This window comes from Saimiri boliviensis, chromosome X, assembly GCF_048565385.1.
Source record: "Saimiri boliviensis isolate mSaiBol1 chromosome X, mSaiBol1.pri, whole genome shotgun sequence".
Taxonomy (NCBI): domain Eukaryota; kingdom Metazoa; phylum Chordata; class Mammalia; order Primates; family Cebidae; genus Saimiri; species Saimiri boliviensis.
In genome coordinates, this window is record NC_133470.1 from 79,101,597 (window position 1) to 79,173,685 (window position 72,089).

The following is a 72,089-nucleotide window of genomic DNA, read 5'->3' on the forward strand; positions in this document are numbered from 1 at the left end:
TCCTATCATTCACTGAGTACCTAATTTGACTGTATAACCACTGGGACTAAAGGATCCCCAATTAGTTGGCATGTAGAAGTGTCAGACAAATGCAGATTCACGGAGCCTCTTTACAGGGAATCTAAAGCAAGGCATTTTCGCTGCCTTTTCCCATTCCAAATTAGAGGACTTCCTATTTAGAGGTTCTGGTACCCAGGTTCTATTTCATAATTAGACAATTATGCTAAAAGAATTAAAAATGCTTCCTTTAAGAGGTTTTAAAATTACTGTTACTTAAGTATTTATTACATGCCTATCTGTACTAAATGCATTTTACATGCATTATCTCATTTAATCATCCTAATAATTCTATAAGGTAGGTCCAGTTGTTACCCCTACTGTGACTCAGAAATTTCTTCAAAATTTCAACCTCTCAGACTCCAAAGTTTATAGTGCTAGTGGCTAAGCTATATAATATTTACAGAGATGTAGTCTCCATAAATATTATAATTTATACAGTAAAGCTGAGGAACAGTTTTTAACTTTCTAGAATAAAGCAGAGATCAGGAAAAATATATCCTAAATTCACAAAGTTAAGGTTTTGTGCTATTACTCCAAAATGACTACAAGAAATAATTTTCTGGCATAATATAAAAATCTATACCCTTTACTCCTCTTCTTTTACCTTGCATGATACCTACATAGATAAGTGATTAGTGAACACAAAGTGGAGAATTCCAGCATGTTATTTTAAATGGAAGAAGATATAAAAGTGACATATTAGGGTTGTCCATGGAGTTCATTACTGATGTCAGTTGATGTCTCATTTGCAACACTTGCAATACGAACAGCTGAAGGACAAGGCATTTGTCTCAGTGAGTCAAACAAGTAGTTCAGAATATAAATATGGAAGAACTGGTTTTCTAAAATAATAATTTAAACAATGTGAAATTGTTATTTTCATTCAACAAAAATGGTTGAATATCAGCAATTTCATGTGGTTTAATATAATAGAAAGGAATGAGATGAAAGTGATCAGAGATCAATATAGAGGGAGAGACAAGGTGAGAAGTCTGAATAGGTGGTCAAGTGTTGTTGTCCAGAGAACTGTGCTGGAGCAGAATGTACACGGTCTAAAAATCATGGTGATATCTCCGTTGATTACAGGTTATAGACTTTGAATCCTCTGCCTTTTTGAACACACACTTTGTGATTGTCATGTCATGTGTGCTCCACTCTCTCACCTCTAACAGAGACCATAGGAGCTTGGGATTGATTGACTGTAGAACGTATTATGCACTTCTTGAAACAAATTTGAATATTCCATGTTGTTGATTCCTTGACATAGTCCTACCTGAGAGAAGTTAAGCCCTACATATAAATAAATAAGGATCTAGGTCATCCTGCTAACCTCTCCCAGCTACTTATTTCCATTAAGTTTTTATTGTGAGTTACATTTATTTGTCTGTTTTTTGTTTGATTTTTCTTTCTGTAGAGAATGTAATCATATGAGATTGAATAGTTTGTTGTGTACACAACTGTATCCCCAGCAACTAGTAAAATGCCTGCCATTCAATAAGCATATGATAAATGAATGATCAAATTAATGAATTACTTTCAACAGGTATATAGTATTGCATTGCAAGGATGCGCTGTAATTTGTTTAACAAATCCCAATAGACAGATATTAGGTATTTAAAATTATATGTTATTGTATACAGTGCTGGAATGAACATTCTTGTACATGCATTTTTGAATATTAATGTGAATATTTTCTTATGATGGATTATCAAATAGAGGATATTTTTGGATGAAAAGATATGCGTTTTAAGGCCTTTGATTCATATTATCAAAATATGTTCTCATACTGTACTGTCTTGTACTTCCATCAACCATCTATATACGAGATAAGCCATTTCCCTCATAATAATCAATGATTAGTGTTCTCATGTGTTTTTAATCTTTGTCAGTCTGCTTCAAATAAATAGCATTTTGTTGGCCAGGTGCGGTGACTCAAGCCTGTAATCCCAGCACTTTGGGAGGCCGAGGCGGATAGATCACGAGGTCAAGAGATCAAGACCATCCTGGCCAACATGGTGAAACCCCGTCTCTACTAAAAATACAAAAAAATTAGCTGGGCATGGTGACGCGTGCCTGTAATCCCAGCTACTCAGGAGGCTGAGGCAGCAGAATTGCCTGAACCCAGAAGGCGGAGGTGGCGGTGAGCCGAGATCGCGCCATTGCACTCCAGCCTGGGTAACAAGAGTGAAATTCCGTCTCAAAAAAAAAAAAAAAAAAAAAAAAAAAAAAAAAAAAATAGCATTTTGTTTTATTCTGTATAATGTCACTATTAAAAGTACAATAATTCATTCATATGTTTTTGACTACTTGTACTTTTTTTGTACAAATAATTTTGTAGCTTTATTTATAGGAGTCCAAATATGGAAATAACTCAACTGTCCATGACATTTGAAGCTAATGAGAGGGTAATAATTATTTTATATGTAGGCATTGAGATTGTACAGTTTTTGAAAAATAAAAGGAACCCTACTTCACACCACTTCCGAAAACAAATTCCAGATAGATTAACTAATTTGTTGCAATAAATTAGACTATAAAGATAGCTGGAAATAAGAAAGAATATCTATCTGATGGCAGGTTCAACTGAAAATCAAAAGAAAAAACTTAAAGAAAAATACTAATACATTTAACATAATGAAAGTTAAAATTTTTACAATTTTTTTATGTTTGAACAGAATTAAAAGTGAAATGAAAAAAGTGGTAAAAGAACTGACAGAATAATAGTAAACATCTTATTATATTTTAATGTATAAAGAGTTCTTGTAAATTATTCATAATAAGGAAGAATGGAAATAAGGAAAATTGAAATGAACACAGAAAAAAATTGAACAGTAATAACTAATAATAACATTAAACAATTATAACAATATGCTCTAATAAAAGGTGAATGTAGCCTGTCTCTCTCTCTCTCTCTCTCAAAATATCTTACTGTACTGTATTCTTCACTCTTCCTCATGTCCTGAACATGTTAGAGTGGGATTGTGCAAGATTTCATCACACTACTCAGAAAGGCACACAATTTAAAATTTTGCCATTAAATGTAATGGCAAAAGTTACAATTATTTTGCACCAAACTAATTAATTGTTGCTTTTTTCTCAGGAATTTTTCCATTAAAAATTTTCTGGCCACAGTTGACACTGGGTAACTGAAACTGCAGAACGCAAAATCTCAGAAGAGGTGACTTTTGTATTCATCAAATGATAGAAAAATAATATTCACAAAATATTAACATCGACTATCTCTGGGTTGTGGAAACACAGATGACTTTTCCTGGCTGTGTTTTCCTGTATTAAAAAATATAATGTAGTCAGAAAATTATCTTCAAAAGTGTATTAAAACTTATGTTCCTTTTTCTTTGTCTTAGAAAGAATCAGAATTTTCAAACTGTTTGCAAACCTACACATTTAACCATACATCATATTTTATTGCAATTGTGTCTTTTTTTGACTGGTCCTGCTCCACTGGATTTTGGATTTTTTAAAATTTCACCTAGTAGAGCATACAAATTTCTTTGTATGAATATTAAGGTTAATTTTAATATTGAGCTCAATTTTTATGTTAGATTACAATGGATCTCCAAATAATATTTTTTTCCTCTTTTAACATATCATGCAGGGCGGATATAGGAAACTGTGCCTGGTTTTAGTGGTGAGTTTAATTTTCTTTAACTGTTTCACAGCATTTTAACCTAACATCAAAGCTACTAATAAATATTTTCTCTCTAACATCCTATTTTTTTAGGTTAAAAATGGCTTACTTAACATTTGCCAGAAGAGTAGGTAGATCAGCCTAGTAAGGTTCAATTTCTTATTTTTCAACATGCCATTGTTTGTTTTTTTTCTTAATATTCATATATATATTGGAAAGGAAATTTGTATTTTTTTTTTTTAATTAAAGATGCATTCTAGTTTACCATAGAGTTTTTATGTCTAGATCGGGCGTCCCCAAACTATGGGCCCGCAGGCCGCATGTGGACCCCGAGTCCATTTATCTGGCCCCCCGCCACACTTCAGGAAGGGGCCTCTCTTTCATTGGTGGTCAGTGAGAGGAGCACAGTATGTGGCGGCCCTCCAACGGTCTGAGGGACAGTGAACTGGCCCCCTGTGTAAAAAATTTGGGGACGCCTGGTCTAGATGTTTCTGACTAGATGATTTCTTTCAAAAGGTTTGCTTTCAGAGTAGTTTGGTAAACTGCTCTAAAAAATCATGTGTGCATGCATGTGTGTGTGTGTGTGTGTGTGTGTGTGTAAGTTGGTAGAGTAGAAATAGGGGGAATCCTCTAGGCAATTACTTAAGCCATGTGATAAACAATTAAATCAATAATGTTATGAGGTTCTTACTCAAATTCTAACTAATCATTATCAAATGACAACTTCATTATCTTTTTTGATATTGGGTCTGATATTCCTTCATTGTGAAAGATGTGTGTAAATCAAAATGGCCACATCTTACTTTTAATGCCTTGAAAATATCTTTTAAGATTTTATTCCCAGGGAAGATACCATTATTTTAAAATATATTGCTCATTATAAGACATGTATCTCTGTAAAATGCGTTAAAAAGCTCATATTAGTAAGGCCAAGCGTAGTGGCTCAAGCTTGTAATCCCAGCACTTTGGGAGGCCGAGGCGGGTGGATCACGAGGTCAAGAGATCGAGACCATCCTGGTCAACATGGTGAAACCCCGTCTCTACTAAAAATACAAAAAAAATTAGCTGGGCATGATGGTGCGTGCCTGTAGTCCCAGCTACTCAGGAGGCTGAGACAGGAGAATTGCCTGAACCTAGGAGGCGGAGGTTGCGGTGAGCCGAGATCACGCCATGGCACTCCAGCCTGGGTAACAAGAGCGAAACTCCGTCTCAAAAAAAAAAAAAAAAAAAAAAAGCTCATGTTTTCTGGCAAGAAATATGGTTTAAAAACAAGCAGATTTTATTCCAGCAACTAATTATCTTTTCTTTTTTGTACTTTAAACTATTTATTTTTAATCTGTAATAAGAGTGGGTGTTTTATTTTTGTTGTGCATGTAGGTCATAAAAGATAAGAATAAAAATATCAACATTATTAGAAATAGCAGTAGCCTCCAAACTACATGTATTTTGTGTTCATTCTTAAAATTATTTTTAATGTATTTTACTAATTATGATTTTGTTCTTACTTTTAATCTGAGCTTTTATAGTCTGTTTGGAATTCTATAAATAAAGTCGACAGTATTGTACCTGCATAATCTATAACTGGAACTCAAACAAAACAAGCAAAACAAAACAAAATAAAATACAGGCTGAGCATCACTTATTTCAAATGCCTGGGACAAAAAGTGTTTTGGATTTTGGAAGTTTCTAGATTTTGGAACATTTACATTCTAATAACCAGTAAACATTCCAAACCTGGACATTTGAAATCTGAAATGCTCCCATGAGCATTTCCTTTGAGTGTCTTCTTGGCACTCAAAAAGTTCTGCAGTTTGGGCTTCAGATTTTCAGATTTTCTATGCTCAACCTGTATAACAAGTGAATATTCAAAAAAGCTTTCTTCAACAACCCGTTTTCCTGTTGATTAGCATCTAGGTTAGAAAATACACACTGAAACCTCCCAATCTGACTCAGTCAGTACCCTCTCTCACCTTTGGTAACTGCCAATATCTGGCCTTACAATTGCTGTTTCTTTTCTGGTGAGATTTTCCAACATTAGACTTTAGTAATAGGGTTATAACATGAACATTGCTATTTTCTAAATTTCTTTCAAATTAAAAAAGTCCTTTCTTGTATCAAGTATACTGAAGAATCTTTTTTGTACAGTAAGCTGCATCCATTTAAAATGTACAATTTAATAACTTTTGATAATTGTATACACTTACGCAACCACCACCAAAATCAAGAGAGAGAACATTTCTAATATCCCCTCCGACATTCCTGCTACCTTAATCCCTCCTTCAGCTTACATTTGTTTTCTTTTTTAAACTCTAAATTCCAACTCTTGGGCCACAACATGCTGTCTTTTCAATCCTTACTTCCAGCATTCCATCTCACAGTTCTCCTGATTGTTCGCTTCCTCTTAGCTCTACTTTCACTAACTAGTGGAAATCCTCACACACTTCAATTCTATTGCTTCCAGCTGCCTTCATCCTCTGCTGAACTTGCCCTCCCAATCACCAGCTCTGCAACATTCTTTTTTTTTTTTTTTTTTTTCTCTCCACTTCTGCTTCAGGGATGTAGAGTTCTATTGGAGAAAAAGCACATATCCTTTTAGATTGGATCTATTACAAATTTATGATCTACAACCTCAGCTGTCAGCACAGCGCGGCAATTTTTTACTGATCCCTAATTGTTTCCCTTTCCTGTATCCCACAGTAGCTGTTCTCAACTTAAAAGTCTCATTAAAATCTCTCTCCTTCCAGGCCTTCCTTTCAGCAGTGTTTAACCTCCTGCCTCAGTGATATTCTTTAAATGTCCCTTCCCTCAGCCTTCAGATACATCTGTATTTTTACTTAGTCTTGCTTTATTTAATCATGCCTCAGAGGAAAATATGTTATGTTCCTGCTCCCCCCAAAAGATAACCTCTCCATGAGCTCTTGAGCTCATGTTCTCTCATTCCCATCAAGACTTTATTTCATCAACTATCCTCTTTCTCCCCTATATTTGATCTTGATCTCTGTCTTTTCTTCTTTCTCTTCCTTTCGCTCTATTCATTTTTTTTCCAAATCGACCTGTGTATGAACTCATCTGCAATGACAGTTACAATCACAACTCATAAATAAAAACCTTCTTTAATCCTACCTTCTCTAATTAGCTGTTAGCCATTTTTTTCTCTCAGCACAAACATTTATTGAAAAACAGCTCTACATCCAGGACTCTACTTCCTTACCCCGCTCCACTCTTCATCTTATTATGTTGTTCTTTCTGCTCATATCACTCCATCAGAAATGCTCTTAAAGTAAGGCATTTCTTTAATAATTATTTATACTTTAAGGTACTATGAGATACTGGGGGTAGAGCTATGAATAATATAAAGTCCTATTCTAATTGAGTTTACATTCTGGAGGACGGAAATCAACAATAAAGAAGTAAACAAATAAACATATGATGATTTGTGTGATACAGAGAAGTGCCATGAGGAAAATAACATAAAATGTAACAGAGAATGACTGAGAAAGGGCTAGGTAGATGGAGTGATCAGAGGTTTCTTTGAGAAGGTGGAATCTGAGTTGAACGTTGATTGATGAAAAGGAGCTAGCCATGTGAAATCTTGGGGAAAAAAAAAGTATTCTGAAAGGAGAAACAGCAAAGCAAAAAGTGTGATCATGGCATAAAAAGCTAGGGTACCTCTGGTAATTTCAACACTTTGGGAAGCCAAGGCAGGAGTATCACTTGAGCCCAGGAGTTTGAGACCACACTAGGCAAATAAAGTAATCATGTCTCTACAAAAAAAAAAATCAATAAATCTTAAAAATATTAGCTGGGCATAGTGGCACATGCCTTTGATTCCAGCTACTTAGGAGGCTGAGGTAGGAAGATTGCTTGAGCTAGGACACTGAGGCTAAAGTGAGCTGTGATTTTGCTACTACACTCCAGCCCAAATCTGATTGACAGAATGATACCATGTCAAAAAAAAAAAAAAAAAAAAAGAAGAAGAAAGGAAGAGAAGAAAGGAAGGAAGGAAGGAAGGAAGAAAGGAAGGAAGGAAGAAAGGGAGGGAGGAAAAGCCAGAGAGAGAAAGACAGGAAGTGATGGCTAAAAGGTATGAGATGTTAGATCAAGCAGGGTTTGCGAGTCTAGTAAATGCTTTGGGATTTTCTAAGTATGTGAGAAGCTTTTGGAAGATTGAGAACAACAACAAAAAAATGTATTATCTGACTTGCCTTTTTGAAAAAGATTATTCTTGCCTTTTTGAAAAAGGTTGTTCTGGCTACTGATGGATATTTGACCATAGGAGAGTAAGGAGGAACTCAAGGAAACCACTTTGCAGACTATTGCAATAGTATGGATGAAGGGTAGTGATATACTAGCTACCTTCTTGCTTCTGTGCCTTTGCTCATGCAGTTCTTTCTTTCTGGTGAACTCTGATTCATAATTTAAAACTCAACACACTGATGGATATTTGACCATAGGAGAGTAAGGAGGAACTCAAGGAAACCACTTTGCAGACTATTGCAATAGTATGGATGAAGGGTAGTGATATACTAGCTACCTTCTTGCTTCTGTGCCTTTGCTCATGCAGTTCTTTCTTTCTGGTGAACTCTGATTCATAATTTAAAACTCAACACACTGATGGATATTTGACCATAGGAGAGTAAGGAGGAACTCAAGGAAACCACTTTGCAGACTATTGCAATAGTATGGATGAAGGGTAGTGATATACTAGCTACCTTCTTGCTTCTGTGCCTTTGCTCATGCAGTTCTTTCTTTCTGGTGAACTCTGATCCATAATTTAAAACTCAACACAATCAGTACATCTTTGGAAAGCCTTCTTCAATTCCCAAGCACTGTGTACTAGACAAGACTAATTTCTCCTTTTTCTGGGTTCATATAGTGTTTTTGCTGAAATTTATTACAGCAGAAAATTTATAACCTAGAAGAATGGTTAAATGCATAAACCCTGGAGCTAGACTGTTTGAAATAAAATCTTGTCTTTAGCCCTGCTGTGGGTTGAATTGTGTCTCTCCAAAATTCATATGTTGAAACTCCAACCCTCAATACCTGATAATGTGACCTTATTTGAAAACAGGGTCATTGCAGATATAATTACTTAAAAATCTGGACACAGGCATACATGCAGGAAGAACACCACTTAAAGATAAGGCAGAGATCGAGATGATCTTTCATAACCCAAGTACCACCAAAGACTCCCAGCAAACCAACAGAAGCTAAAAGCAAGACAATGGATCAGTTTTCTTCCTCACATCCTTCAGAAGAAACCAAGCCTGTAAACACCTTAATCTTGGACTTCTAGCCTCCAGAACTGTGAGAGAATAGATTTCTGTTGTAAGCCATCCAATTTTTAGTACTGTATTATAGCAGCACTACAAAACTAATATAAACCCATACTAGCTGCACAGCTTCAGGAAGATTGCATAACCCCTCTGTGCTTGTTTCTTCGTCTGAAAAAAAAAAAAAAAAAAAAAAAAAAAGAAGGATTTGTTCCTGCCACATAAGGTTGTTGTTGTTGTTCTTCTTCTTCTTCTTCTTCTTCTTCTTCTTATTATTATTATTATTTTGAGATGGAGTTTTGCTCTTGTTACCCATGTTGGAGTGCAATGGCGTGATCTCGGCTCACTGCAACCTCCGCCTCCTGGGTTCAGGCAATTCTCCTGCCTCAGCCTCCTGAGTAGCTGGGATTACAGGCACGTGTCACCATGCCCAGCTAATGTTTTTTTTTTTTTTTTTTTTTTTTGTATTTTTAGTAGAGACGGGGTTTCACCATGTTGACCAGGATAGTCTCGATCTGTTGACCAGGATAGTCTCGATTTCTTGACCTTGTGATCCACCCACCTCGGCCTCCCAAAGTGCTGGGATTACAGGTTTGAGCCACCGCGCCCGGCCAGGTTGTTATTATTAAATGAGTTAATACACATAAGGGTGTTAAAATAGTGTTTGGCACATAGAAAGTATTCATTGAGTATTAACTATTATTCTTCAACCAATTGTGAGTGCTCCAAGGGCAGGGATTATCTTTTATTTATCTTCATGAGCTAAGGGTTTAACAAAATGTCTGGCATAGAGTAGAAGCTCAATATTTGTTTGTTGAATGAATTCAGAATCCCCAGAGTTTTTTTTTTTTTTTTTTCTAGAAATAAATCATTTTACAATTTTGTGGTTTAGAGATCCTGATCTTATTACTGATACCAAATTATTCAGCGCAATCTTATTACTGATAATGTTTTTTGACAAGGAACTTACTTCAAGGAACTTACTTCAAGTTCCTTGTCAAAAAACATTATCAGTAATAAGATTGCGCTGAATAATTTGGTATCTTGTCTGCAGTTTAGCACTTTGTCTCTCCAAATCTCGGTTTGTTCATCTATTAGTCTGGATCATTGAGCCAGATAACCTTTTTTTTTTTATTGCACTTTAGGTTCTGGGGTACATGTACAGATCATGCACCATTGTTTCATAGGTACATACATGGCAATGTGGTTTGCTGCCTCCCTCCCCCGTGTCACCTACATCTGGCATTTCTCCCCATGTTATCCCTCCCCAACCTCCCTACCCCCTGCTGTCCCTCCCCTGACCACCCCCCAACAGACCTCAGTGTGTGATGCTCCCCTCCTTGTGTCCATGTGTTCTCATTGTTCAACACCTGCCTATAAGTGAGAACATGCTGTGTTTGATTTTCTGTTCTTGTGTCAGTTTGCTGAGGATGATGGTTTCCAGATTCATCCATGTCCCTACAAAGGACATGAACTCATCTTTTTTATGGCTGCATAGTATTCCATGGCATATATGTGCCACATTTTCCTTGTCCAGTTTATCATCAATGGGCATTTGGGTTGGTTCCAGGTCTTTGCTATTGTAAACAGTGCCTCAATGACCATATGTGTGCATGTGTCTTTAAAGTAGAATGATTTATAGTCCTTTGGGTATATACCCAGTAATGGGATTGCTGGGTCAAATGGTATTTCTATTTCTAGAAATTACTGTCGGTCCTTGAGTAATCACCATACTGTCTTCCACAGTGGTTGAACTAATTTATGCCCCCACCAACAGTGTAAAAATGTTCCTATTTCTCCACATACTCTCCAGCATCTGTTGTCTCCAGATTTTTTAATGATTGCCATTCTAACCGGCATGAGACAGTATCTCAATGTGGTTTTGATTTGCATTTCTCTAATGGCCGGTGATAATGAGTACTTTTTTTATGTGTTTGTTGGCCTCGTATATGTCTTGTTTTGAAAAGTATCTGTTCATATCCTTCACCCACCTTTGAATGGGTTTGTTTTCTTCTTGTAAAGAAACAATCATTAGAATGAACTGGCAACCAACAGAATGGGAAAAATTTTTCACAATCTACCATCGGACAAAGAGCTAATATCCAGAATTTACAAAGAACTAAGACAGAGCCAGATAATCTTTAAAGTCCCTCCTAATTTCAAAATTCTGCAAGACTTGGTCCCTGAGTTTTGTTTAGAAGGGCAGTGTATTTGAAGAATAAATTATATTTGATCATTAAACAAATAAAGTATCTCACAAATCAACAAGAAGGCACTCTCAGGGAATGAGAGCTCTATTTGGCAGGGCTCATAGTGCACTTTGGCTAGGCCATTAAAATGAATGAGACCTTATGTGCACATCTCAGTAATTTATTGGTTCCACTTTTCCAAAAACCATTCAAAGAATTGTAGGTCTCTGCCTCTGTAATGAGCTTCCTAAAACTGTTCCTTTTTTAAATCTCTCAAGTGAGTATTAACTATTACAAGTTCCACACTATCTATAAGGAGAACTCTCTGCTTTACATTTGTATTACATCTTCAATTGCGAAGATGTTTTCTAGTCAAAACAACTGCAACTACATGCCACTTAGGCTGGAGTCAGGAAATAGTTGGATTCATTAATACTAATCTGAACAATAAAAGGAAAATTAAAACAGTAATTTTCAAACTATAATTTACCTTAAAAATGCTGGACACTTTCTAAAAAGTGTAGCAGTCTGCCCACTCACTGCTAAATTCTGATTCAACAAGTCTGAGGGGAGAGATAGGTGTAAAGTTGCATTTCTAATAAGCATCTCAAATAATTCTTACCTAGGTGATTCTAGACATACATGTGTTTATGAGTCCTCGATAACAGATATAAAATTCTTTTCAAAAATGACATATGCATTTTAAGTTAGCAAAATTAAACTTTTAAAACTGGTTCTATATCATCTATTGCAAAATATCTACATAGCAATCTTTTATTTTTTACTATATATTTTTAAGGTGTACAGCATGAGGTTTTGATATACTTATCAGACCTTTAAAGAAAATAGATGGATTGGTATAATTTGGAAAACTAGCAAGTCATTAAGCAGTGGTTTATTTCTATTAATAATCTCATTCTCAGACCTTGATTAGCATGATTCACCTAGACATTTTAAATATCATTTTTCTTGTCTGCTGACTCTTTTGGAAGAATGAGCTTTCAACCCTCTCTACCTCTACTTCAGTGTGTTAACTTCTGAAAATACTGATTTATATCAACTGAAATCTGGTAAGGGTCAAGTATAAGTTTTACCATGGTAATAAACAGCCTTCAAATCCCAGTGCTTACAAGAGTAAATGTTTATTTCTTGCTCGTGTTGTATAGTGGCTGTAGATCAGGTTTGGCACTGTTCCAATCTGCAGCTCTGCTTCACTTGGTTGCACATGTTTCTAATTTTCAGACCTTGTTTAAAAGAGGAGTCCCCAAGCACTCTGGAGGCCAAGGCGGGAGGATGACCTGAGGTCAGGAGTTCAAGACCAGCCTGACCAACATGGTGAAACCCCATCTTTAATTAAAAAAAAAAAGAAAGAAAGAAAAAAGAAAAAGAAAACAAAAAAAAGAGGAGTCCCTACCTAATACAGGTTTTGTCATGACAAGGAGAGTGACAAGAGATAGAGCCAAATGCACCATCACAAATAAAACCTCTTCTAGGACATGGCATAAATCATGTCTGCACGCATTCCATTGACAAGAGCAATTCATGAGGCCAATACTGAATGAAGAAGTGTATTTCACTTATGAGGAGGCATTGCAAATTACATGGCTAGTGTGGGCACGTATGACTCTATTGCACAAGCAGAAATAATAATTGTAAACAATTTGATTATCTAATAGGTGGTGCAATTAACACTTCTGATTTCAGCTACAAAGTGTTTCTCTTTGAAGAAATCCATTTCCATAGAAACAAAATCTATTCAGATGACAAAATAGTAAGGTTTTAAAGTTGAAATGTAAAATTTTGTGGTCAATGGTTATCATTTGGTATATGTATAAAGAGGATGCCTTGGGCTTGGCATGTTGCCATTGGCTTTTTGCTCTTTTTATGACTACAATCTCCATTAGGTTCTTCATTAGGTTCTCTCAGTGCCCAGCACAATGCCTGACCATGCATAGCTGAAGCTCAATAGATTTTTGATTGAATAAATGAATACTAAAGGTACCTTGAATTAACAGGATACATAGTAAAGAATGTGTCATCATAGTAGTTTGGATATATTTTTCAAAGATCCCTGAAACTTTATAGATTCCTTACTTCCTTTGCTGTTTGTTAGTAAGTAGAATTTTTCTTTAAATGCCCAGGGCTTAGTACAATAGATAGATTTAAGGGACTTGATTCTTCATGGCTATCTTTATTCAATTTATCTTAAGGAAAATAATGTTAAATCTGTTTCATGTGATAAATTCAGAAGTTGTTGATCAGAAGATTGTCGATCTTGGTCTACAGAGCACTTTTCTATATATCTGGTAAACAGTAAGTAAACAGTTATGCTATTAAGTTAAAATATTTTTTATATTGTTAGGCCACAAATGGTCAATACCTTTTTTCTATTTTTCTTTAAATGCCTCTTCACATCTTGTAGTCTGACAACAAGCTCCCATATGAACTGAAAAACTCAAGTTCTGATACATTTCAAGTCACATTTCCCCACTGTCAACAAACCATTGTTTTTTTGTTTTTGTTGTGTTTTTTCGAGTTGGAGTCTCACTCTATTGCCAAGGCTGGAGTGCAGTGACACAATCACAGTTCACTATAACTTCAAACTCCTGAGTGTAAGGAATAAAAACCACTGTTTTTGGAAAAGCTTGTGTATTCTAATACTCTCTCCCCTCAGTGAAAATTCCGTTCACTATCAGATGTCCCGTGATGGAGACAAGATGGGGAATAAGTGACAGTTTTATTCCCCCAAAGGCTTAAATATCACAGTTTTGAGGAACGGACTTTCTGCTTCAATATGTTCTGGTATTCTGTTCTCCAAAGAAAGAACAATGACAGATTGATCTTCCAGCTAGAGACCCAGAATATATCTGAATTTATAGTAAACACACAATTTAGATTGCTATGAGGGAATTCTAATATCCAGGTTACTGGTTTTATAAACACATAGGACTTTTTGGAAAGTTTTAAATGATTCGTCACTCTAACATCACTTTCTCTTATCCCAATTTAGTCGTTTCTATTTTTAAAATATCCTTGTAGAGTTAGGCACAGCAACTTTGCATTGAATTTAAAAGCTTGTTAAATATTTGTTTCAAATCAGATTTCCTTATATGTTTACTTAGTTAAGGGGTTCAAGACTTTAGTTATAATTTTTACTAATTTCAAATTTAATAACTGATAGAAATGTTTGATTTGCTTATAAAGTTACTAGTTATCAATTTGTAAGGGATACTGTCTGAGTAAGAAATATTCTGAAAGAGATGAGATCTCTGTACTTGGAATTATACAATTTTGTTAATGTTCTTTATATTGTTTTCAGAAGAAACAGCGCTCTCATTCTCAGAAGGCCTCTGCCTTTTTCTGACAAATGAAAAGTCTGCAAGACACATGCTTTGAATCTCCAATATCAAAAAGTGAACTATAATCAATAATGTTGTATATCTTGTATTTATTTAGTATCAATGTTAGTTTGCAGGTGGGTGTTGAACAATGAGAACACATGGACACAGGGAGGGGAGCACTACACACTGGGGTCTGTTGGGGGGAAATGTGGGAGGGACGGTGGGTGGGGAGTTGGGGAGAGATAGCATGGGGAGAAATGCCAGATATAGGTGAAGGGGAGGAAGGCAGCAAATCACACTGCCATGTGTGTACCTATGCAACAATCTTGCATGTTCTTCACACGTACCCCAAAACCTAAAATGCAATTAAAAAATATTTATATATTTTGAAAAAAAAAAAAAAAATATATATATATATATATATATATATATATATATATATATATATATATTAGTTTGACAGGACTGCCAGAACAAAACACCATTACCTGGGTGGCTTAAACAATAGAAGTTTATTTTCTCACACTTCTGAAGGCTAGAAGTCCAAGATCAAGGCACTGGCAGAGGGTTACTTTCCTTTGAGGCCTCAATTCTTGGCTTGCAGATGGCAGCCTTCTTGCTCTCTTTACCAATTGCTATCCCTCTGTGCATGGGTTCTCCTGGTGTCTTCTTCTCTTCTTATAAGAACACCAGTTATTTTGGGTTAGGACTCCTTTCTACTGGCCTCATTTTTAACCTAATCATTCCTTTAATGACCTTATTTACGGGGCCAGGCGCGGTGGCTCACACCTGTAATCCCAGCACTTTGGGAGGCGGAGGCAGGCGGATCACAAGGTCAAGAGATCGAGACCATCCTGGTCAACATGGTGAAACCCCGTCTCTACTAAAAATACAAAATATTAGCTGGGCTGGTGGCACACGCCTGTAATCACAGCTACTCAGGAGGCTCAGGCAGGAGAATTGCCTGAACTCAGGAGGCGGAGATTGCATTGAGCCAAGATCGTGACATTGCACTCCAGCCTGGGTAACAAGAGGGAAAAACTCCGTCTCAAAAAAAAAAAAAAAAAAAAAAAAAAAAAAAAAAGGCCTTATTTACAAATGTAGTCACATTCTAACATACTGGGGGTTAAGGCTGTAATATGTGATTTTGGGTAGAACACAATTCAGCACAAAATACTACCAAAGGATATGAGGAAGACATATAGTAATTAATTTTTCCTCACAACATTCTAGTGATTTAAGTAGGACTGGTTATATGATTTCACATGCAAAACCTGTGCTGCCTACTGGTACCAGATACTGATCTTACATGTTTTTAAAAGAATTATTTTTAACAATACAAAGGGGATCATTGTATGCTGTTGCAAAGTACAGTATAAAGAGCTGCTATTACATCCTATGTGGAAATACTGTGTTACATTGTTTGCCTGAATACTTTCTATTCTTTTCTATAAGTATATAAGCTTTTTAAATGTAAAATTAGGATTGACTTTGTAGCTTACAATATATTGCAAATGTTTTTATGACATTAAATATTTTTCAAAGACAAAGAATATTTTAATTTGCATATGATTATATTGAATGGGCATATAATAATTGTATAAATCTCATTTCAAGAAATAAAAATACAATATCATTGATTTTTTTTTCATTTTCATTTATTGGTTAATCACTAGAATGAATACTTTTTTTCTTTTTATATCTTTTTTGTGTATGGTAAGAATACATGAGATCTACCTCTTAAACAAATGTTTAGGTTTACAGTATTGCAACTATCACTCTACTCTCTTTTTCTATGAATTTGGCTACTTTAGATATCCCATATAAGTGAAATTGTGCAGTATTTGTCCTTCTATGACTGGCTTCTTTCACCTAGTATAATGTCCTCCAGGTTCATCCATGCAGTAGCATATGGCAGGATTTCTGTGTTTATTTTTTTTCAAGTCTCAGTAATATTCCATTGTACATATATACCATGTTTTCTTCATCTGTTCATTTGTTGATGGACTCTTAGGTTGTTTCCATGTCTTGGCTATTGTGAATAGTGCTACAATGAGTGTGAGAGTTCATTTCTCTCTTCAAGGTCCTGATTTTAATTCTTTTGGATATATGCCCAGAAGTGATTGCTGGATCATATAGTAATTCTATTTTTAATTTTTTGAGAAACCTACATAGTGTTACCATAGTGGTTACACCAATTTTTTTATTCCCACCAATAATGTACAAGGATTCTAAGTTATCCACATCCTTGACAATAATTATTATCTTTTTTCGATAATGATAAGTATGAGGTAACATTTCATTGTGGTTTGAATTTGTAATTCCTGGATGATTAATAAAATTGAGCTTGTTTTCATGTACTTGTTTGCCATTTGTATGTCTTCGTCAGAGAAATGTCTGTTGAAATCCTTTACCCATTTTTTAATTGAATTATTTGTTTTTTTACCTTTGAGTTGTAGGTGTTTCTTGTATATTGTGGGTATTAATCCTTTATCACATGTAAGGTTTACAAATATTTTCTCTCATTTCTTAGTTTGCCATTTCAATCTGTTGTTTCTTTTGCAGTGATGAAACTTTTCAGTTTGATATAATCCAGATTATCTAATTTTGCTTTTGTTGTTTGTGCTTTTTGTGTCATATCCAAGAAAACGTTGTCAAGCCCAATGTCACAATACTTTTCACTGATGCTTTCTGCTAGGAGTTACATAGTTACATCAGTTACATATTGATGTTTTCTGCTAGGAGTTACATAGTTGAGTTGCTTTTTATGGATAGTATAAGATAGGGGTCAAAGTTAATTTAATTTTTTTTGCCATGTGGATATTAAGTTTTCCCAACATTTGTTGAAGAGAATATCCTTTCTATATTGTGTATTCTTGATTCTTGGTACTCGCATTGAATATCAGTTGACTACATATATGAAAGTTTAATTCTGGAACCTCTGTTCTGTTCCATTCGTCTATACGTCTGTTTCTAGGCTAGTACCATACTATTTTAATAACAGAGCATTGTCATGTTTTGAGATCAGGACAGGTGATGCCTCCAGCTTTGTTCCTCTGTTAAGATTGTTTTGGCTATTTGGAGTTTTTGTGGTTCCATATAAATATTAAGAATGTTGTTTTCTCTTTCTGTAAAAAGCAACATTGGGATATTGAAGCTGGTTTAGGATACTGCAACTTATTAACTGAAATCTGAATCTCTCATAAAGGTGTTTTGGTTACTAATATCACCGTTAAATCTGTGTTTCTGTGGGAGAAAAAAGGCTGGGATTCCTTGTTCTACCATCTTGCTGACGTCACCTGGGCTGAGTCCTTTCCATGTATTTATTGGCTCTTTCCATTTTTTTTTCCTGTCAATTGTTTGTCGATACTCCTAACTCAGTGTTATATCTGAGTAATCATAGTTTTCTTATTGAACTTTAAGAGCTCTTTGTAGAGTAGGGTTATTAACACATTGTCGATAATACATGTTGTACATATTTTCCCAGTTGGTTCTTTGACTTATAATTTTATTATGGAAGAAATGTATTAATATTTTTTTTGCAAAGACTTTAGTCAGGTGCTTCAGCCAAGGAGAACAGGGGTAAAGGCTCAAATCCAACTCTCTGAACAACAAAGTTGGGGGATTTATATTACAGGGAAAACAGAAATTAGGGAAAGGTAAGGGAGCAATCATGATGGATGCAGGGTCTGGCATTTCACTATCTAGTTGTGGTGATCTAAAAAGTTTCAGCTCCTTGCCTGAGGATTAGTCTCCCAACGAAGGAACTCATATGAGACAAATGTAAGTTTCAGGTTTTAAGACCAGGGAGAGTGAATTTCTATGTTTATTAAACAAACAAACAAAAACTACCCATAAATATTAGCTCTATGAAACAACTGGGCCCATTTCACTGGCATTAAGTTTATATTTAAAAATTTAATTAAAATAATACACTACCATATTACGTCTATAGCTTGTAAACAAAGTTGGCAAGAGTTCTTCACTAATATTCTTGATTCCTAGTTCTTTAAAATGCCCTCTATTTCACTGACAATAAATAAAATCAAGAGGTGTCTTTCCACTGGGATAGCACTACCTCTGAAGTGTTGCCTACCGACATTTAACTATTTGTCAGTTCAGTTTCATGGATTATCTACTTCTTAACCTTCTGAGATGGGTAGTTTATTCAAGAGCTTCCCTTACTTACTCTACCACCCAAATATCAGGTGTAGAACACTCAGATTTTTTTTTTTTAAATAAAAAGGATGTTTTAATGTTTTATATCTCATGGTTGCCATCTATCTTCTCTCCTCAAGATGCAATACCTGCCATACTACATAGCTAAAGTTTTCGTTCGAAAGTATGAAACCAAACTGAGACCTGTCTCAGATGTTTTCATGTGCACAGCACAAAATGTTATATATGAAGTAAGGACTGATCACTCACAGGACACATTTTTTGAGACTTTTCTATTTTCTTGTTTTTAAGATTCTCCACAGAACAATTTGGGTTAAGATATATAACATTTTGTGTTGTGCATGTGAAAAAATCTGAAACAGGTCTCAGTTAATTTAGAAAGTTTATTTTGCAAAAATTGAGGATGCACACTCATGACACAGCCTTAGGAAGTCCTAATGACAGGTGCCCAAGGTGGTCAGGGCACAGTTTGGTTTTATACAATTTAGGGAGATGAGAGATGAATCAACATATGTAAGATGAACATTGGTTCAGTTTGAAAACGCAAGTTAAAAGAAGGGGTTTCCAGGTCCTATGTTGCTAAGAGACAATCTTAGCAATCTAGTTTCTGAGTTTCTTTTGAGTTTCTGATTAGCCTCTCCAAAAGAGGCAATCCTGAATGCATGGATGTAATAATCTTAATTTTTTAAAAAATTAAATCTCCCTTTTCCCTAAGAAAATCAAATTTAATGATAATGACATAGGAATTATTTTGATAAAACAGAAAATATGTTAAACCAGCTACCAAAAGGCAACAGAAAAGACTTTCTGCAGTGCTCTGAGTATTTTGTTGGAAGATGATATTTCCTTTAGACATTTAAAAATACATTGTTAGCATCAGGCTACAAAAAAAAACAGAACCTGAGGAATGAAAAAAAACTTACATGAGCTGAAAATGAGTTGAAAGAAAATACTGCTATTTTGTGCCTTGTAAAAGGGGAGGGAAAACTGAAATGGGCGGAATGCAATAAAAGTTGTACTTTGGGTTAAAATTGAAAAAAGAAAATCTCTTATAATTTATTAAAAGCAAATCAGCTCCTTAAGAAAATGTTATTGTTCTAACCAAATCTTTAGTGTGTGTTTTTTGTTTGTTTGTGTTTCATCAAACCCAATCTCTAGAAAGACCATAATAATTTTTTTTTTTTTTTTTTTTTTTTTTTTTTTTTTTGGCCAGACACTGTGGCTCGCGTCTGTAATCCCAACACTTTAGGGGGCTAAGGCAGACGAATCATCTGAGGCTGGGAGTTTGAGAGCAGCCTGGCCAACATGGTGAAACCCGTCTCTAGTAGAAACACAAAAATTAGCTGGGCGTGGGGGAGGGCACCTGAAATCCCACTTTTGTTTGTTTGTTTGTTTAAATAAATCTCATTGTGATTTGCACAAACCATTCATAATATGCATGGACTCTCTGGTTTGTCCTGAACAACATTCCTCTTTCCTTTCTTTTTTTTTTTTTTCTTTTTTTTTTTTTTTTTTTTGAGACGGAGTTTCGCTCTTGTTACCCAGGCTGGAGTGCAATGGCGCGATCTCAGCTCACCACAACCTCCGCCTCCTGGGTTCAGGCAATTCTCCTGCCTCAGCCTCCTGAGTAGCTGGGATTACAGACACGCACCACCATGCCCAGCTAATTTTTTGTGTTTTTAGTAGAGACAGGGTTTCACCGTGTTGGCCAGGATGGTCTCGATCTCTTGACCTCGTGATCCACCTGCCTCGGCCTCCCAAAGTGCTGGGATTATAGGCTTGAGCCACCGCGCCCGGCCCCTACATTCCTCTTTCTTAAGCAACCAGTCATTTGACTCAATTTACCAGTTACTATGACTCAATTTACCATACAAGATTCTTTCTCATTTGAAATTATTTATCTTTAAGCTTTTTTTTTTTTTTTTTTTTTTTTTTTTTTTTTTTTTTTTTCTTTTTTTTTTTTTATTGCATTTTAGGTTTTGGGGTACATGTGATGAACATGCAAGATTGTTGCATAGGTACACACATGGCAGTGTGCTTTGCTGCCTTCCGTCCCCTCACCTGTATCTGTCATTTCTCCCCATGCTATCTCTTCCCACCTCCCCACCCCCCGCCCCTCCCCCATTTCCCCCAACAGACCCCAGTGTGTAGTGCTCCCCTCCCTGTGTCCATGTGTTCTCATTGTTCAACACCCGCCTATGAGCGAGAATATACGGTGTTTGATTTTCTGCTCTTGTGTCAGTTTGCTGAGAATGATGGTTTCCAGGTTCATCCATGTCCCTATAAAGGACGTGAACTCATCGTTTTTGATGGCTGCATAATATTCCATGGTGTATATGTACCACATTTTCCCTATCCAGTCTATCATTGTTGGGCATTTGGGTTGGTTCCAGGTCTTTGCTATTGTAAACAGTGCTGCAATGAACATTCGTGTGCACGTGTCCTTGTAGTAGAATGATTTATAATCCTTTGGATATATACCCAGTAATGGGATTGCTGGGTCAAATGGGATTTCTATTTTTAGGTCCTTGAGGAATCGCCACACTGTCTTCCACAATGGTTGAATTAATTTACATTCCCACCAACAGTGTAAAAGTGTTCCTATTTCTCCACATCCTCTCCAGCATCTGTTGTTTCCCGATTTTTTAATGATCGCCATTCTAACTGGTGTGAGATGGTATCTCAATGTGGTTTTGATTTGCATTTCTCTGATGACCAGTGATGATGAGCATTTTTTCATATGTTTGTTGGCCTCCTGTATGTCTTCTTTTGTAAAGTATCTGTTCATATCCTTTGCCCATTTTTGAATGGGCTTGTTTGTTTTTTTCTTGTAGATCTGCTTTAGTTCTTTGTAAATTCTGGATATCAGCCCCTTGTCAGATGGGTAGACTGCAAAAATTTTTTCCCATTCTGTTGGTTGCCGATTCACTCTACTGACTGTTTCTTTTGCCGTGCAGAAGCTGTGGAGTTTGATTAGGTCCCATTTGTCTATTTTGGCTTTTGTTGCCATTGCTTTTGGCGTTTTGGTCATGAAGTCCTTGCCTACACCTATGTCCTGAATGGTTTTGCCTAGATTTTCTTCTAAGGTTTTTATGGTATTAGGTCTGATGTTTAAGTCTTTAATCCATCTGGAGTTAATTTTGGTGTAAGGTGTCAGGAAGGGGTCCTGTTTCTGCTTTCTGCACATGGCTAGCCAGTTTTCCCAACACCATTTATTAAACAGGGAGTCCTTTCCCCATTGCTTGTTTTTGTCAGGTTTGTCGAAGATCAGATGGTTGTGGGTATGTTGTATTTCCTGTGAGGCCTCTGTTCTGTTCCATTGGTCTGTTTTGGTACCAGTACCATGCTGTTTTGATTACTGTAGCCTTGTAGTATAGTTTGAAGTCCGGTAGTGTGATGCCTCCCGCTTTGTTCTTTTTGCTTAAAATTGACTTGGCTATGCGGGCTCTCTTTTGGTTCCATATGAAGTTTAAGATGTTTTTTTCCAGTTCTGTGAAGAAGGTCATTGGTAGCTTGATGGGAATAGCGTTGAATCTGTAAATTACTTTGGGCAGTATGGCCATTTTCACGATGTTGATTCTTCCTAACCATGAACATGGAATGTTTCTCCATCTGTTTGTATCCTCTCTTATTTCGTTGAGCAATGGCTTGTAGTTCTCCTTGAAGAGGTCCTTTACGTTCCTTGTTAGTTGTATTCCTAGGTACTTTATTCTCTTTGTAGCAATTGTGAATGGCAGTTCGTTCTTGATTTGGCTCTCTTGAAGTCTATTACTGGTGTATAGGAATGCTTGTGATTTTTGCACGTTGATTTTGTATCCTGAGACTTTGCTGAAGTTGTTTATCAGTTTCAGGAGATTTTGGGCTGAGATGATGGGGTCTTCCAGATATACAATCATGTCATCTGCAAATAGAGACAATTTGATTTCCTCCTTTCCAATTTGGATACCCTTTATTTCTTTTTCTTGTCTGATTGCTCTGGCTAGAACTTCCAGTACTATATTGAATAGGAGTGGTGAGAGAGGGCATCCTTGTCTAGTGCCAGATTTCAAAGGGAATGCTTCCAGTTTTTGCCCATTCAGTATGATATTGGCTGTTGGTTTGTCGTAAATAGCTTTTATTGTTTTGAGATACATTCCGTCAATACCTAGTTTATTGAGGGTTTTTAGCATAAAGGGTTGTTGAATTTTGTCAAAAGCCTTCTCTGCATCAATCGAGATAATCATGTGGTTTTTGTCTTTGGTTCTGTTTATGTGGTGAATTACGTTTATGGACTTGCGTATGTTGAACCAGCCTTGCATCCCCGGGATGAATCCTACTTGATCATGGTGGATGAGCTTTTTGATATGCTGTTGCAATCGGTTTGCCAGTATTTTATTGAAGATTTTTGCATCTATGTTCATCATGGATATTGGCCTGAAATTTTCTTTTCTTGTTGAGTCTCTGCCGGGTTTTGGTATCAGGATGATGTTTGTCTCGTAAAATGATTTGGGAAGAATTCCCTCTTTTTGGATTGTCTGGAATAGTTTCAGAAGGAATGGTATCAGCTCCTCCTTGTATGTCTGGTAGAATTCAGCTGTGAACCCATCTGGACCTGGGCTTTTTTTGGGTGGTAGGCTCTTTATTGCTGCCTCGACTTCAGACCATGTTATTGGTCTATTCAGTGTTTCGGCTTCTTCCAGGTTTAGGCTTGGGAGGTTGCAGGCGTCCAGGAATTTATCCATTTCTTCCAGGTTTACTAGTTTATGTGCATAGAGTTGTTTGTAATAATCTCTGATTATGGTTTGGATTTCTGTGGAATCTGTGGTGATATCCCCTTTATCGTTTTTTATTGCATCAATTTGGTTATTCTCTCTTTTCTTTTTTATTAATCTGGCTAGTGGTCTGTCTATTTTGTTGATCTTTTCAAAAAACCAGCTCCTGGATTTATTGATTTTTTGAAGAGATTTTGTGTCTCTATTTCCTTCAGTTCTGCTCTGATCTTAGTTATTTCCTGTCTTCTGCTAGGTTTTGAGTTTTTTTGATCTTGCTCCTCTAGCTCTTTCAATTTTGATGATAGGGTGTCAATTTTCGATCTCTCCTTTCTTCTCATGTGGGCACTCATTGCTATATATTTTCCTCTAGAGACTGCTTTAAATGTGTCCCAGAGATTCTGGTATGTTGTGTCTTCGTTCTCATTGGTTTCGAAGAACATCTTTATTTCTGCCTTCATTTCATTGTTTATCCAGTCAACATTCAAGAGCAAGTTGTTCAGTTTCCATGAAGCTGTGCGGTTCTGAGTTAGTTTCTGCATTCTGAGTTCTAACTCGATTGCACTGTGGTCTGAGAGACTGTTTGTTATGATTTCTGTTCTTTTGCATTTGCTGAGGAGTGATTTATTGCCAATTATGTGGTCAATTTTAGAGTAGGTGTGATGTGGTGCTGAGAAGAATGTATATTCTGTGGATTTGGGGTGGAGAGTTCTGTAAATGTCTATTAGGTTTGCTCGTTCCAGGTCTGTGTTCAGGTCCTGGATATCCTTGTTAATTTTCTGTCTGGTTGATCTGTCTAATATTGACAATGGGGTGTTAAAGTCTCCCACTATTATTGTGTGGGAGTCTAAGTCTCTTTGTAAGTCATTAAGAACTTGCCTTATGTATCTGGGTGCTCCTGTATTGGGTGCATATATATTTAGGATCGTTAGCTCTTCTTGTTGCAGTGATCCTTTTACCATTATGTAATGTCCTTCTTTGTCTCTTTTGATCTTTGTTGCTTTAAAGTCTATTTTATCAGAGATGAGAATTGCAACTCCTGCCTTTTTTTGCTCTCCATTTGCTTGGTAGATCTTCCTCCATCCCTTTATTTTGAGCCTTTGTGTATCCTTGCATGTAAGATGGGTTTCCTGGATACAGCACACTGATGGGTTTTGGCTTTTTATCCAATTTGCCAGTCTGTGTCTTTTGATTGGGGCATTTAGTCCATTGACATTTAGGGATAGTATTGTTATGTGTGAATTTGATGCTGTCATTTTGATGCTACCTGGCTGTTTTGTTGGTTAGTTGATGCAGATTCTTGATTGTGTTGCTGCTTTTTTTACCATTTGGTGTGTTTTTGGAGTGGCTGGTACTGGTTGTTCCTTTATATGTGTAGAGCCTCTTTCAGGAATTCTTGTAGAGCAGGTTTGGTGGTGATGAAATCTCTGAGTGCTTGCTTGTTCACAAAGGATTTTATTTTTCCTTCACTTATGAAGCTGAGTTTGGCTGGATAGGAGATTCTGGGTTGAAAGTTCTTTTCTTTAAGGATGTTGAATATTGGCCCCCAGTCTCTTCTGGCTTGTAGGGTTTCTGCTGAGAGATCTGCTGTGAGTCTAATGGGCTTCCCTTTGTGGGTTACCCGACCTTTCTCTCTGGCTGCCCTTAGCATTTTCTCTTTCATTTCAACCCTGGTGAATCTGACGATTATGTGCCTTGGGGTTGCTCTTCTTGAGGAATATCTCTGCGGTGTTCTCTGTATTTCCTGGATTTGAATATTGGTCTGCCTTGCTAGGTTGGGGAAGTTTTCCTGGATAATATCCTGAAGAGTATTTTCCAGCTTGGATTCATTCTCTTCATCACATTCAGGTACACCTATCAGACGTAGATTAGGTCTTTTCACATAGTCCCACATTTCTTGAAGATTTTGTTCATTCCTTTTTGCGCTTTTTTCTCTGTTCTTGCCTTCTCTTTTTATTTCATTGAGTTGGTCTTCGACCTCTGATATCCTTTCTTCTGCTTGGTCAATTCGGCTGTTGAAGCTTGTGCATGCTTCACGAAGTTCTCGTGTTGCGTTTTTCAGCTCCATCAATTCACTTATTCTCCTCTCTATGCTGTCCATTCTCGTCAGCAGTTCGTCCAATCTTTTTTCAAGGTTCCTATTTTCTTTGCGATGGGTTAGAACATGTTCTTTTAGCTCATTGTAGTTTCTTACTACCCATCTTCTGAAGTCTGATTCTGTCATTTCATCACCCTCCTTCTCCATCCGGTCTGGTTCCCTTGCTGGTGAGGAGTTGTGATCACTTTTAGGAGGAGAGGTGTTCTGGTTTCGGGAGTTTTCATCCTTTTTACGCTGGTTTCTACCCATTTTTGTGGGTTTATCCACCTGTTGTCTGTCTCTGTCCCAGGGAGTTGGAGCTTTATGAGTTTCCGTTGCACTACTGCCTTTTTTGATTTTTTTTTTTCAGGTCGGACCCGCCCAGCTAGCAGCAGGCCTAGCCTCTGCCTGCCCGCAGGGGCTTTGCTGAGCTGCTGTGGGCTCCGCCCAGCTGCCCTGAGCTCTTCCCTTTAGTCCTTTTTATATGGGCGTAGTTAGAACTGTCTGGGCAATGGTGGCCCCGCCTCTGTTATGGCGGACTCTCTCTGTTGTGGCAGGTTGCCTCGGCAACGGCGGGTTGCCTCGGCAATGGCAGCCTGCCTCCGTAGCGGTGGAGAGTCTCAGTAATGGCGGAAGCCCCTCCCCCACGGAGCCGGACCGTCCCGGTTCAGCTGTGCTGGGTTTGAAGGGCTCAACCCAGAGGGTTTCCAATTACTGTTTTTGTTTTCGTTGTTGTTGGGGGTGGAGGGGTGGGACCAACCGAGCCTGATCACCTGGCTCCCTGACTCAGAGTCTTTTCTTTTAAGTTGAACGACCCCGCGTTCTGGTCGCTTGTTGAAAAGGCGCCGGGATCTCCCGTGCTGCGACTCACGGAGTCGGCTCGAACCGCGGCGCCGGCTCCTGGCGGATTTTTTGCCTAGGAATCTCCTGGCCTGACTCACTATTTCAGATGAATGGGCTATTCTGCCCTCTCAGGGCTCTGCTCGCCAGCTAAGAGGGCTCCCAGACCAGTGGCTTTTGTACGGAGAACCGCAGCAACAGGGAGTGGTCACAGCAGCCGCGCGGGCGGAATCAGCCCCGCGGGGGCCAAAACAGCCGCACCGGCTGGGACTGCGACGCTGGCGACCCCTCTGCCTGGGTATCTCCTGGTCTGTGGGCAATAAGAGTTCGTCTGGAAATGCGGCGTCCACTCACCCTCTGCACTTTCACTGGGAGCTGAAGTCCTGAGCTGTTCTTAGGCGGCCATCTTGAAAGTCGGATCTATCTTTAAGCTTTTTAAGCAAAAACAAAAACAAAAACTCTTTTTTTATATATCTTTCTTTACATCTCTTTTATTTCCTGGTTCCTTTTACTTTGTTTTAAACATGACTTTTTTTTAAAAAGGCACACTTTTTTTTTTTTAAGAAAGAATATTTTCGGCTGGGCACGGTGGCTCACACCTGTAATCCCAGCATTTAGGGAGAGAGAGGAGGGTGGATCATGAGGTCAGTAGTTCAAGATCAGCCTGGCCAAGATGGTGAAATCCTGACTCTACTAAAAATACAAAAATTAGCTAGGCACGGTGGCAGGCACCTGTAATCCCAGCTACTCAGGAGGCTGAGGCAGGAGAATCACTTGAATCCAGGGGGCAGAGGTTGCAGTGAGCTAAGATTGTGCCACTGCACTCCAGCCTGGGCAACAGAGTGAGACTTCTCAAAAAATAAGAAAAGAAAAAAAAAAAAGAATATTTTTCTAAAAATATATTTTTATTAAAAAATACCCCAAATAATGAAATATCTATAATTTTATTTAATATAACTTTAAATTTAAAAATTATGAAAAGTTTGTCTACAAGCATTAATCCTATTATGTTTACCTATTTTATTGTTATTGTTACCTATATTATTATTTTTTTGAGACAGTTTTGCTCTGTTAGCTGAAGTTCAGTGGCATGATCTCAGCTCACTGTAACCTCCGCCTCCTGGGTTTAAGTGATTCTCCTGCCTTAGTCTTCCGAGTAGCTGGGATTACAGGCATCCAACACCACGCCAGCTAATTTTTGTATTTTTAGTAGAGATGGGGTTCCACCATGTTGGTCAGCCTGGCCTGGAACTCCAGATCTGAGGTGATCTGCCTACCTCAGCCTCCCAAAGTGCAGGTATTACATGTGGGAGCCACTGTACCCAGCCCTGTTTACCTACATTATTTATAAAAACTTCCATTGTTATTATATAATATTATGGAACCGCCATTGCAAGATTATAACTGAGACAGTGAAAAAGATTTAACCTAACTGACTCCATCTTGCTTCTAACCTCCCAGCTGTCTTTGTGCATTCCTGGGTACAGTCTGAACTAACTTTTGGGTGGAACGTAGTTTATAGTATATTTTTGAAACAAGATGATAACAGTCCTTTCCCAGTACAAACCTTACTGCCAGTGGACTAGACTACCTAAAGCCACAAGATTAGTAGTTTTGGTTATCTTACTAAATTCAAGATTTAAGTACTTTATTAAACCAATGTCTATGCCTTATTTATTAAAAATTACACAAGCAAAGATCATTCTGTCAGGTTGGGTTTACAGTTTTGTATCCCCTATGCCAAATTTTGACATCAAATTTTGATGGCACTTGGCAGAGATAAGTATGAAATAATTTGATTAATAAATGCAAACAAAAACGTATATTGGCAAATCTTAAGATATTTCTAATATTACTTTACCAGTAATTTTAAAGCTAACTTATTTGTGAACGATTTTACTTAATTTACTTTTACTTGAAAAAACATTTGACTAGTCTTTTTGTTCCAGATAAAGTATTTGATTCAAACATTTATACTTTCTTAAGCCATTTAATTAGAGCTCTTTTATATAGTTTTAATAGTCAAAGGTTGTGTACACAACACATAAATACAAAGATGCATTACACATTCAGATAGAAGTACAGCTTATAGATTTATAAAAACCTTTTTTTCTTCTTAGACATTCAGATTATTGATAACCTATTCCGCAGCCCTAGGCAGTTGTCACCTAAATAGCCTTAAATTTGCATATTAAAGGAAACAACTTAGGTGAAAATCAAATAGCCAGATTTGGATGTTAAGGTAGGAAGAGAAAATGTCTGGTGGTGCTAGAGAGTGATTAAAGATGGATGCCTCCGGGTGCGGTGGCTCACGCCTGTAATCCCAGCACTTTGGGAGGCCGAGGCGGGCGGATCACGAGGTCGAGAGATCGAGACCATCCTGGTCAACGTGGTGAAACCCCGTCTCTACTAAAAATACAAAAAATTAGCTGGGCATGGTGGCATTTGCCTGTAATCTCAGCTACTCAGGAGGCTGAGGCAGGAGAATTGCCTGAACCCAGGAGGCAGAGGTTGCGGTGAGCCGAGATCGCGCCATTGCACTCCAGCTTGGATAACAAGAGTGAAACTCCGTCTCAAATAAATAAATAAATAAATAAATGGATGCCAAACCAAACATAAAATTACAGAAATTTGCCATAGGATTGTATAAGGGGACCCATTTGTTTAGATAGGGATTACCTATCTTTGATTTGGATCTCTGAGCTCTAGGCAGAGCCCATACTGAATCCTGGGTCTTCAAATGGGAGAATTATTATGGGGTTAGACCATGTGATGCTTTTCCAGTGTACTTAAAATTTTGGTTTTTTAGACAAAGACATTTCTAAATTCCTAAACCACACTCTTCCTTAAAATCCCAAGAATAGCCTCTGTTACACCATTTCAGCAAAAACAACAACCAAAAAACAGGTAACATAGTACGAAAGTAAGCGGTTTAAGAGCTGAGAAGAACTTGAACTTGCCTGTTTATGTTCTTGGGGTTCCATAAGGAAAAACAGGTTTCTCCCCAAAAGGAATCTAGTGCCTTCTCCATTTTCTTTAAGGAACCACAGGCTATGATAAACTGTTTTATGTACCACATGCAGCACAAGGTGGAAGAGAAAGGAGAGACCGCAGAAGCAAATGAAGAAAACAGTATTCAGTCAACCGAGAAGAAAAAACTTTTGCTCAAAGAAAAAAATAAATAAACAAGGTCCTAGGAGAAAATCAAAAACATGAAGTCCTTTTAAATACAAACACACACATGTTCACAAGCACATATACATCTTGGATGAGAGCTTTTAATTAAGCTGAATTTTAACCATTGAGCTCTGTAGGAAATAAGAATAAATAAAAGGTTTCTCTTCAAAGCTTTCCGCTTAGTTCGTTATGAATAAATAATAGTTTATTCAAAGGTTAATTTACTTTAAAGCTTTTGCTAATAAAGTAGCTGTTAGGCATAATAAAGAAATAAGTGAATCCCGTGTTCTTAGTTCTTACACTTAACCTAGATATTTGCCCTGACATTCCTGGACAAGCCCAGGCAAGTCTTAGGTCATAGCTCATTGCCCTTCATTATTTGTAAATGTTACCTCTTCTCTAAGCATTCCTCAAGTAACTTTCTCTTTCCTCTGCCTTTACTTCTTTAGAAAATTTCAAGTTTGTAGCCAATTGGGTCAAGCATAGAATGTGAGGTCCCATTCCGGCCAATGGAAACTGGACACAGCAGTAGGGTGATTGTGTCAGGTTATGAAAGTTACAAATGTCCCTGTCTCCTTGTTCAGGTGTGCTCTCATGGCAAGACTGGCAGTGAGTTACACCCTTTCTGCAGGAAGTAAACTAGCCTTGCTGAGTGATCCATTGTCTCGGTGTGGATTTTTCCCAATGTTATAAACCCGTTTCCAATAAGCTCCTTTAAAAAAAATCATTTTAAATCTCATTATCCTATTTCAGCTAGGACGAATTGCTGTTATTTCAGAAGTACAGCCACTGATCTTTCAGTTTGACCTGGCTAGCAAAAAGGTGGACTTGTTATATGAACAAAGTGCCTTAGTAGTCAAAATCAAATTTTCTTCTTTTTTTTTTTTCTTTTGCTCACAGTTTTTCTTCTTCATCACACTGTTTTTTTTTTTTTTTTTTTTTTTTTTCGTGTGTGTGAGAATTTATCCACTTCAGAGGCCTTGGTCCCCATAATTTGGAACTTCCTTTGGATTTGATCAAGTTGAGGAGCGTTGATCAAACCCAATGGGAAAAAGACCAAAACAACAACAAAAACAGAAACAAAAAAATTAAGCAAAACAAATGATCCCACAACTTACATGATTACAGAGTACTCTAATCGTAAGGAGAAATTAAGACCAGCTGGTTATTAATCTTAACTTTAGCCAAGATAGACCCCAATTTAGTTACTTATCTAGGAATGATGGGACTCAGGCTGAAGACTGCTTTCTAGACTGCTTTCTACCATCCTAGAAGTGAAGCAGGAGCAGCTTCGGGAAACAGACCTCTCAAACACCGAACTGGGAAGGAAGAAGTGTTTATTATTATTATTATTATTATTATTATTATTATTATTTCAGCTGAGAGCCAGGCAACAATTTGTCTAAATGACCAAGCTCCGCTAACAAAGAGAAGTTCTGCCTTTATATAGGCTTACACTCTAGATATTACACATTGAAGAATCTTAGGTTCACAGCCTTAGAAATTACCAGTGAAAGGGTCTTGGGCTTACAGCTTTAGAAATCACATATGAAAGGGTCTTGGGTTTATAGTTTTAGAAATCACATATGAAAGGGTCTTGGATTGGGGTGAGGTTTTGATCTTGTTTAAGTAAAAACAATGTCTTCCAGAGAGATTCCCCCACACCATGCCTGCTATTTACAAGAAGGTGATTTAGGAGATTCCAGTTGGCCAGGCTTTTCTTCTATTGAAATGCAGTGTGGAAGTCAAGGGGGAGGTGATCCTAGATGCCTGGGTCTCCTTCCTCAGAAGCAGGAAAGATGAAACAAAACAAAACAAAAACTTCATCTTCCCTGTTGATGGCAAGTTCAAACTCCATAAAGGAGTTACCTACCTTCCATTGTCATGGAAGCAAGAAAAACTTGCCTTCCTTGTCTTGGGAGCAAGTAAAATTTAAAAAAGCAAAACAAAACAAAAACAAAAATAGTTTTACAGTAAAATAAACTTTACATCATGACCAAATTTGGGGAGATCAGGAATTCTCTGGAGGGGGTGCTTTCAGGCCTCAGCAAATTGTCCTATTGGTTTGAGCCATAAAGATAGTTCAAGCTGGTACCAAGCACTGATAAGAAATTTATCAAAAGTCAGAGTCATCTCCATGCAGCATCCCTTCATGGTTACCAAAATTTGAATCCCGGATATCTGAGACAGGTCTCAAATAATTTAGAAAGTTTACTTTGCCAAGGCTGAGGACACCAACTCATGACACAGCTTCAGAAAGTCCTGATGACATGTGCCCAAGGTGGTTAGGACACAGTTTGCTTTTATACATTTTAAGGAGACAGGTGACATCAATCAACATATGCAAGATGAACATAGGTTCGGTCTGGAAAGGCAGGACAAGTTGAAGCATTCCAGGTCATAGGTAGTTAAGAGGCAAATAGTTGTATTCCTTTGAGTTTCTGATTAGCCTCTCCAAAGGAGGCAATCAGATATGCATTTATCTCAGTGAGCAGAGGGTGACTTTGATTAGAATGGGAGGCAGATTTGCCCTAAGCTGTTCCCAGCTTGACCTTTCCCTTTAGTTTAGTGATTTGGGGGCCCAAGATAATTTCCTTTCAGTGTCAATAGAATTGCACTTACTTGGCAATAAGTCAGAAGATAAAAATGTAGGTCATTCTACTTTTTAAATATTGTGTATTCACTAGCCATCTTGCTACTCTGTCTATAAGAAAAAAGTGACTTCAGTGCTCACTCAAATCTGTAATTATTATTTCAATAAAAGAGATTAATAGATGAATGAGCATGTTAGGTTTGGAATCCTGGGGTGGGAAAATGATAGCCTTTTTTCCTGGGTTTGTACATATTGTATAGATATTCTGGAAATTTTGTTTTAACACTTGTTTTGAAAATGTAAATATCTTCTAATACATATGTGTTCCTAAAAACTACAGTGCTATGAAAATCATGCAGTAAAAACCAAAAGGCTCATGTGAAAAAAGAGGTTAGGCACAACACACATTTCTTCTTAACCCCGGTATTTCCATGAGCCTTGCAGTATTTAACTGCACAAATTGGATAGTGAAGTAATTTTTAGTAGCACATACCATGTTATAGCATTATAGAAGAAATGATTGAGTATATGTGTGTTATACATATTTAATAATTACATGTAATCATTATATTAGTTTACAGAATATCTGTGTGGTTAAATCAGCAAGACAAACCTGAATCAAAAGGACAGCAAAATTATGGAAATAGAAAACTGACAATAGACTCTTTTCATCTTATCTCAATTCTTTTCTCAAAGCTAGATCTAGGTAGAAGAAACTTTCATTAACATCTCCTTCCCCGGAATGCTGGGAAGATGGCCACATAAGAACAGCTCAGGACTTCAGCTCCCAGTGAAAGTGCAGAGGGTGCGTGGATGCCGCATTTCCAGACGAACTCTTATTGCCCACAGACCAGGAGATACCCAGGCAGAGGGGTCGACAGCGTCGCAGTCCCAGCCAGTGCGGCTGTTTTGGCCCCTGTGGGGCTGATTCCGCCCGCGCGGCTGCTGTGACCACGCCCTGTTGCTGCAGTTCTCCATACAAAAGGGCGGGAGCCCTCTTAGCTGGCCAGCAGAGCCCTGAGACGGCAGAGCTGCCCATTCATCTGAAATAGCAAGTCAGGCCAGGAGATTCCTAGGCCAAAAATCCGCCAGGAGCCAGCGCCACAGTTCGAGCCGACTCCGTGAGTCGCAGCACGGGAGATCCTGGCGCCTTTTCAACAAGCGACCGGAACGGGGGTCCTTCAACTTAAAAGAAAAGACTCTGAGTCAGGGAGCCAGGTGATCAGGCTCGGTTGGTCCCACCCCTCCACCCACAACAACAACGAAAACAAAAACAGTAATTGGAAACCCTCTGGGTTGAGCCCTCCAAACCAAGCACAGCTGAACCGGGACGGTCCGGCTCCGTGGGTGAGGGGCTTCTGCCATTACTGAGACTCTCCACCACTACTGAGGCAGGCTGCCATTGCCGAGGCAACCCGCCGTTGCCGAGGCAACCTGCCACAACAGAGAGAATCCACCATAACAGAGGCGGGGCCACCTTTGCCTAGACAGTACTAACTACGCCCATATAAACAGGACTGCAGGGAAGAGCTCAGGGCAGCTGGGCGGAGCCCACAGCAGCTCAGCAAAGCCCCTGCGGGCAGGCAGTGGCTAGGCGTGCTGCTAGCTGGGCGGGTCAGACCTGAAAGAAAAATCAAAAAAGGCAGTAGTGCAAAGGAAACTCATAAAGCTCCAACTCCCTGGGACAGAGACAGACAAAAGGTGGATAAACCCACAAAAATGGGAAGAAACCAGCGCAAAAAGGATGAAAACTCCCGAAACCAGAACACCTCTCCTCCTAAAAGGGATCACAACTCCTCACCAGCAAGGGAACCAGACCGGATGGAGAAGGAGGGTGATGAAATGACAGAATCAGACTTCAGAAGGTGGGTAGTAAGAAACTACAATGAGCTAAAAGAACATGTTCTAACCCAACGCAAAGAAAATAGGAACCTTGAAAAAAGATTGGATGAACTGCTGACGAGAATGGACAGCATAGAGAGGAGTATAAGTGAATTGATGGAGCTGAAAAACGCAACACGAGAACTTCGTGAAGCATGCACAAGCTTCAACAGCCGAATTGACCAAGCAGAAGAAAGGATATCAGAGGTCAAAGATCAACTCAATGAAATAAAAAGAGAAGGCAAGAACAGAGAAAAAAGCGCAAAAAGGAATGAACAAAATCTTCAAGAAATGTGGGACTATGTGAAAAGACCTAATCTACATCTGATAGGTGTACCTGAATGTGATGAAGAGAATGAATCCAAGCTGGAAAATACTCTTCAGGATATTATCCAGGAAAACTTCCCCAACCTAGCAAGGCAGACCAATATTCAAATCCAGGAAATACAGAGAACACCACAAATATATTCCTCAAGAAGAGCAACCCCAAGGCACATAATCGTCAGATACACCAGGGTTGAAACGAAAGAGAAAATGCTAAGGGCAGCCAGAGAGAAAGGTCGGGTAACCCACAAAGGGAAGCCCATTAGACTCACAGCAGATCTCTCAGCAGAAACCCTACAAGCCAGAAGAGATTGGGGGCCAATATTCAACATCCTGAAAGAAAAGAACTTTTTTTTTTTTTTTTTTTTTTTTTTTTTTTTTTTTTTTGAGACAGAGTGTCGCTCTTGTTACCCAGGCTGGAGTGCAATGGCACAATCTCGGCTCACCGCAACCTCCGCCTCCTGGGTTCAAGCAATTCTCCTGCCTCAGCCTCCTGAGTAGCTGGGACTACAGGCATGCGCCACCATGCCCAGCTAATTTTTTGTATTTTTTTAGTAGAGACGGGGTTTCACCACGTTGACCAGGATGGTCTCGATCTCTCGACCTCGTGATCCACCCGCCTCGGCCTCCCAAAGTGCTGGGATTACAGGCTTGAGCCACCGCGCCCGGCCCAAGAAAAGAACTTTCTACCCAGAATCTCCTATCCAGCCAAACTAAGCTTCATAAGTGAAGGAAAAGTAAAATCCTTTGTGAACAAGCAATCACTCAGAGATTTCATCACCACCAAACCTGTTCTACAAGAACTCCTGAAAGAGGCTCTACACATATAAAGGAACAACCAGTACCAGCCACTCCAAAAACACACCAAATGGTAAAAGAGCATCAAAACAATCAAGAATCTGCATCAACTAACCAACAAAACAGCCAGGTAGCATCAAAATGACAGTATCAAATTCACACATAACAATACTATCCCTAAATGTCAATGGACCAAATGCCCCAATCAAAAGACACAGACTGGCAAATTGGATAAAAAGCCAAAACCCATCAGTGTACTGTATCCAGGAAACCCATCTTACATGGAAGGATACACAAAGGCTCAAAATAAAGGGATGGAGGAAGATCTACCAAGCAAATGGAGTGCAAAAAAAGGCAGGAGTTGCAATTCTCATCTCTGATAAAATAGACTTTAAAGCAACAAAGATCAAAAGAGACAAAGAAGGACATTACATAATGGTAAAAGGATCACTGCAACAAGAAGAGCTAACGATCCTAAATATATACGCACCCAATACAGGAGCACCCAGATACATAAGGCAAGTTCTTAATGACTTACAAAGAGACTTAGACTCCCACACAATAATAGTGGGAGACTTTAACACCCCATTGTCAATATTAGACAGATCATCCAGTCAGTAAATCAACAAGGATATCCAGGACCTGAATACAGACCTGGAACAAGCAAACCTAGTAGACATTTACAGAACTCTCCACCCCAAATCCACAGAATATACATTCTTCTCAGCACCACATCACACCTACTCTAAAATTGACCACATAATTGGCAATAAATCACTCCTCAGCAAATGCAAAAGAACAGAAATCATAACAAACAGTCTCTCAGACCACAGTGCAATCGAGTTAGAACTCAGAATGCAGAAACTAACTCAGAACCGCACAGCCTAATGGAAACTGAACAACTTGCTCTTGAATGTTGAGTGGATAAACAATGAAATGAAGGCAGAAATAAAGATGTTCTTCGAAACCAATGAGAACGAAGACACAACATACCAGAATCTCTGGGACACATTTAAAGCAGTCTCTAGAGGAAAATATATAGCAATGAGTGCCCACATGAGAAGAAAGGAGAGATCTAAAATTGACACCCTATCATCAAAATTGAAAGAGCTAGAGGAGCAAGATCAAAAAAACTCAAAACCTAGCAGAAGACAGGAAATAACTAAGATCAGAGCAGAACTGAAGGAAATAGAGACACAAAAAACTCTTCAAAAAATCAATAAATCCAGGAGCTGGTTTTTTGAAAAGATCAACAAAATAGACAGACCACTAGCCAGATTAATAAAAAAGAAAAGAGAGAATAACCAAATTGATGCAATAAAAAACGATAAAGGGGATATCACCACAGATTCCACAGAAATCCAAACCATCATCAGAGATTATTACAAACAACTCTATGCACATAAACTAGTAAACCTGGAAGAAATGGATAAAATCCTGGACACCTGCATCCTCCCAAGCCTAAACCTGGAAGAAGCCGAAACCCTGAATAGACCAATAACATGGTCTGAAGTCGAGGCAGCAATAAAGAGCCTACCACCCAAAAAAAGCCCAGGTCCAGATGGGTTCACAGCTGAATTCTACCAGACATGCAAAGAGGAGCTGATACCATTCCTTCTGAAACTATTCCAGACAATCCAAAAAGAGGGAATTCTTCCCAAATCATTTTACGAGACAAACATCATCCTGATACCAAAACCCGGCAGAGACTCAACAAGAAAAGAAAATTTCAGGCCAATATCCATGATGAACATAGATGCAAAAATCTTCAATAAAATACTGGCAAACCGATTGCAACAACATATCAAAAAGCTCATCCACCATGATCAAGTAGGATTCATCCCGGTGATGCAAGGCTGGTTCAACATACGCAAGTCCATAAACGTAATTCACCACATAAACAGAACCAAAGACAAAAACCACATGATCATCTCGATTGATGCAGAGAAGGCTTTTGACAAAATTCAACAACCCTTTATGCTAAAAACCCTCAATAAACTAGGTATTGATGGAACGTATCTCAAAACAATAAAAGCTATTTACGACAAACCAACAGCCAATATCATACGGAATGGGCAAAAACTGGAAGCATTCCCTTTGAAATCTGGCACTAGACAAGGGTGCCCTCTCTTACCACTCCTATTCAATACAGTACTGGAAGTTCTAGCCAGAGCAATCAGACAAGAAAAAGAAATAAAGGGTATCCAAATTGGAAAGGAGGAAATCAAATTGTCTCTATTTGCAGATGACATGATTGTATATCTGGAAGACCCCATCATCTCAGCCCAAAATCTCCTGAAACTGATAAACAACTTCAGCAAAGTCTCAGGATACAAAATCAACGTGCAAAAATCACAAGCATTCCTATACACCAGTAATAGACTTCAAGAGAGCCAAATCAAGAATGAACTGCCATTCACAATTGCTACAAAGAGAATAAAGTACCTAGGAATACAACTAACAAGGAACGTAAAGGACCTCTTCAAGGAGAACTACAAGCCATTGCTCAACGAAATAAGAGAGGATACAAACAGATGGAGAAACATTCCATGTTCATGGTTAGGAAGAATCAACATCATGAAAATGGCCATACTGCCCAAAATAATTTACAGATTCAATGCTATTCCCATCAAGCTACCAATGACCTTCTTCACAGAACTGGGAAAAAAACATCTTAAACTTCATATGGAACCAAAAGAGAGCCCGCATAGCCAAGTCAATTCTAAGCAAAAAGAACGAAGCAGGAGGCATCACACTACCGGACTTCAAACTATACTACAAGGCTACAGTAATCAAAACAGCATGGTACTGGTACCAAAACAGAGATATAGACCAATGGAACAGAACAGAGGTCTCAGAGGAAATACAACATACCCACAAACATCTGATCTTTGACAAATCTGACAAAAACAAGCAATGGGGAAAGGATTCCCTGTTTAATAAATGGTGTTGGGAAAACTGGCTAGCCATGTGCAGAAAGCAGAAACAGGACCCCTTCCTGACACTTTACACCAAAATTAACTCCAGATGGATTAAAGACTTAAACATCAGACCTAATACCATAAACACCTTAGAAGAAAATCTAGGCAAAACCATTCAGGACATAGGTGTAGGCAAGGACTTCATGACCAAAACGCCAAAAGCAATGGCAACAAAAGCCAAAATAGACAAATGGGACCTAATCAAACTCCACAGCTTCTGCACGGCAAAAGAAACAGTCAGTAGAGTGAATCGGCAACCAACAGAATGGGAAAACATTTTTGCAGCCTACCCATCTGACAAGGGGCTGATATCCAGAATTTACAAAGAACTAAAGCAGATCTACAAGAAAAAAACAAACAAGCCTGTTCAAAAATGGGCGAAGGATATGAACAGATACTTTACAAAAGAAGACATACAGGAGGCCAACAAACATATGAAAAAATGCTCATCATCACTGGTCATCAGAGAAATGCAAATCAAAACCACATTGAGATACCATCTCACACCAATTAGAATGGCGATCATTAAAAAATCGGGAAACAACAAATGCTGGAGAGGATGTGGAGAAATAGGAACACTTTTACACTGTTGGAGGGAATGTAAATTAATTCAACCATTGTGGAAGACAGTGTGGCGATTCCTCAAGGACCTAAAAATAGAAATCCCATTTGACCCAGCAATCCCATTACTGGGTATATATCCAAAGGATTATAAATCATTCTACTACAAGGACACGTGCACACGAATGTTCATTGCAGCACTGTTTACAATAGCAAAGACCTGGAACCAACCCAAATGCCCAACGATGATAGACTGGATAGGGAAAATGTGGTACATATACACCATGGAATATTACGCAGCCATCAAAAACGATGAGTTCACATCCTTTGTAGGGACATGGATGAACCTGGAAACCATCATTCTCAGCAAACTGACACAAGAGCAGAAAATCAAACACCGTATATTCTCACTCATAGGTGGGTGTTGAACAATAAGAACACATGGACACATGGAGGGGAGCACTACACACTGGGGTCCGTTGGGGGGAAATGGGGGAGGGGTGGGGGGTGGGGAGGTGGGAAGAGAGAGCATGGGGAGAAATGACAGATACAGGTGAGGGGACGGAAGGCAGCAAACCACACTGCCAAGTGTGTACCTATGCAACAATCTTGCATGTTCATCACATGTACTCCAAAACCTAAAATGCAATAAATAATAATAATAATAATAATAATAAAATAAATAAATAAAATAAAATAAAATAAAAAAACATCTCCTTCCCCAAGCTATCCCTGGGTTGTCTTTAAAAATGAAGATAGCCTTTCAATGTGTGTTAAATGTAAACAAAAGTATATTTAGAAATCTTTGTTATTTTTATTGACCTGTTATATACAAGAAGGTGGCAGAGGTCAGCATTAAGCTTAAGATATAAGTAAAAGAGAGTGCTTACTATGCAAAAGCAGCTCCCAAGAAAACTCCCTCACAATGCTTTTTCATCCAACAATTCCTCTTATGTACCTGGATCTTTACTAATAAAGATTGTAGTCATAATTGTAGTAGCACAAAACTAATTTGGCTGATAGCTGGCAACAATTGGTTGTGTATTTACTATTTTTAGGTTTTTGTTTGTCAGTTCCTCTTCTTTTTACAATATTTGGATATTTTGTCTATTCCACAGAAAGCGGAAGGCAGCTCACATGACACTGGTTTCCTTCCTCCTTACCTTCCTTCTTTCTCTCCTTCACTCTCTCTCTCAGTCTTTGTCTTCCTTTCTTCCATTTTAAAACTCATAACTTGCATTTTTCTATTTAATATTTTATATGATGTTTGGCAACCTTGATTTCAACTGCTAAATTTAATATCTGTTCCATAAGTCGGCAGTTGCAATAAATTTTAGAATACTATCAGTGCAACTGAGAATCATCTCTACTGATTATTTTTCTTGAAAGATCACACTTCAAATAATCTTGTTCCCTATAAAGGACAGTTTACTGTCAAATGTATAGTGCTTGGGGATGTTTATGATTCTAAACATGTTTCCATCCTGCTATTTTTCTGACAGCTTGGTTTTGTCTTTCCTGTGCCGAAAATAAACCCTGCATGGTAAGAAGTTTGTGCAGCCTTGGTAGTCCACTGAGGAGTGGGGATTACATTAACTATAACTCTAGATTCCTTTATTTTTTTTATTTCCCCATGCCGTGTCTCCCCAACTCCCCACTCCCCGCTGTCCCTCCCCTATTTCCCCCAACAGACCCCAGTGTGTGATGCTCCCCTCCCTGTAAGAAATTTCTAGATTTCTTACAGTAAAAGGAATATTTTCCAAAATTTGCAGACTGGACCATAGTTACAAACACAAACAACTTGTAGTTTGTCATTGGAAAATCTATCCATTTACAAGATTTATTGTGTAGTGTTTAACATCACAGGTAAGAGCTTTATATTTCCTAGTGTTCTTAAGTCAACGTATATGATATATCGTTATGTGATCCCACAATCAACAGATGAAGGTGTTTGCAGTAATTCCATATAGTGCTAATGATAATAAGAGTCATAAAGGGAAAGCTCTTTTTCTATGGATAAGAGTTTAACTTCCATAAATAAATTAATTCCTTTGTATTTTACCTAAAACTCAGATACCCTCATGAATCATGCAAATTGCAGCATGCTGAGTGCGTTTTGCAAGATGCACATAGGAGATGATGATTAATGTTTAATCCCTTTCGAAATCACTAATGAGATCTACTGGGTACAGTTGCTGAATGTGTTTACTTTACCAGGTATGTTCGTAGATACTCTGAAATGACTCACTGTCTACCTTTAGGTTTCTAGAACAATCTCTGCTTCCTGACTTCTTTTTTCCTGCTCCTATGCCCTTGCAACAGACAAAACAAACACAATCTCTCTCTCTTTCCTTTATACCTGGATTATATGTTAATTTAAATTAATATTAGAAACATACATTTTCCCTATTGTTAGTTGTAATAAGCTCATTGTCACACTATATTAGTTGTTATAGAACTCTCATTTTGGTTTCAGATGTTTAATTTTTTTCTGTTAAAATTAATATTTTTACTTCGTCTATGATTCACATCCTGGTAATATTTTTGCCTCTGTGAAACTAACCTGCTAATAATATGTTAAAGGAATCATTTTATGTTACCATTTATACTTAAAACCATTTCCACATTCAACATTAACTAAATTTATATAAATATACTTACCAAAGATACTGTATCTGAGTGTCCTGTTTTAAAATGTTTTTTGCTCTTTCTCTTTCCTGCCTGTTCCTTGTCTTGCCTTTAATAATGGAATAAAATTCTACTTTCCTTCTTTCTGCCAGGCACCCCCTTGCACAATGTTTCCCTTATCTAATTTTCTTTTTTTTTTTTTTTTTTTTTTTTTTTTTTTTTTTTTTTTTTTGAGACGGAGTTTCGCTCTTGTTACCCAGGCTGGAGTGCAATGGCGCCATCTCGGCTCACCGCAACCTCCGCCTCCTGGGTTCAGGCAATTCTCTTGCCTCAGCCTCCTGAGTAGCTGGGATTACAGGCACGCACCACCACGCCCAGCTAAGTTTTTTGTATTTTTGGTAGAGACGGGGTTTCACCATGTTGACCAGGATGGTCTCGAACTCTTGACCTCGTGATCCACCCGCCTTGGCCTCCCAAAGTGCTGGGATTATAGGCGTGAGCCACCGCGCCCGGCCCTATCTAATTTTCTAATTGTTTAGAAGTTCTAGAGACTAAATACTGAAACAATTCAGGCCACTGTGGAATTCTCCCTGACTTGGAGATTTCTTCACAGTTGCAGTTAATTTGCAGCCTGGTCATACCCAAGATGGCACCAACCCATTCACAAGATGGATCAATAATCCAAGTGAAGTTGTCAGAGCAAGTCATGTAGACTGGCACCTCCTTGACTCTCCTGCATGTCCCCACATACCACGCAACCCTTTTTAAGTCATTGCATTCTGTCTAAAATTTGAAATGTTTTATTTAAGGCAGGAGCCTGGACCATTTTCCCCTGCTAGCTTTGGAAAACAAGTTCACTGTTCTTTCATAGCATTTTGTCCTTGTTGATTGACTGTGCAAGCAGCAAACAGCCAAGCCTGCACCTGGTTACAATATATCCATTTTTATTATATTCCAGCTATACTGTAGATATAATTCTTTATTAAGGAACAAAAGGAAAAAGTGTATCATATGTTCATGGTAGAAAAAGTAGATAATGTAAATTTTTGCTTTTGGACTTTTCATCAGGATTATAATTCTTAGATTTAGTTTGATTATTTTTTGGCCTTTGAAAGTTATATAATTTGTGTGTTTTTTTTTTTCTTAAGTCAAAACAAGGAAATAAAATCACATTTGCCTTCCAAGAAAAGATAATGTTTAAGTGGTTGTACAGTGTTTTTATATTTTTGGGGGTGGGAAGGGGTGTGTGGAATACACACATACACACACACACACACACACACACAGTCTGTATATACACTTGCTAGAGCCATCACTATGTTTTTAAAACAATATGTAATCTATTGAAGCTTAAAAATAAAATTTTGATTAAGCTAACAGCTATTTTTGTAGAAAAATAGTAATGCCTCAAACGGTAAACTCATTTGAGTGGCATTTGTTTCTGTGTCTATATAAGAATTACCTTAGGTGTCAATGGGATGTAATCCACTCTGAGAGCTAAGTTATATTTTCCGAATTTCTACATGTCAGTGTTATTCAGTGAAATTGAAAGAGCATGGCCATTGATTGAATTATGGCACTGCTCCTTACTATGGTGGAAGATTTTGGCCAAGTTATTTAACCTCTGGAGTCTCCTTCTTGTACTCTGTAAAATGGGATTTTTTTTTTTTTTTTTTTTTCAAAAATAAGCTAGGCATCTATGCAGCACAGTGCTTGCCTTGTTCTGTGTACATAGTAAAATAGCCAATAATATTATGATTTGTGTTCCATCTCAAAAATAGGAGATATTCAGGGATCAAAAAGAGACAAGTAAAAGGAATCTTTCTCATTTCTCCAGCTTCTCAGTATTTCCAGATTTAACATGCAATAGGAAAATAGTCATTAGTGAAAAAGAAACAAAGAATTAAACTCTGTATGTCTATTTTCAAGCGTCTTGTTTTGGCTCTGCCATCCACCTTAAGTCAGCTTTCACAATCAAAGCAAAAGAGCATCAAACTTAGGCATTGTTAAGAAATTCACTGCTCTTTCTGAATATCTTGTATTTCTGAACCTTCCCTTATGAGATTAAATTATCTTTGCATTTTTGACAGCGAAATTGTGACAGCCATTAATGAATCAAAGAGGAATTAAATATCAGGACAAAATAGTGGGCGTTGGATAAAAGGCAAATTCAAGACTAAGAAAACATGTACAGAAGTAGAAACAACGCAAAAGCGTGGGAGAAAAAAATCAGTAATGCAAATGGCAATTTAGTACTGAGCATTCTTGTTAACAAATTCAACTAATAACACTATTCTCACAGGAGAAAATTTATGCGAACTTTACTCCCCAAATAAAAATGGATGAAAGAAAAAACTTACAGCCTTTTCTGAACATTCAGACATACAAGAAAATCAAATACCGAAAAATAAATAAATAAATAAATATAAAAAGAGAAGGAAAAGAAACACAAAGACACAAAGTCTACTGAAACAATGGAAAAGCTACACATAGAAAAAACCAAAATGATAAGAAATTTGACAAATGTTGAGTTTGCCACTGGGCCTTCAAACTTTACTAAGAATGGGGGTGAAATTAATATTGAATTGAAAGTAGAGGAATAACAGGGGTTCTCATTTTTCCCTAGTAGGTTGTTACATAGACTCTTACCGTGATGAATCAAACTTAGCTTCCCAAGTTAGAACCATGAGATGTGTCTTGATTTAAGCTTCATGTGGGCATTTATAATGTTAATATATATAATTAACTGCAGTATAAAATCATTCTTCTTTAGGAACATTTCTCTCATCAACAGAAATTTTTCTCTCAGGGAAAACACTAACCCATAGAACCAGAAATGTAAGTATTCTGGAGCTCAAACATGACTAAGATAATATGTAAAATTCCATTGAGTATGTAATCAGTCAACAGATAATTTACAAATTCAAAGAAAAAAATCATAAATTAGCAAAAGAGAATTTGTTTGCTGCAATTGTTTGATTGTTAGCAATTAAAGTACAAATTAACATCATTTTAAGATAGCTTTACATACTTATTAAACCACTAAGAAATATAAAAATATAGTATTTATACAAATCAACTTTAATCAACTGAACTGTAAAGTTCAGTATTTCTTAAATCTCCCCTTAGGACCAATTCCCAGGAATGGAATTGCTGTGTCATAGGTTATGGACACTTTTAAGTTCTTGAGCTTATGTTGAGCCCAGAAAGGTTTGCATTCTAACCAGCTTTGGGTATTTTTATACTTTTCTCACTTTGACAACTTAATGGACGGATAATCTTGTTTTAATTTGCATTTCTTTGGTACTAGTTCTTGAGCTTGAGCAGAGCTTGAAGACAATTAGACATGGTCTCTGCACTTGAAGAGCTTACCCAAATGACTTGGTTGCAAGGCAGTAAATTGTTAAGAGAAACATATAATTTCAATATAATGTAACTTACACTTCCTATTTTATCCTGCTGCTCTCCTTGCTTCTGGATGAGAAAGGGTCAAAAGAATACTCTTTAACAGACCCATCCCAATTTGACAGTGAAATGTTATATTTGCTAAATAACTTTTTTTTTTTTTTTTTTTTTTTTGAGGCGGAGTTTCGCTCTTGTTACCCAGGCTGGGGTGCAATGGCGCGATCTTGGCTCACCGCAACCTCCGCCTCCTAGGTTCAGGCAATTCTCCTGCCTCAGCCTCCTGAGTAGCTGGGATTACAGGCACGCACCACCATGCCCAGCTAATTTTTTGTATTTTTGGTAGAGACGGGATTTCACCATGTTGACCGGGATGGTCTCGATCTCTTGACCTGGTGATCCACCCGCTTCGGTCTCCCAAAGTGCTGGGATTACAGGCGTGAACCACCGCGTCAGGCTTTGCTAAATAATTTTAAGAGATATGCAAATGCTGAAGGTGACTCTACTAACATTTCAACATGACTTTGCTTCACTGTTTTTTTTTTTTTTTTTAAGTTCTCAGGTTGTAGTTTTCCTGATGCATCAGGACTTTTGAAGAGTTGTTTGTGGTGGTACTGTGAATAGCAGCCAAGTGAGAAACACCAGATGGTGAGGGTGAGGCTTGTGATTAGGCATTAACCACCCTGGACTTCTCTAGGAAGTGAGCAATGGCCAGCCGCAGTGGCAGTTGCAGTAGCTATAGAACATTTCAGAATTTCAAATTCCAATTACTAGTAATCTCTACTAGTAATTTCTAGTACCAGAATCTCTAGTAATAGCCAGCTCTTGTTGAATAACCAATCGACATGGCCTTTTCTCTACATTTATTGCCCCATTTCATTCACACAACTGTGTGATATAGTGATTATCCCCATTATTAAACATGAGAGAACAGAGGTTCAGAGAGACTAAATATTTTGCCTCCACTGCAGAGTAGGTGAGTTATAAAATTGGGACTTAAAACCACTTTATTCTGACTATAAAGCCATTTTCTGCCATGTAGTAGTTACTAGTAGTAAAATAGGCAACCTAGACAAATCAGACTGTCATCTTTACCCAAACTGTAGGAATCGTACCTTCATTTTCCTCTCCTTTTCCTAGCTGTAGACATCTAATTTTTGGATTATGTTATTAATGGCTTTAAAGACAAGCTTTTAATTTTCTGCAAAGATTTTGATTCACTCTGAGTTCCAAAGCATTATATTTTTGTGGCAACCGTGAAGGTAAAATTGGAGTGATGAGATCTGAATTACTCAGAGCAGGAAACCTTTGTTAACTAGATCATGGTTCTTATGATAATCCGCATCTCTGCTTCTTGTAGCAAAACGATGTCTGCCGCACTGAGCTGAAATGACAGTCTGCAATGTGTACTCTGCTAAACGTTGCCTAGCAATAATTATTAGAGATAATAAAACCTCACTGTTCCATTTTAAAGGATTTCAAATTTTCTGATGATAATAAATATAATAAAGGGTAGATGATATAAGCATATTAACCTGAAATGTTAGACTTAATGAAATGAATAGTCATATAGAGATGATTCAAATGTCTCCCTCATTATATTGCCTGAAACCGCTGCATTACAGATGATTAAAAAAAAAAAAAAAAAAAAAAAAAAGGAAATGAAGCACAGAAATGTGAAGCCCTCAAACTCAATCCTGTTTTCTAATACCCCGAGATTGGGTTACATGGTGTTCTAATCCTCCCTAAGGAAGGTTTTAAAGCATATCAATACTGGTCCCAACCTGAGAAATTCTGCACCCATCGAAAATTTTTTAAAGCACCCCAGATGACGTTAACGCAGGGTTGAATAACACGGCAGTAACTCACATAAAGCGTTATGTAATTTTTGGACGTCAGTAGATATCGCCTAATTGTGTGCTGTAAAGCTGTGCAGACTCACTTGCTCTCGGAAAAATTAATTACCTCTGGGCTGTTGTCTGAAAAAATCTTGAGTGTCCCAGGCTTTGAAGGAAAAGGGAGCAGCAGTAGCGCGGCTTGAAGATATTTCCCCCTGGTGGTGGTTTCTTTAATAACAACGCAATGTGGTGCTGCTAATCTAAACCATTTTTGGCGAACAATATTAACTTTTAAAAGACTACATTTTAAATCCTAAAAGGATTTTGTGGTTCGCACTATTATTTAAGCGTTATTTTTTATTTCAACATGATTAAATTATAAACTCAGGTCACTGCTTTCAAGTACAGTCCTCCCATAGTAACCATGTGGGGCTGGTTCCAAGATCCCAGTGGATAGCAAAACCCTTGGATGCTTAAGTCCCTGATATAAAATGGAATAGTATTTGCGTATAATGTACACACCTCCCCTTGTATATTTTATATCATATCCAGTTTAATTATATCTAATATAATTTAAGTGCTATATTGTTGCTTATATTGTATTGATTTTTGTTTGTATTATTTTGTATTGTCTTATCATTGTATTCTTAATTTCTCTTTTTTTCCAAGTATTTTCTATCTGCTGCTGGTTGAATCTACAGATGTGGAACCCATGAATAAGGAGGGCAACTGTATATAATTCCTGTCTCCTGGTTGAAACAATTTTTCTCCTCTCTCTTTCCCTTATTAAGAGCCAAATCACTTAAATATTTGTTACAATCTGAAGTGATGCGTTTGCTTTTCTTTCTGTTTTGCATGACATGATACCAGTTTGGGGGTGAATTAAACATTATAATTTTCTTCTTGGGATTTTTATCTCTTCTTTTCATGTTTATTACTTGTTTTCTTTCTTTTTTTTTTCTTTTTTTTTTCTTTTTTTTTTTTTTTTTTGAGATGGAGTTTCTCTCTTGTTACCCAGGCTGGAGTGCAATGGCGCGATCTCAGCTCACTGCAACCTCCGCCTCCTGGGTTCAGGCAATTATCCTGCCTCAGCCTCCCGAGTAGCTGGGATTACAGGCACGTGCCACCATGCCCAGCTAATTTTTTGTATTTTTTCAGTAGAGACGGGGTTTCACCATGTTGACCAGGATGGTATTGATCTCTTGACCTCGTGATCCACCCACCTCGGCCTCCCAAAATGCTAGGATTACAGGCTTGAGCCACTGCGCCCTGCCACTTGTTTTCTTTTTACTTTGACTCTGGGATGTACTTCTATGTGAACCTCTTTTAAAAGGAATTTCAAAATTCGCTGGGACAAGGTAGTTCAATTATTAAAATAGAAAACATTTGCTGTTCTGTTTACTTGTGTGACATAGTCATTGCTTAAATTACAATTTCCAAACAGAAACAGATACAAACATGTGCAAGTTTCTGGTAAATTACATTTGTTGCCGATTCAAGACAATGAAGCAAAATTAGAAAGATTCTTATTAAATGATGGTATTATGGCTCTAAACATAATCTGAGCACATAATTCAATGAGTATTTCAGTTTCTTGGAAATGAGTTTCATGTGTGTGAGCAACTGGAAAATTTCTTCTCCTGTTACTCAGGCTCTTGAGGGCCAGACATGAAGAAAATGACATTTGCATAGGGACTCAGGACATCATAATCTGTCATTTTGTTACTCTGTCTTGCCTGCCATAATTTTTCTTATTACTTCAGCTGAAATCTTTACATAATTCATTGTCATTTCATTTAACCTTAAAACTTAAGATACTGATGGAGATTGTTTATCAACTGCTGTATTCTGCAATAGAGATGGGTCTATTCAAAAGGGTCTATGTCATGTAAACAAGATATCTAACGCATAAGAAGGCATCTAAAAAAATCTTCAATGTGATTGAGATTGGTGATAGGAGTTCCTTAGCCACTATATAGCATGCCTAGGAACCAACCAGAATTACTGGAAGAGATAAAAAGGCTCTGGGTGAGAGGTCTTCAGAGCAGTGATAATAAGATACAAAATGTGTTGGAGTGTATTGAGAGGATATTTATATAATCATAGGAGAGTGTCGATGGAGCTGAAAAAAGTATAATACATGAAAGTCAAGACAATCAGTAACTGATAAAAAAAAAAAAAAAAAAAAAAAAAGATCCTTCTTCAGGGAAGGAAACGTAACCAAAAATTAGACTGTAAGTTTGTATTAAGACTAGCTTTTAGCACAGTCAAAATAGCATAAACAGTGAGCTGATTTATGATACAACAGTGAAGTAATAAAACTAATCTTGAAGATAAGAAGAACTATGGTTATATGTAAGAATGTGGTACTGGGTTAGGGAAAGAAAGTTAATCCTTCTCTTCCATAAGTGGAAGTCATTAGATAACACTTGCATCAGGCAGAGTCCAATTAGGAGACAAAACAGCCTGTATTTTAGCAAAGAGAATTTAGCATAATTCTTGACTAGTTTTTAAAGTTGTTAGCCATGTAATTAACTGAAAAGGTCAAAAGCAAATTGTATGGTATCATGGAAGTAGCAAATAGAGGATATAGCTATCCCTGTGGAGCTGATGAAACAAAAGGAAGAGGCTGAATGATTAAAATTTCAGTGTTTTGAAGAGGGTGAGTTAAACTCAGCTCTGAATAAGAGGGCATCTCTGCTAGTATTGGTGTCTGTGAACTCAAGGTAGCTTTTGTGGAAGCTGCGAAAGTGGACCAATCAAATATTCCTTCAAGAGAGTACTTACTAATGGGAGCACTGTTAGCTGGAAGGCCCTTGCTTGAAACATCTTCAGTAGAAAGTAGACTCAGTCTAAGATACAGCTCTGAGTAAGTTTTAGCCTGCCCTGAGAAAGTTTTAGAGGGCTTTAGTGCAAAGGCTGCTCATAGAGGGATCTTGTGCTGGTCAGAAATCATGAATTCTTGTACCAATGTCATATTCAGTCATTGGCTGGGTGCTTCTCAGTAATTCCACAGCCTACAGCATTACATTACAATACCTTTTCACATGTTGAGTAGGTAAGTGGATATATGAGTCTGGTGTTCATGGGAGGAGTGTCAAGTGAAAATAGAAATGTGGGAGTTGTCAGCACATAGATGATGTTTAACATCATAGGACTAGGCTTAGATATAGGAGTGAGTTGAGTATTGAGCTCTAAGATAGAGCAGCCATATATGAGGGAAATCAGGACAGCATGGCTTAAGCAAATCAAGGGAAGAACGAAATGGTCCACTCTGTCGAATGATGGTAAGAGGTGGCATTAAAAAAAGGAAAGTAGGCCGGGCGCGGTGGCTCACACCTGTAATCCCAGCACTTTGGGAGGCCGAGGCGGGTGGATCACGAGGTAAAGAGATCGAGACCGTCCTGGTCAACACGGTGAAACCCCATCTCTACTAAAAATACAAAACATTAGCTGGGCATGGTGGCACGTGCCTGTAATCCCAGCTACTCAGGAGGCTGAGGCAGGAGAATTGCCTGAGCCCAGGAGGCGGAGGTTGCGGTGAGCCGAGATCGCGCCATTGCACTCCAGCCTGGGTAACGAGAGTGAAACTCCATCTCAAAAACAAAAACCAAAAAAAAAAAAAAAAAAGGAAAGTAAATGATCATCGAGCCAATTGAGAAGGGATTGAAGGAGAATATAGACCACTCATTGCATTACATTTGCTGTAAAGATAACTAACTGGGAGAAACATGGAGAGGGACATGAGGCCAAAGGTGTTTTGTTTTGTTGTTTGCTGTAATCTTGTATCACTGCAACCTCTGTCTGCCAAGTTCCAGTGATTCCAGTGACTCAGCCACCTTCGCAGCTGGGATTACAGGCATGTGCCACCAAACCCAGCTAATTTTTGTATTTTTAGTGGGGTTGGGGTTTAGCCATGTTGGGCAGGCTTGTGTCGAACTCCTGGCCTCAAGTGATCCACCCACCTTGGCCGCCCAATATACTGGGATTACACGCAAGAGCCACTGTGCCTGACCAAAGTATTTTTGTTTTTTCAATTAAGAAGAGAGGCTCTGCATATCTGGGGGGCTGAGCACAGCACAAAATCAAACAGCAGCCTACAGAATAAAAAAAATTAGAAAACCACATATTTCAAAAGGAATTTATATAAAAATTATGAGGAATACATACGACTCAATAGGAGAAAAACAGTATAATTTACAAATGGACAAAGGACCTGAATAGATATTTCTTAAAATAAGACAAGAATGACCAACAGGTATATGAAAAGGTGCTCAACCTTATTAATAATCATGTAAATGCAAATCAAAACCAATGTGAGATATACATCACACTTGTTATGATGGTTATTATCAAAAAGTTAAGAGTTATGTTGGTGAGGGTGTGCAGAAAAACACTATTGTACACTGTTGATAGGAATATAGATTAGTGCAGCCAGTATGGAAAACAATATTGCATTTCCTAAAGAAATTTAAAAATAGAGCTACCATATGATCTGGCAATTCCTCTTTTGGGCATATATTGAAAGGGAATGAAATCACCACTTCATAAAAATATCTGCACACCCATATGTTCATTCCAGCATTATTTACAATGGAAAAAAGAAGGAAAAAACCTAAGTGCCCATTGACAGATGAATGTATACACTGTGGTATGTAAATAATGAAATATTATTCAGCCTTTAAAAAGGTGATTCTGCCGTTTGCCACAACACTGATGAAACAGTAGGACATTAAGCTCAGTGTAATAGGCCAGACACAGAAAGACAAAATATTGCATATCGCTTATATTTACATGTGGAATCTAAGAATAAAGAGCAAAATATAAAAAGACAGAGTGTAAAACAGTGGTTACCAGGGGGAGGGATGGGGTGGGGGTGGGACTAAATGAGGAAATGTAGGTCAGAGCTTGGAAAGCAGCAGATATGTAGGATGAACAAGTCTAGAGATCTAATGTACAGTATGAGAAGTACAGCTAAAAAAAAAAATGTGCTGTATTGGGATTCCCGTTAAATGAGTATCTTTTTGCTGCTCTTGCTTGCTACAAAATCAAGAACAAAAAAATGGGTAACTATGTGAGATGATGGACATGTTAATTTGCTTCACTATAGTAACTGTTGCACTATTATTAATATACATATGCCACAACATGTGCCTTAAATATGCACAATAAAATTTATTTATTTATTTTTTAATTAAAATGATCCTAGAACAAGAGAACAAGTTGGGATGCTGATCGGAATGGTCCAGCAGGAGGGATAAATATGAGACACACAGGAGAGGAAAAGATCGTTGCAAAGGAGCCATGTGCCATCCAAGCACTTTGGAATTCTGAGGCAGAGAAATCACTTGAGCTCAGGCAGGAGTTTAAGACGAGCCTGGATGACAAAGTGAGACCCCATCTTAAAAAAAAAAAATGATAGGGGCAAGACCATAACCCTTGAGTTAATTGCAGTGTACAAGTGGAATAGTTATTCTCATTTGGGATAAGAAATTCTTTCACTATAACAGACAAGTCAGAGTATATGAATACAGATGCAGCAAATGAGAAGATACAATGTGGAAAGCAAAAAGGAGGCTCTGGAGATTTTAGGAAAGAAGAAACTGGGACTCATCTAGGGAGATCTAGAAGACTGTAGAAATGTTCAAGTGTACCTATTTTGCATTGCCTTTCGAAGATTATTTTACAGAGGTGAAATTGAAATTTGGAAGGCCAAATGCCTTATCCAAGATCAAACAGCTAGGCAGTAGCTGGATTTCCACTCAAATTCAAGTCCCTTGACTCTTATTCCGGAGTTCTTTCTGATCAAACATTTCTGTGTATTTCACTTGTGTTTTCAAAATGGCATTTTCTTTCCAAATGCTCAAACTTCTGCTTAAAATATATCTTTGGATATGGAGGAGGACTTCTCCCAATGCATTGCTCTTAAGTATGGGCAGTCTTGCAAAACCAAGAAATTCTTCTCCAAGGAGTGGTTCTGTAGGCAGAAACTCAATAACTTGACTTTCAAATGCATTAGAAACACAAAGTAGCCCATAGACACTGGAATTAGAATACATTGTGAAACAGATGAGTGGGCTGAAATATTTATTGGTGGTGAGTCTGACAGTTATTGTTCACACGTAAATCATGTGTGAAGGATAACAGAATGTAAGATTTAAAAATTTCAAATATAGTCACTGCCTCATCATTATTCTGTGTTTTGAAATGATATGTTCTGAAAATGCCAGGTAGTGCATGTGATATAGTCCACACTGGGCTTGCAATGATTCAGAGGAATAGAGTAGGTGAATGTATTTTACTATGACAAAAGACCTTAGAAATTACGTAATACCCTATCATTATTTAACATTGAGATTTATGAAGTCCACAAAACTTATGAACATTAAAGAAGGTCACTAAATCTAATTAGGAAATGAGCTGGAGCTGGAAACTGGAGTTCAGTACTCTTATTTCAGTGTTCTTAGCACGCTACCTGTATGTAGGTATATGCATATGTATGTAGTTCAGAGGCTATCAATATCAGGGTGTTGTGTTGACATTGTTTGAATGACTGTTTTGTACCATGTTAGCTGCAGCATTGTCTGTGGAGTACTTATCTTCTCTGAGCATTGGTTTTCTCATCTGTAAGTTGGGGTTGGTCATTGATATGGTTTGGCTCCATGTCCCCATCCAAATCTCATCTTGAATCATAATCCCTACATGTAGAGAGAGGAGCCTTGTGGGAGGTGATTGGATAATGGGAGTGGTGTCCACCATACTGTTCTGGTGATAGTGAGAGAGTTCTAATAAGATCTGATGGTTTTATAAGTGTTTGACAGTTCCTCCTTCACACACTCACTTTCTCTCTCCTGCTGCCTCGTGAAGAAGGTGCTTGCTTCCCCTTCCACCATGATTATAAGTTTTCTGAGGTCTCCCCAGCCATGTGGAACTCTGAATCAATTAAACCTCTTTTCTTTATAAATTACCCAGTCTCAGGCAGTTCTTTATAGTAGTGTGAAAATGGACTAATTCAGTCATATCTAATTTGTAGGCTTGTGGCAAAAATGAAATGAGGTTATGTAAAGGCTTCTAGTTTGTTATGGGCAAATTTTGATTTGCACCATAAATGTTTGTACCATTTTTTTCTTTTCCTTTTTCTATTTTGTGTTGAAAGGATGGGGTAGGCAAGAGTTATCAGATGTACAGTGAAGCAGACATTCTGTTCCTTTTGCCAAGGGTATGTCTGTGGAAAGGGGTCTTTTTTGTTTTTGTTTTTGTTTTTTGTTTTCTTTAAATGTAGATTCAGCTAAAGGGTAGAAAAATCTACAATTTTGTTTTATTTCCTCTCTTAGTAGGCATCCAGACAATGAGATAAATACCTGAGGGAGCTTATACCTGACACTGTAGCAAACAACATGAATGACCTCTTTATAATAAGAAGTAAATTGCAATACAGATTGACGATGAAAATCATGTAAAAAACTTAAAAGGTAATATTCCTGACATCAACTTCAAGAAGTATGGAATTGCTATGCCTGGGGGTGGGACCAAGGAATCTGTACATAATCTTCAACTTCAAGAAGTATGGAATTGCTATGCCTGGGGGTGGGACCAAGGAATCTGTACATAATCTTCACTTTTTCTGGAGAAAGTGTGCTTCTTATGCAGCAAAGAGACATATAAATGTGCTTATTGATGGCCAACTTTGGTTGGGTAAAGACTGTTGAATTCAGTTTACTTCACAAGTTTTGAAGTGTTCAGAAGCCAATGGACAGCACTTTACATATCCTCTGACTTCTTTCTCATGTGCAAACTAAAGAATTTCATAAAAGGGCACAATGTTATTTTTTCCCAATTTTCTTAAAGCAGAAATACTGTGTTCTTTTCAAGACAAACTGAGATTAATTAATATGTTCCCTGAATATTGCACTCAAATGAATGATATTTTATCATAATGTGCTAACTTGAATAGTTAGTATATCAAAATAATTCTTCAGGTGCGATGCTTCTTTTTTACAAGTTCACTTATTTTGGCCGGGCACGGTGGCTCATGCCTCTAGGTCAAGTCCTTTGGAGGCCAAGGTTGGCAGATTACCTGAGGTTGAGAGTTCAAGACCAGCCTGACCAACATGGTGAAACCCCATCTTTATAATTAAAAACAAAAAAGTTCACTTATTTTACAAATACTTGTTACAATGTTCAGACACATAAAGTAACCCCTTGATTAAAATTAAAGTGAAGTTTAATAAATACTGGGCAGTTTAGACTTAGAATGATTTTTTTCCCCCTGCATTATATTCAGGGCAAGTCTGAAAAGCAAAGGCATATGTATAATATTCTAGTTCCTCAACTCCTCTCCTCTCCCCAATGTTAGCCTATTTTATTAGCCTATTCTCAGCTTCATTTCCATACCTTTCCTATCTGAATCCCGCATTTGACAACTTTACATTTCCTGGAACACATTTAATTATCTTGTCTTTTTGTCATACTGACTACCTTCTAGAAGAATCTGATACTGACTGAATACTTTTGACTAGTCATGGAACTGAATATTTTAGTTTTGAAATATGTTTTAAAACTTTTCTCCTTAGTCTTTTTGTTTTATTCAGAGTCTTACCCAGGCTGAAGTGCAGTGGCATGATCTTGGCTCACTTCACCCTCTACCTCCCATATTCAAGCGATTCCCCTTCCTCAGCCTCCAGAGTACCTGGGACTACAGGCATGTGCCACCACACCCAGCTAATTTTTTGTATTTTTAGTAGAGATGGGGTTTCATCATATTAGCCAGGATGGTCTCCATCTCCAGACCTTGTGATCCACCTGCCTCAGCCTCCCAAAGTGCTGGGATTACAGGCATGAGTCATGGCTCCCGGCCTAACTTGCCTCCTTAGTCTTAAGATATAGCCATGAAATATACTTTAGAAACATTTTTCCTCCCTCTAGGCACTGCTTTGCACCTGATTCTATGACCAATGTGTGCATGCTTATCTAACTATATGTTTGATTATTAATTCTAGGAGCTAATCTTGAAACAAGCTAGGCATGGAGACCCAGGTGTAAAGCCTCCTCCACCTAGAGATTACCTCAACGTAGTTCATCGACAATGCAGCTACAGATGGTGCCAGCTGGTACTTCAGGCACACAATAACTCAAGGGAGCCATCAGAACAAGACATGCAGACTAGTACCTTGTACCACTCCCATACGTTCCCCGTACCAGACATCCTTTTTTAAACTCCTTCAGTGAGTCTCAAGATTTGAAATGATTTTTGGAGCCTTGAGACTAGCCGTCTTCTCATCTGTCAGCATTTAAATAAAGCTACTTTTCTTCAACCACATCTCACCTCTTGTGTATTAGGCTTTTTGAACAGTGAGAAGCTAGACATTAAATTTTTTTTGAGACAGAGTTTCTCTCTTGTTGCCCAGTATCTTTGAAACATTATATATTGTCAGTTCTACCCTTTTTCCCTGAAGTCTAAGTGATGGAATTATATGCGATTATTGAGCAGTATTTTTTGAGAAATAAAAGGATATTATCAACATAACGATGCTTAAAAATCTTAAGTTCCTAAATCTTCATGCAAAACACTAAATTTAAAAATAATACCAGATTTATAGGACTAAAGATTAGTAAAAATTTTGCCAAAATGTGAATAATGCTCATCTTTTTGGATGGTAGGACGGGGTGGTTTTCTCATTAAATTGGTCCAAAAGTAATTGCGGGTTCTGTCATGAAAAGTAATTGCATAAACTGCAATTTTTTTGCACTGACCTAACATTTTACTCCTCTGCATTTTGTAAGTTTGTTTACAATGAGCATGTCATTAAAATGAATGAAGACGTATTTAAACCATGTGCATTAATTCATTGAAATTTCTGAACAGAAGAGAAATAAATAATGAACTTTTGCATCCAAAGTGTATTGCATTTTCTCACTCAAGAGAAAATTTTTAAAAACAAAATAGACAGCCAAAATATCAGTTCAACATCTGATATTTGCAGAAATAAATAGCAAATGGTGAATTATATTGTATTTATGCAAACATTTCATCACTTGGACTGTTGCTTGAAAATTTCTGAGTGTTTTGTTTATAGACATACTAAGATAGTTATTAATGTCTTTTTTCGTGAACTAAATGTTTAATAAATTTTAGACTCAGTGGAATTCATATGGCAGGCTATGTCTGCTAAATGAAAGGAAATGTTTAGAAAGATAGATGGAAAACATAGAGTGAATGCCATCCAACTGAATTCTAATAACAATTTATACTACCAGTTAACTCAGACTATTGGCATGCTGTCCTCCTGGAAATTCATGGGACCTGAGCATGTTTCAAAATAATGTCCTTCAGCACAGCTACTTCATCTAAGATTAGAGCATGCAATAAATTTGTCAAGTTTATTGAAGCTTTAGTTCTCTCTAACACCAACAGGCATTTATCTGAAATATACAATGGCCTATAAAAATGACTTAATTAGTGATACTGCATCATCCTAGCAAAAGGATAAAAGTATCTGCTTCTGTTTCTAATGTGCATGCTGTCCACTGTAAGTAGAGGCCACTTTGCTATTAAGGGCAACATAATACAGGAAACACTCCATTGAGGTTGATAAATATTCCCTGTTTCAGGTGTAAAAGTTTGTGCTCCCATCTGATCTGCAGACTTAGAGATATTTTATGCTGATTCTTTAAAGGAAAGGACCATTTCATCAAATGAGGAGATTCAAAGTCCTTCAAAAGAACATCCAGAAACTCCTGTAAGCAGTGTTATTACTTAGTATCAAATGACATTGACTTTTCACACAACAGTGTAACCCAGAATTTATATAATTCATCTTGTATTCAACACCTATTTATTTCACTTATGCTATGTTTATCTACTGAGGTTACCCCAAATATGGCACTTTAAGACAAAAATCCCTTTTAAAAAGTGAAATATTAAACCAGTACAAAAATAACATTATGGCTTGGATCTGTGTCCCCACTAAATCTTATGTTGAATTGTAATCTCCAGTGTTGGAGATGTGGCCTTGTGGGGAGGTGATTGTATCATGGGAGTGGAGTTCTCATGAATGGTTTAGCACCATCCCTTGGTGCTGTTCTTATGATAGTTAGTGACTTCTCACAAGATCTGGCTGATTAAAAGTTTGTAGCACCTCCCCTCACACCCCTCCCTCTCTCTCCTGCTCCTGCTTTTACCATGTGACATGCCTACTCCCCATTTGCCTTCCACCATAATTACAAGCTTCCTGAGGCCTCCTTAGAAGTAATGCCACTATACATCCTATGCAGCCTACAGAACTGTGAGCCAATTCAACCTATTTACTTTAATAAATTACTCAGTATCAGGTATTTTTATAGCACTATAAGAATGGCTGAATACAAGTACCAAGTGGTGTTTTAATTAGGTACACATTTAAAGTTCAAATTGATAATATGTACTTATTAGAAAGTCAGTCAGTAAAAACAGTGATATTATTGTGATACACACCAAAATTTAAAATCCAAACCTATGACCAAATGGGTGATGGAAGCAATCTATCAGTGTCAGCATCCATTTTATTTGCATATATTTTACTTTTCTCAAAAGTTATGTACATAATCCTCATTCACACAAATCAGTTGTAACAAACGTTAACAGCATCTTAACAATTATCTGAAATTATCAGTTAAATTGATTTTAAACTTAAAGTTTTCAAAGCTGAATCTCAAATGATTTAAAGAGAGTATATGATAGTCATTAAAAGCATGGTGATTTTAGCAGCAAGATTAAGTGGATTTAAATGCAACCATACTCTATTATTTACTATCCATACAACCATAGGCAATCCAGTTAACTTTCCCAAGTCTCTTTTTTTTTCAGCAACATAGAAATGGAGATAACATATCCCTTACGGTGCTGTAAAGATATAATGAATAATCCATGTAAAATACTGAGGATGGTGCTTGATATGTAATAAACCCTAGAAAAATAATATCATAATCATTTTATGTGTAACAATCACACTTGCATTTCTTATCTTACATATTTCAGCTACAAACCATGTTAATATTTATGTTGAACTGCACAACAATTATATGTGATAAGAGCATGTAGCCTGTACCCAGCAGATGAACTAAGACTTACCTGTCATTTAACTGTATCTGATGCACATATGCCATGATAGTGCATCTACTTGAACAATTTTATAATGAATGGATATTCAAAGACTACATACAGAAAAAATGACTAGTGCAGAACTCTCATCTTCCTAGGTAAGTACATTTATTCCAAAGGATAGTAGAAGTACATAAAATGAATTGGCCAAGCATTTATATAAATGCTTTGATAATCTCTAGTGCATTTAATTTATATATATACAAACAACAAATGACTCACTCAAGCATGCTTTTTATTATGGCTTTCAAGTGGATAAAATTTACTTTTTAAAAGGAATATTAAAAGAAAATATTTATAAGACGTGTGAGGTGTCATCATGTTTTAAAGTCATTGGTGTACTCATAAGTTCGTTGGTAAAAAGCAAGCACTCAATAGATGTTTGTTGAGAGAATTGCTTTTTCATACTCATTCAGCCTTCATCTTGTACTCACAGCTTCAGTTGTACTATTAGAAAGATTAACAAAAAGGTGACGCTTCATAGAATCTAGAACACTTTAGATAAAAGAAATTATTTACTAATGTATTTGAAATTTCAGGTGTTTGTTGGCTCGGACAGGTTAAGAGTGAGTTTTGGGTTCTCACATTGTAATCAACTTTCAGTTCCATGGCTATGTTGAAATCAGTCTCAAGTTTTGTGTGGTGTCAAGATGCTGACAACAGTTCAGGACCTATATTCTCCCAGCTTCAAATCTAGTGAGCAAAGAGCCTACAGTTATCTTACAGGTCCTGACGAAAGTCTTACGGACTTCTATGAAATTGCATGGTCATATCTGAACAGATAACTCTGGCCAAAAGTATGGGAAGATCTTGTTAGACAGGACTAAATAATATGCAAACCAAAAAGTCAAGGAATGAGTCAAAGTTAGTCAGAGTAAAATTTGGCCATATTTTCTGAATGAGAATGAATCAGTGTTGGAGAGCCAGTACAATGAATGTGTGCTAAAATTAGTAATTCATACTGATTTTGTAAAACAATTTCCAAGGACTAATTTATGGATTTTGGTAGACTGCTTTAACTTCTGCTACAAGTACAATTTTATAACAGTTCAGAGCATAGATTGCAGATGTCTTTGTTTCTAATAGTGCTACTCCATTATTTCGCCTGTCTTTAAAAACATTTGTGTCTAGAAACCTTATTTAAGCTCTTACCACTGAACAGTAATGTCCCTAACAATTAGACTAAAAATGGTTCATTCTCTTAAGGATGACCTGAGTCAAGTTGTAGGAGTCGATTGTCAATAACACTTCCTGGGTTTCCCATAGGTGAGCACATCATTACAAGTTTAAAAAATAGGAATGAGTCCTGTAGAATTATTAAAGTGGAAATGTCTGAAGACTTGCCAAACCCATTTTTATTCAAACTCAAATTGAGATAAACAGTACAATCAACAATGCATGTATTCTAGACACTGCTTTATCTACTTTTTTCTCATTTCTTAAACCACAAGTATTAGACTTCTCTAATGTATAAAATAATTAAAATAAAGGCCTCTGATTTACAAACACTAGAGGGCAAATGTACCCATGGCAAGTAATTTTGTTTCAGTGTGATTTGATACCAGTAAGGTCATTAGAAACTTCTCATGGACAGCTATCTAGGTTTGAATTTTCTCCTTCTGTAGCAGAACTTGTCATCAATGATACTTGTCTTATCCTCTGATAAAGAATATTCTTTGGGGCAATGGTTTCAAAAAATATCATGCATAAGAATCATCTGAGTGCTTATAAAACATATATTTCTGGACCTCACTGTCAGAGGTGGTTCAGTGAATCTGGGATGTGACCCAGGAATCTGAAATTTTTTACAACTACTTCAAGTGATTATGAAAATGTGGTGATACTCCATAAAATACTGCCCTAGAGCTATCTGATGCTTATTTTTTGGCAACAACTTATCTCGGGGATATGAGCCAAGCATTAACTTTTCACTGACTACAGCAGTTACAGAAGAGGAGTTACCTAATGTTCTTGCTTTCCTGAGCATAAGAGAGAATTTTATGGGTATGCTCTTGGTAATTAAATGAGCACGTTGATTAAGGGTGGATAGGGTGAGAGGAGGACTAATGCTACAAATATAATATTGTGCTGTGCTTTAACCTTGGCAGATTTTTCTTTGAAAGATTTTGTTGTTGAATATTGCACAACTTTCAGATAAAATTTTTCCCTAATATTTTCAGTCTTGAATATACTTGTTTTCCAGGTAGCATGATGAGTAGCTTGATGGTAGCATAAAGCATGACGGGTGCTTTCAGATTTATCTATTTTTTTGTAACTCTATGAAGTGGGAACTATTACATGCTCACGCTACAGATGAGGAGAGTGAGGCACAGAAAATTTAAGTAATTTCCAAGGGTTATACAGTCTACAGTTATGGACACTAGAAAGATGAACAACATGCTTCTGGTTCCCAGCAGGGTGAGTAAAGGTGATTGGGGATGACACCAGGTAAGAGCTAGGATATTAACACCAGTGACTAGATTCTGGTGAGCACAAATTATCTCATTTGATTTAGTATCACTATCTGAAGGGTGACCTGAGCTGAGGGTGAAGGAAAAGGATCCTGGTAATTACCAGGATTTATGAGCCTCCTAGTGGGCCCATAAATAAAGTGGTCATGGTGGCAGGGATGACAGGGGTGAATGGGGAAACAGCATGACTGGTTGTCACAGAATGAGTCATCCTATTCACTTGACTATTAAAATCCTCCTCCTTTGACGTAACCTGCTGGTGAGCATTCACATGGTAAACAAATATATTCACACTTTTTGACCACTCAGAAAGGTCTTTCCACATACTTCTTTCCCAAGTTTCTTTATCACAAATTTTCCAATTATCCTGCTTACAAATCCCTGTCCATCCAGCCAAACCACTGGCTATAACCTATGAATCAGTATATAATTGCACATCTGGCCATTGCTGCTTCTATGCAATGGGCACAACCAGGTGTACTGCTCAAAGTTCTGTCCACTGGGAAGATTTTCTTACACCACTGTCCTTCAGGGATGTCCTAGAAAGGGGCTATAGTGCCTTAGCCTGTCCAATTTTGGGTGCTGCCTATATATAATGCAGGGCCATCTGTCAACAGATGAACATATGTTACTTGATTTTCAATTCCCGAGTTACTTCCCTTAAATTAACGGCCTCCATTTCCTCCCCAGTGTTGGAGGAGAGGCCCAGTAGGTTGTGGTTGGATATTGGAATCGGATTTCTCCCTTGCTGTTCTCATGACAGTGAGTGAGTTCTCACAAGATTTGGTTGTTCAAAAGTATGTAGCATCTCCCCTTCATGGTCTTCTGCTCCAGCCATGTAAGACATGCCTGCTTTCCCTTCTGCCATGACTGAAAGTTTCCTGAGGTCTCCCTAGTGGTGCTTTATGCACAGCCTGTGGAACCATGAGCCAATTAAACTTTTTTTAAAAAAATAAATTACCCAGTTTAAGGTATTTTTTATAGCAGTGAGAGAATGGACTAATACAGGAAAAAAGACACATTTTAGATAGTTTTATGTTTGGGGCTTTTGGGATGTTCAGAAAGGCTAAGGCAGGCTTAAACACACTTCTTATTTATAAAATGCAGCTTATAATAAATATTTTATAGGAGCTTTCCCCAACCGTTTTGCCCCCAGGGACCAGTTTAGTGGAAGACTATTTTTCCATGTACCATGGTTTTGGGATGATTCAAGTTCATTGCATTTATTGTACACTTTATTTCTATTATTATTACATTGTAAAATATAATGAAATAATTATGCAACTCACCATAATGTACAATCATTTGGAGCCCTTAGACTGTTTTCCTAAAACTAGACATTCCCTCATTGGATGCATAGATTGTGAAGATTTTCTCCCACTCCTTGGGTTGTCTGTTTACTCTGTTTCTTTTACTGTGCAGAAACTCTTTAGCTTAATAAGTCTCACCTATTTTTCTTTTGGTTTCTTGCATTTGCTTTTGGTTTGTTGGTCATGAATTCTTTGACTATACCAATGTGTAGAAGAATTTTTCTGATGTTATCTTCTAGAATTTTTATAGTTGCAGGTCTTAGAATTAAGTCCTTGATTCATCTGGAGTTGATTTTTGTATAAGGTGAGAGATGAGGATCCAGTTTCATGCTCCTGCATGTGGCTTGCCAATTATCCCAGCACCATTTGTTGAACAGGGTGTCTTCTCCCAACTTTATGCTTTTGTTTGCTTTGTCAAGTATCAGTTGGCTGTAAGTATTTGGGTTTATTTCTGGGTTTTCTATTCTGTTCTATTGGTCTATGTGCCTATTTTTATACCAGTACCATGCTGTTTTGGTGACTATGACCTTACAGTACAGTTTGAAGTCAAGTAATGTGATGCTTCCAGATTTGTTCTTTTTGCTTAGTCTTGCTTTGGTTGTGTGAGATTTTTTTCTTTTGGTTCCACTTGAATGTTAGGATTGTTTTTTCTATACATTCAACAAAGGGCAAATATCCAGAATCTACAAGGAACTCAAACAATATTAGTAAGAAAATAACAAATAATCCCATCAAAAAGTGAGTTAAAGACATGAATAGACAATTTTCAAAAGAAGATATACAAATGGCCAACAGACATATAAAAAAATGTTCAAGCTGAGCATGGTGGCTCACGCCTGTAATCCTAGCAGTTTGGGAGGCCGAGGTGGGTGGGTCACCTGAGGTCAGGAGTTCACGACCAGCCTGGCCATCATGGTGAAACCCCATCTTTATTAAAAAAAAATGGTCAACATTGCTAATGATCAGGGAAATGCAAATCAAAACCACAATGCGATACCACTTTACTCCTGCAAGAATAGCCATAATAAAAAAATCACAAAATAATAGATGTTGGTGCAGATGCAGTGAAAAGGGGAGACTTCTATACTGCTGATGGGAATGTAAACTAGTACAAACACTATGGGAAACAGTGTGGAGATTCCTTAAAGAACTAAAAGTAGAACTACCATTTGATCCTACTGGGCATCTACTGGATATCTACCCAAAGGGAAAGAAGTCATTATACTGAAAAGATACTTGCACATGGATGTTTATAGAACCACAGTTTGCAACTGCAACAATATGGAACCAGCCCAAATGCCCATCAATCAACAAGTGGATAGAGAAATTGTGGTATATATGTATGGTAGAATACTACTCAGCCATAAAAAGGAACAAATTAATGTCATTCGCAGCAAATGGATAAAACTGGAGGCTATTAGTCTACGTAAAGTAACTTGGAAATGGTAAATCAAACATTGTATGTTCTACTCATTTGTGGGAGCTAAGCTATGAGGATGCAAAGTCTTAAGAATGATACAGTGGATTTTGGGCACTCAAGGGAAAGGGTGGGAGGGAGATGAGGGATAAAAGACTACAAATTGAGTTCAGTGTATACTACTTGGGCGATGAGTTCACCAAAATCTCACAAATCATCACTAAAGAACTTATCCATGTAACCAAACACCACCTGTTCCCCAAAAACGTATAGAAATAAAACATTAAAAAAAAAGAGAAACTAAGTGGTCCCATCTAGGGATGATGGGAGACAGAGACAGACCATAAGATATTAGATTCTCATAAGGGATTCATCAACTAGATCGCTCTCATGCACACTTCACAATGTAGTTCAGGCTCCTATTGTGAAAATCTAATGCCAACGCTGATCTAAGAGGAGGCGGAGCTCAGGCAGTAATATGAGTGATGGAGAGCAGCTGTAAATACAGATAAAGCTTTACTCACTCACTGACTGCTCACCTCTTGCTGTGCAGTCTAGGTCCTAACAGGCCTTAAGCCACTACTGGCCCATGTCCTGGGGGTTGGAGACCCTGCCTTATAGGATAGTTGTGAGGATTGAATGTAATAATTATGTGGTCAAAGACTTAAGATGGTGCCTTCTATGTAGGAGACAATCACTAAATGATAGCCAGAAAATTCTAAAGCCTAAACCAAAGCCAAAGCGAATAAACAAAAAGCAAACAAACAAAAACCACAAGCTTCCCCACCTTTTTTCTTCTTTTCATTCTTTTTTCCTTTCATGGCGATGCATTCCCTCTTAAACTGAAGCAGATACTTGGTAATTTTAGTGGTGTATAGTTAAAGTGAAAGAGTAAAAGAGAAAATTAAGATATCTGCTCTCATTCTCTGTTTTATTCACCTCAAAGTTTGCTTTAAGATCTTTTATGGACCTAAGTTTCTTTGTACATACAACTTTTATTTTGAGAAAGGATCTTACTCTGTTGCTCAGGCTAGAGTTCAGTTGTGTGATCATAGTTCACTGCAACCTTGAACTCCTGGGTTCGAGCACTCCTCCTGCCTCAGTCTTTTCAGTAACCAGGAGTACAGGCATGTGACACCAGACCTCGCTAATTTTTGGGAGAGATGGGGTCTCACTGCATTGCTTAGGCTGGTCTTGAAATCTTGCCCTCAAGGGATCTTCCTGACTTGGCCTCCCCAAATCCTGGGATTACAGCTGTGAGTCACCACATCTTGCCTGTACATGTAATTTTAAATATAGCTAGACAGGTATGATTCTTTAAGGGAAACAATTCATGAAGGGATGTATATGTCAAGGAACTCTGACTGTGTAGGTCAGATTTGGTGAACCCATAACAAGAGTAGCATTACTATAAGTATCTACAACAAATAACTCAATGAATAACAGAAAATTATTTCCCTACTTCTTTGCAGAAGATAATTGAGTTTAAATTGCTCTCTGTAAAGGTTTTAATCTAATCTTATGATCAAATTCCCCTCTACCCCCGCCAAAAAAGCTCACTGATTTCTTTTGTATTTTCATACTGTTAGCAAAGCAGGAGCCTAGCAGAGACAGGATGACAACTTTTTTAAAAAAAAAATATTTATTGAGACGGAGTCTCGCTCTTGTCACCCAGGTTGGAGTGCAATGGCACGCTCTTGGCTCACCACAACATTCACCTCCTGGGTTCAAGCAATTCTCCTGCCTCAGCCTCCCAAGCAGCTGGAATTACAGGTGTGCACCACCACACCTGGCTAGTTTTTGTATTTTTAAGTAGAAACTGGGTTTCACCATGTTGATCAGGCTCATCTCGAACTCCTGACCTCATGATCCGCCCACCTCAACCTCCCAAAATGCTGGGATTGCAGGCGTGAGCCACTGCGCCCAGCTTGATGACACCATTTTAAAATCAACTCCATCTTCAAACTAGCAAGGCACAGTCTTTGTCAGTTATGACCCATGGTCATAAGCTATTTATAGTTGAGGAAATAGCCTAAAGATACCTACAAGGACACAGTCTGACAACAGCAAATAGTCCAAATATCTTAATAGCCATAACGATGTATGCTTTCAAGATAATTATAATTATGGTTTGATGTACTTACACACTAAAATGCTATGGATAATTTTCTTTAAATTAATAAACTAATACATTTTGCCATGCTGTCAGCCCACTTGTACTTAGACACAGGTTTAGTCTTTACATAGGCAAGATACCTATATAAGAAAAACTTGACACAAAGATTGTGCATTCGTCCACTTGCTTTCTGAAGATGCTCTACTCTGTAATAGAGTAGCTTTTAATAAATTATCTCTTCGCACTGAACTCTGTGATTCACCTTGAATTCATTCTTGTGTGAGATACAAAAACCCTTTCCTGGGGTCTGGATCAAGACTCTTTTTCTGATAACAGCAGTACAATACTGCTGTGTCAAAATTTAATAAGAAATTATTCTAATTAATGTATTTGAGCACTTTTTTCTCCATAGAAAATATTGATTTAATTAGAGTCCACAAATTAAAATAAACTGAATTACAGTATCTTATAATAACCACCCAATTTTCTGAAAGAGCAACTCTTTCCCATCAGAGCTCTACTGAGTATTAAATATTCTTGAAGATAATACTAGCACAAGAGCCCTTGATTTTCACACTTGATTTTTCCAAATGCTTACAGTAACCACTCAGATAAGGTTATGATGTTGATACTTTCATTTTAGCTTAGTACGCCCTCATTTTGACATATTTTTAAAAATATGGAAAATGTTATTTAGCATTTACCACTGGAGTTTACCATTTAAGAAATGTGGCAGATATCTCAGCTTAATATATATATATATATATATATATATATATATATATATATATATAGGCTTTTAATTTACTTACCCCATTGGAACATGTTTATGAAAGCACATTCTTCTAATTTTATTGCATAAGAGGACAATAACTTTCTTGATTTTTAGAAGAAGTAGAAAAAAACATACGTATTATGTGGATGAAATTTGATGTACTTAAACCTGTAAGATCAGGCACCAAGAAATTGTTTTTGTAGTGTTGTAATGTGTTGTAGCTGGCAGTGCTGCCCCAACCTGCGTTACTTATTGTAGTAATCAATGAAGACACAATGAAATATTTTTTTTTCTTATTTAACAAACATGGCAATAAATGACTTATAATTCACCGGATGATGAAGTGTGTCTATTTCATTATAAATTTTATAAATGTTAGCTTTCCATAGTCAATAAACATTGAAAATACACAATAAATGACATTGTTGTTTTCCAGCTATTTAAAACATCAAATGTTGCCAATGCTGTAGAATCATTTCTATCAAATTGAGAAACACTTTTGGTTAAAAACAATCATGTATAAAAGTCATGGCATCATTTACTCTGACCACTCAACAAGGTAATATTAAAATGTATCAAAGAAGGAAATGATAAATAAACCATATGTTCCCTTGACAATTGTGAAACAGATTATCATTTTTTAGATATTGCAAATACTAAGACTTAATTGATTCCTCTGTGGAAAACTGTCATTGAGAGATAACTGATAATAAAGATTAAACCTGCTGAGCCTGCTAAGATAAATTTCGCATTTTGAAGCATTACTATTCCACTTGACTAAAATAATGGATTATAATTTCAAGATAAATGACATATAAAGGAATCATGATGCAGTCTATGTTAGATGAATATTGCTTGTTATATATTGATTTGTTTCACCAAAACATGTAAAACTGGTGAAAACAAAATTTTCACTGTATGTCTTATTATAATTAGTCATTTACTTATCTGAGATTAAAGTCTATAGATTAACATTTCTGATTTACTCTGAATTTAATAATAGTATTATACATTTTCCTAGTTGAATAAAAGATACAGTTTAAATGCCATTATTACATAAATAACTTTTTAAAATGTATGATTCTGAAAACATTTTTCTTGTATTAATTACATCAAAACTGATTTGAACGTCCCTGTTACAATGCAAATTTCTGGGACCTAGTCTAAACTTGAGTCAAAATCCTTGGGGACTGGGACTATATAACTGATTTTGACAGGACTTCCAGGTAGCTTACATGTATGATAAAACATGAGACCACTGCTTTAGTAATTTTAATTCATGCACTTGAGTATCTTGTCTAAAATTTATAAAGTGGAAGAAATGAATAAAAGAAGAAATGCTCTGCATGTAGCTGCTGTTAGATTTGTCAGCCCAAAATATGAATATAAAATAATGCTAAAAAATATGTTGACTCTTTCAAAGACAAAGAAGAAAAGAAATGAAATTAAAGAAGAAAAAAATTGAAGTAACAGAAGATCAAAAAGCAAAGCATAAGGAATGTAGTCAGAAGCTCCTCAAGTAAAATGAGCCAGGCAGAGAAAGACAAATATTGAATGTTCTCACTCACATGTGTAAGGTGAAAAAGCTGTTCTCATAGAAATAGAGAGTAAAATAGTATTTACCAGAGGCTGGGAAAGATAAGGGTTCAGAGAATACAGCCAGAAATTGGCTAATAGACACAAAATTGTAGATAGGAATAATATTTTCAATGTTTTATACCACTGTAGGGTGAAAGCAATTAACTATAATAAATGTATATTTCAAAAGGTAGAAGGGAGGACTTTTAATGTTCCCAATACAAGGAAGTGATAAATGTTTCAGGTGATAGATATCTTAATTACCCTGTTTGATAATTACACATTCTATACATGTATTGAAAAACCACACGGTACCACATAAATATGTATAATTATTGTGTCAGTTGAAAGTATAATAAAGGCTAAAAAAGAAATAGCAGGAAAAAAATTGTAGGAAAAGACAAGATATTTAAATGGGAAGAAAGAAGATTAAATGATATATTTCTGTCTTTAAGTATAAAATTTAACAGTACAGCAATGGCATCTTGAGTTTCAGGGAGCTGAGACACTGAACAAACTTGTAAGCTTGTAAATGAAGTTTTTAGATTCCTCATATTAGAGAATCTTACAATCAGATGAGCATAGATGCATGTTAGAGAAGATCCTAAGTGGAGAAGTACACTTAGGGGGTTAACGGTTGAGCTGAAAAGTTTTACTCGTTCCAATTGAATTTGAGAGTTTATCATAGTAAACTAGCAACTGGTTGTGACTGCTTCTATTGTGTGTCCAGTAGGGACTGAAGTTTTGTGAACAATGGGAAGGATGTAGTAGCTCTGTTTATTAAGATGCTTCATAGCAACCTGATAAAGAATATATTAAAATAAAACAAATAGAGAATAATACAAGTCAGTGAATAATCAAGTCTTGGGTTGTATGGGAGTAGTTGTCACTTTAGACTAAAACAGAACTTACCAGATTATATGATTTGAAAAATATACTTATGGATGTTAGACTTTCTTTTGGGATTGGCTTGATTCAGAGGTCATATGGACAGGAACTCATGTTACATATTCAGCCTGATCAAATTGTGTGATACTGAGCATGCTATTAAAGTTTTCTGTACTTCATTTTAGCTGTAAAATTTCATTAATAATAGGACCAAACTCACTGAGTTTCGCTGTGAATAGTAAATGATATATATTTCTTAGTCAGTTTGGTCTGTTCTAACAGAGTACTGTAGGCTGAATAGCTTAAAAACAAAAATTTATTTCTCATACTTTTGGAGGCTGGTAAATCCAAGATTACGGTGCCAGCAAATTGTTGTCTGATTAGGGAAATTTTCCTCATTTGCAGATGGCCATTTTCTCATTTGTATGATGGAGAATAGAGAGAAGAAATGTGCTTTTACCTCATCTCTTCTTGCAAGGGCACTAATGCCTTCATGAGAGTCTCATCCTCATGACCTAATTACCTCTCAAAGGTCCTATCTCCAAATATCATCATGTTAGGAATTAAGATTGCAATGTATGAATTTTTAAGGGTCACAAACATTCATCCCATAACAATATCACAATATCACGATGATTGCCATAGTAAGCAATGAATAAAGGGTAGTATATTTTTTCTATTCCAATTCAAAACAGTTTTTTCTGTATATATGCGAAAATGATATAGATGGAGTGCTTGAGGGTACATAATATGGTAATGTTATAAGACATTTACTCTCTATATGAATCATCTAGTAAGACACGTAGATAACCTACAGCTATATATAGATGTATAAAAATAAAAACAGGTAAAATTTGTTGATCACTTACTGTGTCCCAGTCACTAAAGTTCTCAGGAACTTTACATATGTTTTACTTTAATAATAAAAATGGGCTCCATAATGAGGGGAGTTGAAGTAAATATTGAATAACATCAATATGAGACAAAAGTTGATACTGACCTATGTGAAAAAATAGGACAGTTAGTACAAAGAAATTGTAAATCATTTATGCAGATCTAAGTATTTCAAAGTATTATTTGAGGAATAAATGAATATTTAATACTAATTCAATTTTCTAATATAATTTTACCACATATTTAGTTACTTTTCCACATATTACAAAAGTGGAAAAGTAACTAAACTCAAATACCTAGTGGAGAAGTCACAAATGACTAAATGGAAACTATTAAATTTTTTAAATGTCAAGATAGTTTTCCCAGTACAGTTTATCTTTTCAATAAAGCACCAAGTATCTAATAAGGTTAAAATAATGAGATTCAACTTATTTTTTTAATGGATAAATCACATATGAACTATGCTAAAATTAGACCTATTCAGGCAGTGGTATCAGTCACTTGTTCTTTTTTTTTTTTTTTTTTTTTTTTTTTTTTTTTCTGGAAGGTCCTAAGGAGAGGGTAACTTGTAATTGGACAATTACTATTGTAGTAAGTTGGCAGGCAGTGCCATTTGGGAGTTACAAATTTATTTCCTAAAGTGGAGACTATTTCATAAATTTTTGTCTCTTAGCCTTAAACCTCTCTCTGAGTTAACACTAATGATTATAGAAATGATTTGTTTCAGTGAAGACTTCTTCCAGAGAGGTCAAAAGTTGATCACTCAAATGCCCTTGAGAAACCTATTAATGTATCCAGAAGGTTGCTCTGAGAATGGATGACACCAATGCCATCTGTCTAGCCAAGGTAAGAACAACTTGCTGTTAACAAATTATTCCATGAGAGAAATATTGAATTACATAAAGTCACAGTCTCCTGAAGCAGTTATTGCTGAGGCACCTTTATTTCATTTTGAAACTGCCTTAGATATCGGTTGGCTCTGACAGTATGATAAAAGCTAGCTTAGGTCATATTTTTAATACCCGCTATATTAGATAAGGAAATATGTATGTTTTCTTCCAATATGTTCCTAATCACTGAATTCAGTGTATGTGTACAGAGGCACATGCTATAAAAGTATCTATCAGTAGTAGCATTTATGCCTTGCCAATTATTCCTTGTTATTTAAAAAAGTCTAGTCACCAAGCACTCTACATATGAATATAAATAATGTCATAAACCTCTGTGAACAATATGTCTCTTTGTCAATAGGAGTGAATTAATAGATTTGTGATGCTGCATGGCAGATAAATTTATGACACTAATACTGCAGCTATCATTTTGTTTATGTCTTTGCTGGTGATATGGTAATTGTGTTTTGCGTTGAATTTATGATAGTGCCTTTTTCACAAAACCATTTTTACTCAGTGAGACTGAAAATGATTTAGAGAAGAGCAAATGAAAACTATTTTTAATCATTCTTTCTTGTATTCTTTCAGGCAGTCAAATAGTTAAATAGTAAGATCTATGGTTTGTGGTGACTCTCATTAACAGGACCAGTAGCATCTAAGAAATTTTCTCTCTCCTAGACCTGGACAACTTGGTTTTGGACTGATAATTTCTGTAGTGAGACCACTCAATAACTTACCAATAATGACCATCCTGAGGCATCTGATGTTGGATTATCTGATGAGTAAGAAGAATGGAATTGCATATATGCTTGAACCTGGCGGAAGTTGCAGTCATTTTATGCCATAGATATTTCTTTGCCTCTCTGATATTTCTAACATGATTACAGAAATCATTCAGTGACAGAAACTGTTGCCATACAGTAAAAAACACCTTTCTAATATTTTCATGTCCACAGAGACCATTATAACGGAAAGAGATATTACAGGGATTATTTCTGGAAATATAAGGCAGCACAGAGGAATTCTTAAGTGGTATCAACCTCCCTAATGTGACAATCTTAGACAAGCAAAT